This window comes from Python bivittatus, unplaced genomic scaffold (assembly GCF_059951505.1).
Source record: "Python bivittatus isolate LINGU-HERP-01145 unplaced genomic scaffold, Pbiv_v1 ctg000070_np1212, whole genome shotgun sequence".
NCBI lineage: Eukaryota > Metazoa > Chordata > Lepidosauria > Squamata > Pythonidae > Python > Python bivittatus.
Genome location: NW_028277034.1, coordinates 12,099,039 through 12,171,127, shown reverse-complemented (window position 1 = coordinate 12,171,127; position 72,089 = coordinate 12,099,039). Strand labels below are relative to the sequence as shown.

The following is a 72,089-nucleotide window of genomic DNA, read 5'->3' as shown; positions in this document are numbered from 1 at the left end:
AGCATATTGCTAGTTACATGTTATGTCTATAAGCATTTTCCACCTACTTATTTACAACCTGCAAAATGACACCATTCTGTACCAGGATACCAATTCTTCTTAAATGCAGCAATCCAGTGCATGGTTACTCAGAAGTTAGTCCCACTAAGTTTATATCCTCAGCTGAAGCCAGTTCCAGCCTTTAGTTCTTGTGATGCATATCAATGGGAAGATTGAGTTAGCTGTTTGATCCACCCCCATATGCAACTGCATCTGCGGATTAGATATGTCTTGCAGGTATTTTGATTTACATCAGGTGAAATCCAACATTACATAAAGGGAAAACAAACCATGCAATAAATATTTCTCTTTACTTCATCAAAAACTAGGTACCCCACAATATTAGGTAGATCTGCTTGACCTTCTGGGGAGACTCTCCTAGGAACACTAGAACTTGAGGCAGGATGAAAGGAAAGATCCTTTATTGGCATTACCAGATTTGGGCTGCAAACCCTGGATAATCACTAGATAGAAATTAAGAGTTAGAGTTTTTTGGTGTTTTTTTTTTTGCTGCCTTTTTTGCTACTATATAGTGGTCATCCAATTTCTTGTAGCCCAGATCTCATAGCCCTATCTATTAGATAGCCCTATCTATTATGTAAATGTAGTTCCTTCCAATTGCATAACACCACATTTCATCTGTGCTATGTGGGAAAAGTCTCTTGGGTTTTACTACTACTACTACTACTATTATTATTATTATTAATTGGTGGACTGTGAATTCTTGCACTTATTAAATTAAGGGGTTGCTGTCAATGTCTTGTTTACAATGTTTACAATCTTCTTCAGAGCAGTCCACATCCTCCCAAAGTTTCAATTAACTCCAAAGAGAAGATATTGCATGGGAACCTCCTACTGAGTTTTTTACAGGACAATAGGGATCTGCTGTGATTTAAAGCTGTGGTAATAGGAGAAAAACGCACTAGCAGTAGCACCCTTTGTCATGTCCAATACTGAAATAATTTCAAAAACATTGAGGGAAATTCAAAGTACTGTACATTCTCAAGCATATAGACACCCCAAAATGTGCAAGATAGGATAAAGACTAGGCACAGGGCATATTGCTTTATTCTCCTGCCCTGCTTGCTCAGATTCCTAAGAAACATACTTTGTCCAATGACAGTGAGGTTTTCAGGTTTATGGAACAAGAGCACTGAGAGTAACAGAAATTCAAAAACCCAAAGAACATTCAAGAATTGCAATTATTCTAGAGATTTGCATGTGTGACACGGCTGAAATCATACGTGTCTTTTGAAAAAGTTCTGGGGGCTGTGCACTCCAAAAAATATGCAGGATCAGGACAAAGAAGGCAGGGCCAGATTTAATTTAATTTAAATGTGAGTTACAAACAGGCAATATAATAATTCACCCAGTAATCAAATTCACCATATCACACCAAGTGGCAACTTTGGAAGAGGCTAAAAACACCTCACAGTTTGCATTACAAATCTACATTATTCCCATCTTTTATCTCATTGATCCTTCCCTTGATGTTCTCAGTACAAATGGCATGTTACACATTCTGAAATACTAATGTGAAAATACATTTTTCACCAGAATCAATCTTAACGTAATATTAAGCTAAAGTTGTGGAAAATGCTGAAAATAACCATCAACTCACAAGCTGTTATAATACACTGTATTTCACTAAGTGAGCTAAAGACACTTACTGCTATGAAGGTCAATATGTTAACTTTCATGGCAGTAAAACCATGGAAAACTACTGGATTTCTCCCGAGCAGCCTTGCATACAATTGCACTGATTTAAATAGCTCAGAGCAATCCACTGTAAAGTTCTGGACAGTAGCTCCAAACAGGATATCAAAGAAGCTACAATAAAAGTTAATTCCTAAACATAATGAAGAGTTTCAGCTTCACCAATGTCACTTAAAAAAAACCTGTTGCTTTTCAAGCATGAATTGCATGAGAAAGTAGTGAGTTACATTAAAATCTTCCACTGTGGCTTGTGTGTGTGTGTGAACATACACTACCTAAAGTTCAAATAGCTTGACACAGCAAAAGTTTTCATGAGTTTGAGAAAAAATGCTGATTGGTTTGTTGGCTGGTGGCCGGGGAAATGTTATGACCAAGTAATCATGTGTTCTGGACAGATGTATTAACCAGGCTTTGGACTGGAGCCACTGGATATTAGAAGGTTAGTCATAGGGCCAGAGGGAAGACATCCTTTTCAAAGTATAGGCTAACCAGCATTGCTTGAGAGATGCTCCACTGGAGGACTTTTTGGCAGCAACTTCCAAAATTGCCCTGCTGATAAAATAAACAATTATAATTAGTTCTTTTCAAGGAAAGGAAAGGAAAGGAAAGGAAAGGAAAGGAAAGGAAAGGAAAGGAAAGGAAAGGAAAGGAAAGGAAAGGAAAGGAAAGGAAAGGAAAGGAAAGGAAAGGAAAGGAAAGGAAAGGAAAGGAAAGGAAAGGAAAGGAAAGGAAAGGAAAGATTTCTGCTGTTTATTGACTTTATTATATCTTATTGCTGGTTGTTTTATTACTGTTATTTGCCCTGGGACTTTTATGAAATGTGAATTTAAATAGAAATAAATGTGCCTACCAAGCATCCTGTCCTGGTGATTAGTTGATGGTAAAAACTACCATCAATTTTCCAATTCTTGTTTCAGTGTGTTCCTTGAATGAACTGAAGTAGTAAAAAACAAAGTATCAAGGTTAAAAATTAAACAGTGACAAGTGTTTAAGTCATTTGTGTCATACATACTTATTGTGACAGCTAACAGGATTCCCCAAATGTTCCTGCCTCCTCAAAAACATTAGTGTGTCTGGTATTTCATCAACACCTCAGAAGACTACTGCCATTACATTGCTATCTTTTCCCTGTTTGACCAGGTAGCAGTAGGCAGCCAAAAAGACTTGCAGCCTAAGATCCCTGAGTGGGCCTGATCCACTTTTCAGTATTCTAGGCAGCCAATGGCCATCTATATGCTTATAATACTTTGTGGCTTTTTTCCTTACCTGACTGCATTCACTTCACTGTCAAAGTTTTAGCTGTTAATCCATCATCTGATTAAAAAAAAAACTTATTTTCCACCCTTATTCCAAACTGCTGAGAAGGTCATCTGAATCTTCTACATTCTCTTTTTGAGCCTAAAATACACTTGAATTTTGACTGGCATGCTGAAAATTGTACTCCCCAAGGACTGTGGGACCAGGCAAAAACTAAATTGGAATTATTTTAAAGTTAAATTTAATAAAAATATAAAGTGTATACATGTAATACAATTATTCCTCTAATAATTTCCCATTCTGTATCATGGAGTGGCAATATTCAGAAGTGTTCTGGATGGCCCTCTAAAGCTTTGGTGAACCCTCTTTGTCCCTGCTGTTCAATATAACATCTATTTAGGGCAGCAAAAGAGAGTGATGATCTTTTCAAAGCATACCTATGACCTGCAGACTTCTTTCATCTGAGTTAACTTCTTGTGTCAACTCCTTGAATTGTGCACAGCATCCATGGCCATATGAAATCAATTAGTAGTTGGCCTTATTGTACCTCTTGGGTGTTGCCCCTAATGGTAGAAGTGTGCAAAGATGAAGTAAAATAAGCCACAGTGATATAGACATCTGTAAAATAATACACTATTGGGATTCAGTTTTTTTCTCTTTCATTTTATTGGGGAGGAAGTGTTGATATAACTTTTTCTTTTAAAAAATCAATAAATATCATTATAAAGAAGCAAATCATGATCTCCTCAAATTATACTTTACTAAATTGTGTTTTATTGTTTTAGACAGCAGGAAAAAAAGCATAGAAACTTGGGGAAGTTAAAATCTAGAGAATGCGATCCAGTCTTTGTATGATACATGCCAGGAATAGTCAGAGAGTATTCTTAGTATTTCTTCATAAAACATGTTTTTAATTTCTCCTTTGAAAGATATATTAAAGAAGATGACTAATTGGCATAATTGCAATTCATCAAGATTAATGTTTGCCAACAGAAGGTGTTAGAGGGAAAATTTATGTGGGTATCAAGGGCGAAACTGCATCAAGCATTTGATCCTGCCCATTCATCTCAGCTTAGCGAAGATTTTCTTTTCAACCCAGAACTACAGTGAAACATAGAAAGATATACAGCTGATGCTTCAAGCTGAATGACACCACGATAAACTAGGGGTCCTCCAGAAGATAAAATACATCATAAATCGATCCAACACTTACCTCATTTTAAATATTACTGTCTTCTTTTATCATGTAACACTATATAACCTATCTTCACCTCCCTCCTTCCCATATTTTATTTGGGATTTTAATTCTGAACAATGATCCCAACCAGAATTTTTAAAGAAAAAATAAAATATATATGGCTTTCAAGATTTGGGTTATCTGATGAAAGGTGTAATTAAAATGTCCTCTAAATGAAGGCTGTTAATCTTATTCCATTGTTATCGCCTTAGGAAAGAATCCTCCTTTTTGAAGTTGAAGACTCAATATCAAGGTGCCAATTGTGGTTTCTTGTTAGAGATGGACAAATAATTAATCGGGCATGTGGAGATACATTATGTGGATAAAAGTATGTGGTAGAGGGGCAATCCCTGGTATGATCACATATTCATGCTTCTTAGCCAATTAGTGCATCATACATTTTGCAACCAGAATACTGTTATAGTTAATTATATGTTTGATATTTATTTATTCATTTAACACTTTATCCATACTTCTCCCAAAATTAGGGTACAGCAATCAAGAGAAGGATAATTTGATTTACTCAGTTAAAACTATAAGAGAGTATAGAAATTAAAAGTACCATAAGTGACTTAACTTTGACCATTAGCCCAAACATGTTAAGTCTGAAAGCCTAATTCATTCTTTACTAAATAAGAAGCTACTTTATGTCCATTAATCATTATTTTATACATGCAACCTATAAAAGATATATGGCAGAGAGGGAGGTTGTAAGTCCTAGAAAAACATTTAAGGGCATAACTGAGTGACAGATTGAGTTCTTGTTTGTACAGAAGGTGATCAAATGTTTGACAAGCTCTCTTGTAATTATTTAAGGGGTAGAAGCCTTATCCTCCTTTGCATCTGACTGCCTATATTTCAATATGAAAATCTGGTATGTACAGTTTGTTTGCTTCTTTAATCGCATACAGATCAGGACATCTTCATTTTGTCTAAGGATGTTTCTAAAAATTAATATGCTTTCCAGGGGAAAATGGGTCCATTAAAAAGCCACAACTCTTTTTCTACATAATCAATAACCAGAATGCCATATGGGTCCAAGTTACCAATCTCCCCTTCTCCTGTGAGTCTTATATCTGTGATGTAAGAAACAGTGCAGTTTTGGTACAATGCTTTCCAACTGCTTCAGAATGCCACAGTTCCTGCTACCAAACTGTTGAAAAACTTCATTGTTGAAGGCAAGGACACATTAAATTATGAAACCAGATGTAGACATCTAGAAACAAGGGAGACAGTTTTCAGAGAGAAGCAGACAGGATGGAAGATCTGCTCAGGGCAAGCTACCTTTATCTAAGTAATGTTAGAATCAAACTTGATTTTGAGTAGAAGAGTTGCAGCTGTACTAAGCCATGTTGAACCATTGCTGACGTCTTGTAAAGCATTAGGGAATGCAGGAAATTCTCAAGGCCTGCCCTCTACTTACTATTAGACATTTGCCTCATGATATATAAGCATGAGTTACTGAAAAGCTGACTTTGGTCCTTGCACTGTAGCAGGAAATCAGGTAGAATTTTACTTGGAATTTCTTTGAACTGAGCAAATGGATTTTTATACTATGAACTCTAAAAAGCATAGCTCATAAATCATTGCAAAGCTTTGCTCAGATCAAGAAGCATAAGCTCTATCTATTACTAATATAACTGCTTGTAACCCAGAAAACTCATATTGGGAAATAAACTAATAAAATACATTTCCACAATCTGCAAATTTTCATTTTGCAGCAATTCAGTAAAATGAATTAGGCTCCTCCAAAATAAGCAAATTGAGCACTATATTTCTTTTTAATTGGATACATATGTATTGATAGGAGGTAGAATTGTAGGGTTGTTTTCAAAATATTTTTATTTCTATTCATGATTAGTTATATATGCATTGAATATGAGTAAGAAGGGACCAATCTCTTCCAGTGTATTTTATATGTGGAATATGATTAAATATCTGGGTTTTTTTATTCTTTAACCCAAAATAAACTGAAATGAATTTACATTCACAGCCTTAGAGTGAAAGCCACAGAACTTAACAGAATTTACCTGATTTACTCCAAGCTGTACAACAAGAAGAGACTATATAAAGCTCATATATATATATATATATATATATATATATATATATATACACATACATACATACATACATACACACACACACACATATACATATACATATACATATACATACACACACAATGTACTCCTCAGATCACACTATTTTTTAAAAAATAAAGTCTTCAAAATTTATATACAACTGCATTAAGTAAAAGTGTATTGAACCTAGTTTGAACCTTTAACCTTCAGATGCATCTTTTCCTGGGATCATACAGCTAACCTCCACAATGGCCACATGATCCTGGGATAAGATACAGCTGCTTTAAAGAGTTGCAGACAGGTGTTACATTCCTTCACATGCTCCAAACCTCTATTCTGAAATTTAATTTGACATGCAAATCTTAGCACATCATGGTAAGCCAGTGTTTCTTTTAAGAATAGTTTATAAAAAAAACAAGACAGAGTGATATGGTTTCCAAATCTGCTAATCTACAATGAATGGTGCACAAAAGCTTTGTGACTAAGCCAAAAATTATCAAGCACATAAAGTTCTAATAACTTTGTACATAATCAAAGTTATTAGAGATTGTCTGTCTAGTTCCTGATTTGGTTTCCCATGTTTTTATCCATGCTTCTTTGCTACATTCAATGCAAGTTGTCAGGAAGATTAATAATGCAGTTTTTATATGAAGATATCTTTAAAATAAAACTTTCTCTCTTTCTTTCTTATTCTGATTTCAAGGGGAACTCCAGAACAACTATTCCCTGATCCCTCTCCTTAAGCCAGTGCACACAATGAAATAGTTAAATTCGAATGCTGAGCAGCCTCAGCAATTTTGACTTCAGGATTGGGCTATTCAATTGCATGTTGAAATGTACTAAACTAGGCATATGCCTCATTTTAACTCAGCATAGCTTAGTTCAAAGCAGACTAGCATAACATACATCATATCTACCTACCTACCTACCTACCTACCTACCTACCTACCTACCTACCTACCCACCTACCAATTATGCTATTCTCTTTCAAAGCTAAACAGTGTTATGTTAAGCGCAGAAAAAGAGTAAGATCTCAGATACACTCATACAAGCTTCCTCAAGCACAACCCTGGCTCTATCCATCTTTCTTTCTTTCTTTCTTTCTTTCTTTCTTTCTTTCTTTCTTTCTTTCTTTCTTTCTTTCTTTCTTTCTTTCTTTCTTTCTTTCTTTCTTTCTTTCTTTTTGCTGTTACCCTTCCTTTCATCTGATTCATTCTTCCTTCAAACTTTATTTCACATTTCATTACTCACTCATTATTTCTATATGATCAGGCCATCTCAATGTACTTCTTGTTTATTGGTAACTCACTTTTTCATTCAATCATATTCATTCAATGCCTATTCATTCTTGACCTCACTGTTCTTGTTTTACTACATACACTTTTTAAGTAATTCTTACCCACTGCATGCAACTTACTTTTATATATTTTATTTGCATTTTGAAACAATTATATGTTGGGCTTTTCAAATATCATTTAATGTCAAACATCTTTATTAAGTGATTAAAAGGATTGCACTGCAAATTTGAGTTTAAATCATCATCAGCAATGTCCCTTGATTCTTCACGAAGGTTCTGATTCTTCACAAAAGCATCAGATTTTTTTTTTTTAATTATAGATAAGAATGTGTAAAATTAATCAACCTGGGAACAGGCTGTTTTGGATAATTATGAAATGTTCTGTTTCCCTCCTGACTATTCTAGGCCTCCTTCATACTGTGCTATTATGGAGAGAGGGGGATTTGCAATTTATGGAAATAAATCCTCTGAAATAGAAGTGGTTTGCGGCATTCCAGGAGTAGTCTGGCCCTGAAAATGGCCTGTTTCATGCAGAATACTATGCCACTTCTGATTCAAAGAATTTGCTTCTGGAAACTGCTACGTTTATCCTCCACCATAACATGGCTCATGACCTGGAGAGAAATGGAACATTCTGGAATTATCCAGGACAATCCATAGCCAAACTGATGAATTTTGCACATCCTGATATTTAGACCACCTTCATTCTGTGTGGATTTTAGAGTGGATTACCATCAAAATTGTTTCTTAAAGGTCAAGTAAGCTGTTCTGCTCCTCACAAGTAGCATGGGAAGGAGTTAAGTCTTGAGGTTCTCCTTCACCAAATCAGCAATCTCCATATATGTTGAACTACAACTCCCATAACAATGGTCATGGTAAGGGACAAGCAAGGATGCAATTGTCTAGCTTCTGGAAGATACTGGATTGGGGAAAGCTGCTTTAAGTAATAGAGTAATTGAAGTTCTTTGACTATATACTCTCATTGCCTGTCCTTTGACTTTTCATTGACCTTAAAACCTGTTTCTTTTGCTTGGATGTAAAATTCCCTGGACAGGGGCTCTGGCCTTGACTGTCCCAAGACTGATGTGGCTTTATCTAGACATTTTAACATTTCAAAGCCTGGATAAATGTGTGCAAAGCTAATTTCTTCTCCAGATGGTTGTCAGTTGCCACCAGGGAAATAAGGTAGGCTGTGTTAAATTCCTGCACTGAAAAGAAAAGTCCTAATGATTGCTGAGTCTTTTTTATTATTATCGTTATCTTCTGACATCATGTTTTCAATTATATCTTTATAGATATTTAACATTTGGAGCAGAAAACTAAGAATTCTTTCCAAACCTAATTCTTTCTTCATTCAGGCCAGCCTATATTGGATTGCATATATACTTAGCCGCCCTTAGAATAGACCTATCGACTAATTGAACTTCCATGATTTCAGGGAATCTACTTTAAGTATAACTAAAACTACTTCCCAACAGAGGACGTCTGGTGCTGCCAGTCAAATATCATTGTGCAGCTATTCCATCATTTTCCTGTTCTGCCAATTTTTATTTATTAATTTTGTTTTGTTTTTAAAAAGAGCCAATTTAGGTTTACATATGGAAGATAACAGCATTTGGACTACCTCTTCCTATCTGCTCCCCCCCACCCCAAAATGTGTGAATGAGAAAAGTTTATTAGTCAATAAATGCTTTTCTTGAAAGCATTCTGGATCTGGATTCAGTGTATTCTGCATAAATAAGTATGTATATGAGAGAGAGAGAAAGGGAGGGAGGGAGGGAAGGAGGGAGGGAGAGGCATTTTCAGGAATCTGTGATTCTTAGTGTCATTATGGGAATGGGGAAACTGTTTGGCTCCCCACATCCCCTGCCCAGATGAATAAAGGTGTTTCCTAGGTGAGTTTCCTCCATCTTTGCATCATGGATGTCATCTTTAAAAGCAGCTGTTTCAAAATGTACAGGACTTCTGTCTAATAAAAATATAAAATGTGTATACACACGCACACACACACATATACACCACAATTATTCTCTTTTCAACGCTTAAGGAACAGAACCTTTCCTTTAGCAATATTGAATTAAATGTTGAGGAGAAGGTGACAAATGAAATCAATACAGCACATTCTTTTTTACTTAATGATACACTTATTAATAAAGCGATTTTACAGATTTTACAGTTCAGTCTGGAATAGTTTCACTGACCTTGTTCTGTAGTAAATGAAAGGAAATTGCCACCTCTGGGTCTGTTGGAAGCGTTTAATTTTGATAGGGATGATATATGGCTGGGAAGTAAATAGAGTCAAACAATTATGCTACCTTTGACAAGTAAGGTTACTTAAATATAGATTAACCATTGAAACTGAAGTAGTAACTGTCAAATTATAGGGAAGCAATTAAACAAACAGAATTTTGTCTCTTTCTACTGCTGTTTCTGGATTACATAGAGGTTATGAAGAGAGACAAGAAAAATGACAGAGGTGGTTAAGTAGCATCTCAAACTTGAAAATGGCTTTGCACTCGGTTAATGGGTTTTCTTGGTCAAATATAAGTACAAGCCATTCTGCAGTCTTCTAAGAGTAGAAATGTAACAGCATCAGAATGGATCTGGGCAACCATAACATGAAATATGGGTCTCCCTATAGGATTCTGTCTTGTTTTTTTGTAGCACTTATTTGATCTGTGACTGGTTGGTTGCCATCTGGCATTCTGCCTTTTACTTCAGGTTTACAGTTTTTAATTGTTTCTGCAGCTGTTCTCAGGACCCTGAACCATTCTGTCCTACAGTGGAAATTGATTTGCTCACAGAATACAGTACTCATACATCAGATAGTACAGTTTTCAGATCTGGAACAACTACCTTGAACCTTTTTTTTAGCACATAATCATGCATGGATCAAATTTGCATACAATGAATTTGTAACATGCATCAGCTTGTCACTAACTCAAATCATTGGTGAAAATCACATACTTCCTTATAAGTGGATAGGTAAATTATCCATATCATCAGGCCAATCTATACAGTCCGACTGCCCCACACATGCACTATTAAATTAAGTACGCTTCCATATGTGAGAGGCAAGTTAGAAAATAAGGCTTAGAAGAGTTATGAAAAAAAAAATTGGATGCTATATTCACTTGGATATTTAGCACAATCATTGTGGTCCATTAAGCTTATTTATTCACATGTTTAATGCTATAACAAAAAATCACTTTAACCTTTCTTCAAATTCATGGAAAATGCTTTTGGTTTTATTTTCAAGGAGAAATAAATGTTTAATGATCTTCTCATTTCTTGCGCTTACTTCAATGACAAGGTGATAGCTGATCAGGAAAGGGCAATGTAGTGGCCATGTTTGTTCAATCAAAGGTCCGCCCCTTTTTTATCTGCCTTGCACACATCTGAAAAGATGTATTAAATGAAAGATGTAGTACATGACACATGTATTAAATGGAAAATGGAAAATATTTAGATGAAATTAGATGGCAGATGTAATTTTGTCTTTAAATTGCCACATCTCCATTAAGGCAGAGATAAATCAAATCAAATCAATCAATCAATCAATCAATCAATCAATAAATAAATAAATAAATATCACCTTCTTAGAACCCAATCTTGGTTTTTTTTACGTTTATTTATGTTTGACTGTCTTTAGATTGTTATGTGGTTTTTAACTGTTACTATGTTTGTTTACCACCCAGAGTCATGTGTGACTTTGTGATATAAATATGCTAAATAAATAAATAAATATTATCTAATGCACAATAAAATATAATTAAATAGCCATAACTATAAAATGCAGTGACAAAAATTTAAACTCTAAAGAAAAAAATGGCAATAAAATAACAACAAACTATAGAACATTCTTGAACAATTCTGTCAAGGTTTGCCTAAATACTGGGTGAAATCCAGGTAATGTTCTGAGCATCAAAAGCAGGATGGCTGAAAGATGTGAGGGGCAAAAATATATAGGATCTAAGAAACCTTCCAGGATACTGATGTTACTTCAACAAGAGACAAGGTTCAGATTACCCAAAATACTGATCACTCAGATACTATTATTCAATCCTGAGTCAAAGCACAGTAAATGAGAAACAGCACCTGTACAAATTAGACGCTATTAGAATAAAACCAACTCAATATTCTTCTGTTGTGTAACTAAACAATAAGAATCTTGAGCTCTTTTAAAATCGAGCTCAGTTCCTGATGCTTTTAATTGCTCTTGTTTTTTTTCCTATCAGGGTAAAAGAATCTGCATTTCCCTTGTAGCAAAATAGAAAATTTAGTTCCTGTAAATTTGGTCTCTGTGATTGGGCTAGGTTATTTATTGGATCCCTTTCAATTCTTTGATTCCATGCTTTCTCATTCAAATATCTGAATTCTTACTAATAGGCATGCCACTTGAGGAGCTGAAGTCTCTACAGTTGGAGGGTGCCCAGGCTGGAGAGGGCCTGATAGTGAGGCAGGTTCTACCTTATCTATTTCCTTGAGTCCTCCAAAGCAATCTCAGCTTCCTCCCCTACTGTCCTGGTGAAACGGAAAGGGGGAAATATAGGGCAGAGATGAATGTTTTCAGAAAGGCTGGAGTACAGGGATTTCTTTTATTTTAGAAATTAAGCTTTGGAATCTGCAATGTTGAACGGTGTGGTCCAGATGGTGAAAATATGTTCTGAAGGATCATATAAAGCAAACATGTGGTTGATTTGTTTTTAGCTCAGTGTGATGTTTGAAAGGACCCACTATGATTTAGGGTTATATATGATCCAGGGCTTTATTTGAAAAAACTTGATTTAGCATGATGTGTGAGGATATTCCTCCTTTCCCTGCCCTTAAAAACAAAGCAAACATAAACTCAGTGGAGGCAGTATTTTTGCTTATTTGCTGCGATAGTAAGGTTTATTGCATACACACATTAGTAGTTCATTCCCTGGGCTGGTAGACTTCAACAAGAGCTGAAGTCACAATTTCTGGTAGATATTTCTCCAAAAACATCTTTGTTGCACAGAGGCTTCATGTGAACCTTGGGAAATCAAGCCTGAGAATAGCAATTTTGTCCAAACATGCCCCAAAATGCCAACATTTGAGCGAGTGCAAGCCAGCATTGGGCTAATTACTCATGGAACCTCAGTCCCTGATGGAAAAGCCATTGTGGGTTCTTGTGACAGTGCTTTCAATATGTGAGGAAAAACAGTGCTGCTTTGCTCCCTTTGAACAGGCCGAGCCCATCCCAGCTGGCTGAGCAAGTGGTCCAGCACACCCAGACATCCTGTAGCTGCACATGTGCCTATGGACCGCCGGTTGTCTCATGTCATTGGGTTCTGTTTTTCCTCTGTCTGAAGCTCTATTTATACAAACAGCTTTCTTCTTCCTTTCAATTAGGTACTGAAGATTTATTTACTTTTGTGGTTCTATCATCCACGGACAGCATTTTAAGCTGTAGCTCATGTCAGTCTGCGGTCATGTTTGCTATTTATTTTTATTTCTGATGAAGCAAGCTTTAAATCAAATGCCAGCATCAGGATGGAGGGTAACATGCAGAACTTGCCCTATAATCTAGAGCAGCAGCATCAAAATAGAGTTGGGTTAAACATTGTGGAAGTGTGGAGATCTTCCATTTCAAACCAAATAACCCCTAGTTGCGTAGAAAAGCCCCATTGTAAGTAATAACTCTACTGCTGGTGTCAGGATCTCAGTGAAAATGAACTACCAAAGAGTGTTTACAAATTTACTTTTAAGCCATTTTATTAATTTTTATGATGATCTTTTAAAGGCTGCAGCTGACTAGTCAAGTAGTCCTTGAGTACAATTGTCAGTTGTGATCTCCTACCATTTCACAGAGACCAAATGTAGGAGTTTGGAATAGAGAAGTCCTTAATTTGGGGACAGCTTATCCGAAATGTCACATTTTTTTCATTAGAAATTGTAATTTATCATCCTAATCCTGTTCCTGGGACAGGGCCTTTTTTACAGTAGCACCCCATAATTATGAGGTTATTTGTCAAGGAAGAGTATTTGGCTCTTTATAGACTGAAACAACTGTATTGAACCTTCAAGATTTTAACGTTGGGTGATGATTTATTATTCTCTCATTTTAATGCTGTGTTCAAACTATACAAATTTGACTTTCTCAAATTCAAATTGTATATGTTTCTTTTTCCTCTTTTCGTTTTCCAAAAGGTGTGATTTATATATTCAATTAATAAAAGCAGTACTTATTTATTTGTAATTTTTTATCCCATTTTTCCTTCAGAAGCTCCAAGTGATATCCAGAGCCACCCGCCTCCCATTTTTTTCCCACAGCAGCAACCCTCTGGGGCAGACTGGGCTGATAGAGTGCCTGGCCTTATTGAACTTCCACGGTTGACATGGGACTTGAACCTCAGTTTTCCCTGTCCTAGTTCAAGACCTTAACCACTACATCAGACATGTTATGAAATTGTTTATTATAATATAATATAATATAATAATTATAATTTATTAAACTTGTACGCCACCCAATTGTCAACAACTCTGGGCAGCTCACAAGAATCAAACACAGAAATTACAATTAAAACAATAAAAGATAAATATAAAAGATGGCAACTGCAGTGAAGTGAGGGGTCTTGCTCTCCCTCGGCAAAGGTCTGGGTGAAGAGCCAGGTCTTCACGGCTCTTCTAAGCAGCAGCAGAGTGGAGGCCATCTAGATGTCAGGGGGAACCTCATTCAGAGGGCAGGCATTGCCAAAGAGAAGGTGCACTTCCTGGGTCCCATAGGATGGTCTTTTTAATCAAAGGAAACCAGACTGTGCCAACCATGTAAGATCGAATCAGCCGGGCAGATGTTATGGGAAACAGGTGGTCCTTCAGGTAACCAGTCCTATGCCATGTAGGACTTCATAACAACCAGCACCCTGAATCACAGCCGGAAGCAAACCGGCAACCAGTGCAGCTGGTGCAGCAGAGGTGTTTCATGGGCATACCAAGGCATGCCCATCACTGCACATGCTGCCACATTGTGGATCTGTTGAAGCTTGTCCTTACTAATTTCACAGGAATGGTTAAATGAACCTTGTTCAGTGAGCTGAGTTTTTAAGATGGAAGGTGAATATAGATTATGAGAAAAGAACATTGTTATAGTATCTCATTTCATTACATTCTATTTATTCTGTTCTTTACAAAAAATATCCAAGAAATAGATTTGTCAGTATTCTGCCTGTAGAATGGATTATTTTTACATTATACTCTCCCTCCCAAATAAGTTACACAGAGGTGTAAATAAAAATAATTTATTTCAAAGGGACTTACTTCTCTCCAAGAATAAATGCTTACTATCTCAACTGGTGTTGAGGATACTCCCAGTGCTACCAATCAAAGGTGGCTGAATTCCGTTATCATTCAACCTGCTATTTGTCCTAAACATGGTTCATTAGACAAATCATAATATCCTGACTCAAAGCCATGAACTAAGGTTTGGTTTCAAACAGTATCTTAACCCAAAATCAAATAAACCTTATGGTGATTGTGGGACAAATAAACTCAACAGTGTATAGAAAGAAAAAGACAGAACACACTCTAAAAATAAATGCTTGAGAGACACAAATGTAGACACAAATGCTGGCATCCTATCTTGAAAAATATCAATGAAGCAGGATGATAGCATGATAAGGGGCTACTGTGGAAGTACCCTAGGATGACACTCAGGGAGTATTCTGGAATTGCTTTTTGATTCTTCCTTCAAAATAGCATTTGAAAACCTTACCTGTGGTTCATAGTCCATGATCTTAACTATTTAAGTTTAAACTAAAATCATAAATGAAATCTTCAGGCTAAGGAGAGGGGATTAAATTAATCACCAACCAAAGTATTCAGCCTGAAAAAACATTCCGTTTCTAAAGCATCTGAATGATGCTTCCAGGAATCAAATGAAAACCTTGTTAGTATGGAACTGGGAATTAGCCTAATCCCTGATCAGTAACTATTTTTTTAGCTTAGCACTGAAAGCATAGATTCTCCCTTTCTGGGCAAAGGAAAAGCTGAAAAGTAAAGCTGTTACTTGGTTTTCATTGGCATAGAAAGCTACAGCTAGTCATCCCACTAAGACTGACTGTCATCTGCAGCCCAACTGGGAGTATGTCTAATGTGGCAAAGACTTGAAATCTAATCCCAAATATATTTATCCAGAAGTAATATGGAGTCCAACTAAGTAGCAGCATCTAGCCAACCTTAACTGATTGGTCTGATCAGTACTTGGACAGAAGACTACAAGGAAGTCTCAGAGCTGTAGGCTAGGCTGGAGGGGAAAAAAGATATTGGCAAACCATCTCTAGTCCTTGCTAAGAAACATATATTAATGTGTGAATGAGGTTGACTTGAGGGAAGATTTACTTTAACTCCCATGAGTTTGATGAGCTGTGATGGTTCTATAACCATTCTATATTCCATATCAGGGAGTCAACTCAACTGGATTTTGCTCTGAGTATATATGCATAGTATTAGTCTGTTAGCCACAATTTATTTCATCTGGATTGGATTTTTTTTTAGTGTATTGATTTGCATCTGTTTTGTTTATTATAGCCTGCTTCTGCTTTTCCTCATGAAGAAGATGGTCAAAGTAGGTAACAGGGGAAGGAAATGAAACAAAAACCACAATGAAAGAATTCAGAATATAAATCTCCCTCTTTTTTGTACTACAGACCATTTTGCAAAAATCCCTATTCAGAAAAGTGATCCAAACCACAATACATATGTCATCTGAAAGAGCAAAAGAACAGAGAGCAAGGAAATAAATGTTTTAAAATAGTATCCTTATATTGTGTTAGATGTGCAGATTTAACAATGGCAGTAGTAGTAATCTTCCAAAAGGTGCAGCTTTATTTCTGGAATTTAGCATATAATGAGCCAGTTCTGTCTTGAAGTAACTGCTTGCAAGTCAAAAGCTGCAATACGGTGTATCCTTCTCCCGCATCCACCCCACCCAGCCTCCCTCTTCAGGCGGCATTTTCTGTTTATTGGATCGATCCCTCGTTAGATTGATCCCTAGCTTCCAGAGAGCAGCAAGGAATGCATGCAGGAAGCACACGATAGCATTTTGTTTCCAGGACCATCCAAAACTTTGCCCAGTCTGGCATTTATGGACTCCATCAAGGACTGATTTTCAGGCAAAGACAGGCACAATCCCCAGACTGCCATGCTGGTTATTCATATCCATTCTGTTTCGTGGAGAAATACAACCAGGGAAATCGAGGGGGAATGTCCCCCATTTCCCCAGTAAAACCATTTACTGGATTTACTGCTACTGGGGGTGGGGGCGGGAGAGAGGGAGAAGCAGGAGCGGGTCTTTTCAGTAATCCCTTTGTTTCTTGCTCTGGAAGTCTTGGCAACCGGACGAGGAGGAAAGGAATCTCAGCCGCATAGTCTAAGAGCTGTTTTTCCTGCTCTGAAAGAAGACTGAACCCTCTGCTAGACTCATTAAGGCTCATCACATCAGCTCATAGGAAACAGCAATCTCCCCCATTTTAGCAGGACTGTCTTAGTACATTTGAAGTAAATGAGGTCACACAGATTGTCATTTGAAGGGATTGGCGGGGAGCATTAGTACACATTATTTCTCTGCACCTTGGCATATCTGCTATGAATGTTGGATGGATGGATCTTGATCAGTGCTAGGGTTACAACATACATGTTATGTTTGCAAAAGGAATATCTCTAGATGTAAGAAAATAATGAGGAAGATTAATCAGGAAAATAATTATCTGCTTTCTATACAGTATTCTCCACTCCATATGAAAAATAAATTACTTGGAAAAAAACTAGTCTTTCCTTCAAACCGATGCAGTACATTGCAAATTAAAAAGCAAAGGTATTTATTTATTACATTTATGCCCTATTATAGCTCAAACATGACAAAAGGGACTCTACTGCCTCCTTTTATTCCCATAACAACTCTACCACAGTTGATCTGGCTAAGATATAACAACTGAGTTATATTGTGAGCTCCAAAGTTGAGTGGGAAAGAAGAATTCAGTTCTCCCCCATCTTAGTCTGATCATTTAATCATGATAAGCATTTTTAATCAAGTTCCAATCTAATAATTTTTCAAAGTAGCTTCCAAAATGCATGTAAGGGACAAATAACCCTGTGGTTAGTTTATAATATTGGCCTCGATGTGGGCATATGAATGTGAGAGTTGCACATTTATATGCCCACTAAGATGATTCTAAGTTGGTCACTTTCTCTCACCTTATTGTTACAAATTTTATTTACAAAATATAAATTCTATATATAATTTTATGTATATTTATAAAAATATGCCCCACTTTTAAATGTTTTTAGACAAAGAATAAATAATAAATCAATGGTTAATTAATAGCTAACTTAACTTATATAGTCTCATCCATCTATCATTATTCTCTGTTAAACTATTTCACAATAAGGGTCCTCAATGGAATGTTCATTTCCATAGAAATAGGTGCCACAAAAGTTTCACTTAAGAACACTTTTCCACTACTAGTTTAAAGTGGTACCCACCCATATTTTATTTAGCAAAACACACACACACACACAATAAAGTTGGCATAATGTCTGCTGTCCTCATTGCTGATTTCTGTCCTGCTTTTATTGTTTTTGTTCCTGGTCTCTGCTGAGTCATCTAACTTGCTGTCAAGGTAGTGAATGGCATGGCACAGCTTAACGCATTTTACAACATAGAGGCTAAAATTGGAGGGGGTTGGAATAGAGTGGTGGTGGGGGGGACTTTTACTGATACATCTAGCAGTGTCTTAAGCCTATCTTACGGACTGGAGAAATGCAAAATCATTGGACCAATTGGAAATAGTCATTGTCAGGGCATGACTGTGCCATGAATAAGTGCAAGTGGAGGCAGGTCTAAAATCTGAACACAGAACTAGTTCTCCAGGTTATGAACTAGTCCAGAGTCAGCTAAAATCACTCTGGAAGCCAACAATCTACTTAAAAATAGCTGGATCCTATGGTTTAATTCTGTTTGTTAAGAATTAGAACTTGCAAATATAGGTGTCTTTTACAAACAGTAGTAAAGACTGTGCTTACTGCCAAGTATTGTGTTGTGAACAGCCCAGTAGATTTATTCATACCCACTGAAGCTTTGCTCAACCGCTGCATGCCATCCCTTGGTTTCTAGGCACATATCCACCCAGATCTGCAACAGGGTCAGCTCTTAACTCTATGTGCTGTAAAGGAAATCCTAGGGGAACCAGATCGTAGAAGGAGAGCTGTGTTAGCCCAAAATCAGAAGGAATCTTGAAGCACCTTTTCAGACAAACAAATTTTAATAAAAGATACGGATTTTTGTAAGCTACAGTTCACCATATCAAGATCCAAACAAAACATATTTCTTAAGCTTTCCTGATAAGCAAAACATTAAAAGGACTGGAATTCTAGAAGGAAAGATTATGTGCTTGTAAAAATAAACTCCCTGGCTTATTTCTGAAGATGTTTGAATACAAGGTAGGGAGAAACAAAAGCTGGAGTTTTGATTGAAATACAGTATCATTTGCACATATGAACTAAAGGACCTCTGGATTCTAAGGAACGGGACTTTGCAGTTCTGCGTATGGTGGGGCGGGTGGTGGGGGAGAGAAATAGTGTACATAGTCAAGAAATCATAGTCTGGTTGATGAAAGTGACTTTCCAGGGAGCAGCAACAGATCAAGATACTCTGGCTCATCATGAACACCTGAGCTAGCTTGCATGCCAGGAGACATTTAAAGTGACGCTGTCTATTATGGCATCCATCTCCTCCTCCTCACTCTCAAATGACACTTATTCACAAATAACACATCTGGCCATCCACACAGCAAGCCCTCCCTCAAAGATCATTAGATCCAGGTTCTCAAATACCTTGCTGCATCACTGCATTCGGTCAGAAGGTCAGTCATGTTTTATTCGGAAGGAACTTCCAAGGATTCAGAACACCGAAACAAATCACAAACACCCCCCCGCCCGCCTGCCCACCTTCCCCGCGCGCGCTCTTTCCCCCGCGCGCGCTTCGTCAGATCAAAGGTCGCTCGCTCACGAGCCGGCTCCAGCGTGAGTTTCGACTGACGAGCCAAGTAAGACCTCTCTTGCCGCTGCGGCTGTTTGGTCGCTCGCGCCTGCAAACGGCAACAAATCCCGGAGATGGAATTGAGTCTTTCAGTCAAACTGACTGACTTCCGGAGATTCCGCTTTCCTCCAGTGAATACTTAAGACCGGTGCCAGTCACGGCGAGTTTTTAACCTGGCAGCGGCGGGCGGGCTGTCTCCTTTCAAGTCAAAGCTGTCTTTCCTCTCGGCTTCGGGAATTTCATTAAGAAAGCGACCCCGAGACAGTGAGCTGGGTTCCCGTCTGGCCGCGATGAAAATAACGGGGCGGTATCGTAAAAACACGAAGGGCGCCTGCCTCGTGTGTGCTGAAGCGCGTCCCCCCCTTGAACACCCACCCAGACGCGCACACATCGGCTGTCAGTCCTTGTCCAGACGTGAACGCTGCCCAGACGGTTGTAATCTGACCCGACTCTTTTCAGGCGAAGCCTTCTGCCAAGACCGTGATCTCTCCCAGTACAACGCCGGATGTCAAAAGGGGAAGAGCCGGGGATTTTCCCGGGGCCAAGAATGCTATTTATGTATGTGTCGTTTGTTTGTTTCTTACGCCGTTGTCCGCCCACAAGAACGAAGCAGTATTTTAGTTAGGGTGTAAAAAGACAGGCTCGGCTTTTCCTTCGCCTGCCTGACCCCGCTCCGTCGCTTTTTTTTTAACTCGTGAAGCCTGCACGCCGCGTTTTGTTTCCAGCCATTTCAATCCATTCCCTTAAAGATGCCTAGTCTGGATGTTTATATCTGTATCCTAAACAGCAGCCAACCCACCTCCTGGCGCATAAGGGAAGGAAGCCCCTTTAAGCGAAAGGGGGCAACACCCAGTAAGCCGCGCGACCTGTTTCTACAGTTTCGGCGATTTGGCGATGTCGGGAGCGGCGCTTCCTGAGTTGGGAGACGCCCTGTGGGCTCTTTTCCACCTCCCTGAATTCAGGGACTCGAAGCTCGTGCAAGAGACTTTCAAGCGAAACAGCGAAGATTCGTTCGGTGGAAAGAAATCCCACTGTGTCGTAGGAGTCTTATTCCCGGCCAAGTGTGTGTTCGGATTGAGGCTCGAAATTCCAACCTGAATCCTGGGAAGAAACCAAAACTTGCTTCGGATAAAAAAAAAAAAAGGGGGGGGGGATTATGCTGATTAAAGTAGAAACTGCTAACACAACTTTCTGTCCACACCCCCAAGTCTGTTCTTGCGCCATTTAAAGCTAACCAGGCACTTGGAGAGAGCGAAAATGTGGTTTTTAATTGTTTGAAAGCATAGTGAGCTGGGAATTAATCACACTGTCTGTTCTATTGGATACAAAGTCAATCTAGGTTTATTTTAAAATGCTGAAAGGCCCAGAAGCATAAAAGCTTACGGAACCCTCTCACCTGCCCTATTTTATTTTGTTTTATTTTGGCTGCATCGTATGTCAAATCCTTTTGATTCCTTTTACTCTGTTCTCTCTTTTTAAATTATTATTGAAGTCCACAGCTAGGTACGTGGGGAGAGATGAAATAGTACCTGGTATTGTACATTAGGATTAGTTTTGCTGCCTTGAATTTAGTATATCTGTCTCATCATGTTGAATAGTGAATGATACTTGGGATGTACCCCTTTGGTGGGCAATTACTCACCCCCTTAAAAAGTCCTTTTGGGCCTTCAAAGCAGCCAAGAATTTTGAATTCCTCTTGGGGAGACCTCACTGAGTTTTTAGGATATTTGTTTTTAAAATGACAGAAGTGGCTCAGTTTATTCAAGGGGCTGCACAAACAGAGAACTGAGGAGTCCTTGGGGTTCTCCGAGCTTGGTTGTTTTCTTGCAAACGTTTCATTACCTGGCTAGGTAGCATCTTCAGTGCTAACATTCAGTGCTGAATGTGCCTTTGTTTAAACAGAGAAAAATCATTACAGACTAAGTCCCTTATTTCAAGACTCACCAAAGTTCAGATGCTCAATTGTATAGACCTGACATAAGCTTTTGAAGACTGGAGCTCTGGTCCTTTCCTTTGAAGCTCCTCAACAAGAAAAATGAAGAGCAGCCATACCCAGACCCTACTTACCAAGAAGCTATTGGACACCATGAGAACCCTGCTGCTGTGCTGAACTTTAGTTCTGCTTTAGTCTGTTTTAGCAATCCTTCATTCCTTTCTGTGGAAGTCACTAGCCAATCTAATTTTGAATAGAAATGGACTTTGGGAATGCTAATTGAGCAAATTCAGTTCTAGCCAATTTGGAAAATCTTTTTTCATTGTTATTATTACAAATAGTAACTGTGATGGTATCTGCTGCTATGAATGGATCATTGTTTCCCTGCAGTGTCTGCACTGATCTATTTAGCATCCTGTATGTTTCATGGCCCACGTCTTTAGACTCCCATCTAGGCCCTCTGTATGACTAGGCTTTGTGCTCCCTGTAACTGAAGAAGTGGGCTTTAGTTCACAACATTTATGCTACACTAACCATTATTTTTAAGTGACATATGACACTAAGGTGTATAGGATTTATTATTATGAGTTTAGTAACATACAATATAAAGGTTGGGTGAGATATGATCTAATTCAACCTCTGCCCAGTGCAGGAATTCACTCTCATTTATCAATATTAATGAATTTAAAGACTGGGAAGGCTAATATTAAGGAACATTTTTAGAGCATAGATTAAAACATGCAGTATTGGACCCTGTCATTCTACAATCATATCACAGGACAGGTGGCATTTTGATATTGCCAATTTAATATTACAAAATGAATGATATGATGGCTGGTTTTGACATTGTAAATCTGATGGATGACTGAAATATCCCACCAAAAACTAGAGACAAACAGTATGGAAAGACTATCACCTTTAAATATTTATGGTGAACTGTTGAAAAAATATTACTAAACTCAGCAGACTTTTGTTTTAGCCAGCAGTGATTTAGATTAGTGTTCCCCAACCAGATGTGTTTGGAGTATAACTATCATAACCCCCCAGCCATCCTAGAAAACACATGGGTTGTTTTAGGATAGGTTGATTTTAAATCCATATTTGCCCCATAGGGAGCCTCCTGCTGTCTTTCCTTCTAGTTCTAATCCGGTGAGTATCACTGTGTTTAGCAGTTTCTCTAATGTATGTCTAAGTATATGGTGATGGCGTTGAGCCTTTCTGTAAGATTGTCCAAGAGTTAAACTGTATTACCATCTAGTAGAAAGAAGATTTCTGCTGGGAGAAGTAATGTAAAATCATTTTTTTCTTGCTAATAGCATACTTTTGTATAAATGTCACTTAAAATCAATAACATGAGTGCTCAATTGTTGGGAGTTTATTCAGAGGCAGCAGTCCTCATAAAATTATGTTCTTTACTGAGACAAAATATGAGAAATGTTTAGAAATATAATGGGAATAATAATTCTTCTTCCAGAGATGATAAATCATTATTTCCAGAAGAGACCTAATACAGGCTAGAAAAAAGAAGATATCCAGATATAATTTATTCAAATTAATGCATGACTCATATTTGAATCACAAGATAAAATACAAAAAAATTAAGACCATAATCCCATGCATATTATTCGTCTTGGACACAGGATTCTGGGTTACACATTTATTTTATGTAGCCCTTTCTCCAATTATTCAAATTGGGCAAACATAGTTATAATTCAACTGAAAATAATACTTGGAAAATATAAACAAGAAACCCTTTCTAGAACATACATTGAGTAGGGATAATAGAAATTGCTTACATTAAGACTTTTCTTGGCTGCCTATGAAACTGTAAGCCTCTGGGGGGTAGGAACGTTTTCTAGGTTATTCTATAAAATATGATTGTGTATGTGTGTGCGAGCCTTCAAGTCAGTGTTGACTCCTGGTGACTGCCTGGACTAGATTTGGAAGTGGTTTACCATTGCCTGCTTCCTAGGGCTGAGAGGGAAGACTGGCCCAAGGTCACCGAGGCAGGACTAGAATTTCCAGTCTCCTGGGTTCTAGCATGATGCCTTAACATGACACCAAACTGGCTCTCGTATGAATATGTATACACTAGTAATATTACATAATGAATTTGTGAGCTGAGCTTATGCAAGGGCCACAGGCATATAATTGAATTAATTAGACATATAATTGAATTAATTAGACAAATAATTGAATTAATCTTAACACTCCCTATAGCAAAATAAGAGCCAGTTTGGTGTAGTGGTTAAGGCGTCAGGCTAGAAACTGGGAAACTGTGAGTTCTGGTTCCTCCTAGGCACAAATCCAGCTGGGTGACCTTGGCCCAGTCACTTTCTCTCAGCCCTAGGAAGAAGGCAATGGCAAACTGCTTTTGAAAAACCTTGCTAAGAAAACTGCAGGGATTTGTCCAGGCAGTCTCCAAGAATTGGACATGATTAAACAGATTTTTAAAAAATAGCAAGATAGAAAATATGTATGTTGTACTACAATTTTCATTAATCTTTACCAAGGCCATGGTGGCTGGACAAAATTAGAATTGTTTCCAAAATTTCTGAGGAATACCAGTTGGTCAACTCTTAAGTAGTTACAGAAATTTTCCATATGCAGTTAAAAATACTACATCTATATAACAGAACAAGACTGGCATGTTCAGGAGAACCCCAAGTGATGTACTTGTGGGGAAATCCAAAGCAATTGGATATTTAGAATTCTAACTACTGGAAGAGGAAGGAAAGAAAAAGAAAAACAAGGGGAAATTTAATTGTGACTCCTGGAAAAGTCACAGACAACTGGATCATTTGTGGCTGTTCTCCTTTGACCCCATTGCTAATAAGTCTGTTGGCATACATACACACACATTCACAAAGCCTGACTTGGTGCTAAACTGTACATACCACACGTAGGGAACTAAAGTATCCACTTCATTTGGATCAGATTTCCTATGGCCAAGACATGCTTGATGGTTGTATGAATCATTCCTAATTGCCTTGGGGGACCGAAGGCTTCCTCTGCTTGTTGGATTGATCAAAGCTTTAAGGTACCCTGCTTCTTTCCACTGGTCTCCAGATAAGGAGTGAAAATGGTCTTCCTTTCTTCACTAGAAAGCTTCTTAACTAGGAAGGCTCTTCCCAGGCTTAGAGTCTGTAGACCAGACAGGATGATTAATTTTTCTTGGGGCAGAGTTGCAATCCCTAAAGGCTGTATTGCTTAACTTTGTTTTATGGCACTAGCATATGCCCTTGATGCTACCAGAGATAACTGGCAGGCACTCTGAGACAGGGAAGCAGACAAATGCCCCTCACAACTTTTTTTTTTTTATTGGAGACTTCAGGGCTAAAGATCAGTCAGAAGACCAAGAATTCAAACAACATGAAAAGGAGGTAGGACAGCAGGTAAAACTGGATAGATAATTTAATAATTATAAATGAATAAGTCTATCAGATACTCTTCACAACTTGGCAGACACACACAACTTAAGAAAATGGCATTGATCCCTACGGAACGTTGAGAGTTTGAACTATAGGATGATATGCCATAGGTAATGCCTCTGTGTTGGATTCTCTCCACCTTGAAACTGCAGCTGTAGAAGGACATGAAAAAGTCAACAATCATGCAACAAACCCTTGCATCACTCTAATAAAGGCTAACATATGTATGATGGGACATTTCTTGGGCTCTAGTGCATAAATAATTTTACTCAGTTGGAAAATATAAGGACATGTAAACAATGGTATTTATTATTATGAAATATAAAAATACAATCTTTGACACTCATCTTAAACTGCCTTATAATCTACATATTTTTTATTTAATTGGTTCAGAAACTTTCTTCTTATGAGATGTACTTCTAATTGCAGTCTTGGTGTGCAAAGGACTTTGTAGCCCCACCTTTTTATCTCACATGTTTGTGAGTTGGCTCACTACTACTTTCAGCATTGCATCTTGCAAGTTGGGCACCCATACACATAATTTAAATAAAGAATAATAAAGAATACTCTCATGTTGCAGATACTGAACAGTGTGTGAAAATTAGCAACCTGTTGAATCCACCTGCAGTGCACTTATATTTAGGTGCCCATCTGAATCTGTACCATCTCAAGATACGTCTTAGAGATCATGTTTTAAAAATTCAAATGTATTGTTCTCCTGTGGAATAGGTGAAGCTTGTTTGTTTTCTATTTCTTATGTCATGTATTAGAAATTCTTGTAGATAAAGTTTTTTTCCTCCTGCTTTAGCTTTCTGGAGACTGGCAGATTTTGAAGTCAAGGAGATTGAGTTAAATGGAGAATACCAACTATACATTCAGTGCAATAAAATGTTATATACAGCAGTTTTTGTACAGGCAAGAATGTCTACATAGGGGTGTTTAAGACACAAGATGCTAAACTCTAGAACAGACCGAAGCCTGTACTTGATTCTGATTCAAACCAAGCTGCCCCCAGCTTGCTTGTTCTGTTGATTTTTATGGGGCTTAAGCATAACCAACTAAGCAGCAACAACATTTTCATTGACATTAATATTATAAGAAGAGAGACTAATTTGACAATTCTTCCCCCCAAAGCTTAAGAACAGACTGCATATGAAAGGGTGGTGTAATGGAACTCTGAGAAAATCAATTTTACAAAGGAAGTTGGATATCCATTGTTATGTGTTAAAATATACAATTATTTGTTTCTTTAGATGTGTTGTATTAGAAGAATGAGATAAAACCAGTTAAAGATTAGTGGTGCCTTAGGGAGCAATTTGGAAGGAACATGGCCAATTTGGTAGTTATGAAATTAATCCATTTTCAAAAAGTGGGAAGGGAGAGCATGAAAGAAGGAAAATTCATCCTTTTAGGCATATATCTAGCCTGAATTATTTATAAATTTTTTAGAGGGGGTTAATATATGTTGTTATATTCATTCATTATTGTCAAGCATTCATTTATTTTGTGGAACACAAAAAATACAGACTCTCCAGCTTGTTGGCTGGAAATAGCCTCCAGAGGATTTGCAACTATGTTGTAGGATATTTTTTTATTTTCTCCTCCTTGCAATGCTTCCATTTTTCAATTGCTTTGCTGACTATGAAAAAAAAAAGTTATTCCTCCTTAGCCTAGAACAACATATTGCAAGACAAAAAGGTTAATTGCTCTAGATATGTCCCTATAGCTGATTTTGGGGGGGGCGGGATGAGGGGAAAGGGACACCCTAGCTTCTCATTGCAGCAAATGGAAAGTTTTTTCCTACTGCAAAAAATGCATGCACAAGGATTTGCTTGGAACCCCAATGAGCTACAAATAAATTCAACATACCTGGCTCCTTTAAGGCAGAATAAATATAATGGAAGCTCAGTTTTAGTACTTCTCAGCCTAGTACTTCTAGGCTGTCTTCTTTTTCATTGAATCAAAATAGATTAGGATGTATATGGATGTGATTGCACAAATTCAGGCTGAATAGATGGTGAAGTAAGAACTGGGCCTTTTAATTTAAAAGGGGAAGATATGTCTGTTCTTTTCAGGAAAGACAGGAAGATTAACATCAGAAAAGAGCACGAACCTGGGATGAAACACTATCCAAATGCCTTGATGCATCCTTAAAGACATTGTTTTGGTTTTATCCCCTTGTCTGAATGCTTGTTTAAACAAGGATTATGTTTTCAAATCTTAATCCAATAAATACACCCCACTTTTTCCTTAGTTATAGCCATCTCCAGCCGAAAGTAGTTGGCACTTTTGTTTATAAATACCATTAATAAAATCAGAACCTGCTGATTTCTGTTCATATGGGAATTGCAGCTCCAGTTATCTTTGTGAAGATTTTTTTTTTAATTGAAAAAGTGTGTGAGGCGGAAAAAAAAAGATTTAAATTAGAATTATCTATAATTATGAAAAAGTGGGATAGATGTAAAAATAAAATAGCAAAATAAAATCCAATATGTATGCAACAACTCTGCAACATATCAAGGTATTGTGGGAAATCATAATTCATTTTTCTCTGACTTCTTATCCTTGCTTCCTATTTGTCCTACAGCCTTCCTGGAATCATTCCCAGACAAGCCACAATAAGTCCCAGATCTCTGCCAGCAGCCTCCAATTGAAGGAGTTGCCAACTAAAATGGAAGAAGTTACTATCCTAGTAACGGTTTATCTCCTGGCCACTGAATGAGACTTAATTCTTTTGCAAATTCAGTTTAAATGATCACTGTGATGGAATAGTAAAATTAACAAGCTTAAATGTGTACTTACTTTTTTTTTTTTTAACTTTCATGACATCCAATCAAAGTGCTGTTAATAATCCCAATGCCTTTGCACTTAAATCAGAATATTTTGTGAACTATGTTTAAAATTCTTACTGAACAGCTGAGAGGAACCGTATTCCATATTATCTACAGATATAAGAGACAACTTCCCAGCTGGTGCTCTGCTGGTCAAAAAGATGCCATTGCTTCTATAGATAGTTCCTTTGATCAGAACGTCACACTGAATGATGCAAACAGGGACCATCTACTTAGATTTATATTCTAGCCTAAGATCAGCTCATACATTCACTATTCATCTGATAAGTTATACAAAGCTCACCTCAACAACTGGCTGTTACCTTCTATTGCATCATTGATTTAAAGCTGTGAACAGTGAGAATTTTATCTTTTCTGAAATATAAGATTTGTTGAAATAAATAAACAGACATGAAATGTTATTTCATCATATTTTAAAAATTACTCAACCACTGATCATCAGTCCAAAACAAGAATTAAGTCACTAATGTATGCCCACTTGTCCTGACCATATATGTATTGTGACTCAGCATCTATCTGTCAGCAACCATTGACAAGTACCTGGTACTAACTATTTAAATCTCTCTCTCTCTCTCTCTCTCTCTCTCTCTCTCTCTCTCTCTCTCTCTCTCTCTTTAAAAAAAAAAAAAAAGCTGTCTGGGGCGACAGAATGGCGTCCGGGTTTCCCAGGTTGTTGGGCTGACATACTGCAGTGGCAGTAGAGGGCAGGAGTCTGACAAAATCTCATTAATCATTTTAAATTAACCCCAACATTCTTCTCCAGTACAGCCAAAGGGAGACTAACTTTTATAAATGAAAATGCTTTTTGGAAAAAGGTCCAGTATGAGTCTTGTAGCTTTCCAAATAAACAGATTTGAAAAGCACATATAGAGAGGAAATAATGTTGTTTCTAACTACATCAAAAGATAGGCATAGCTAGAATTCTCTCCCAAAATTTATTTAATTATTTTGTATTCTTAATATATTCTATCCAAAGTGGTAAGGATGAGGAAACAAACTAAATAAAACTAAATAAGGTAGGAAAACACTGACCACAATGAGTTTATGTTGCTCATGGTTGCCTAATCTGAGCCAGTTCTGCAGCAAATGTTCAAATTCATATTATTCTGATCTCCAGTGGGAAGGAATTTCACAGCTGTAAGAATATGCTTTATCTATTCTTATTTCATGAATTTTGAATATAATATGGGCCAAGAGAAAGTTGCTCTTTTTAAGACTGATGGAACATACAAATGGAAATGATCTTTAAAAATCTTTAAAGAACACAGTGTTTTTTTTAGGAGAAAGCCTCTCTACTAAAACGTATCAAAGGTAACCAGAAAAAAGCGGGGGGGGGGGGGAATTATTAAAAATATTTTGAGGTTATAAAATGGTGTGTATAATCTGGCAGAAGAGTACTTATATTTTTCTCCAGTAATCATTTTCTTTAAAAAAAAAAAATTCTATTGGTGTTATAGTTCAAAAGCAGTAGCTCAAAGCGTACTTAAATGTAATCCAAAGGACAGTGCTGTAAAATGTTTTCCTTTTACATCCCTGGCCAAAATGCAGGTACCATCTTCTTTATGAAATATTGGTCTTATTATCTAGTAGTGCACAAGAGAAAGAAAAGAGATAAAGTGCTTATCATCACCGCTGCACCATTTTATGTATAATCTGATTGTTAAATGTGCTGGATTGACCCTAAACTCTACATTAAAACCTCCAAATTGCAAGGCATCAGAACTGTCCACATGCCTGACAAACATTATCTATTTATTTAAAAGAGTTATATGCCCATCCAACTTATCTACCATAACCTTGGGCAGGTCACAGAAACAGCAATAAAAGCATAAAGAGACACTAAAACCAGATCAAACACTCTTAGCACCTCAAAAACAAACACTTCTATACAGCAAGATTTAGATTTACTGGGCTCCAGCCTCACTCTAATCCAGTGTTGTCCAAACTTGGCCACTTTAAGATGAGTGGACTTCAACTCCCAGAATTCCCCAGCCAGCCATGCTCTAACTGTTCTAACCCAATGCTTGGGGGAAGAGCCATCTCTTCAATACCTTCCAGAAGGCTAGAAGGGCAGCCAGATCTTAGGGGGGAAGATGTTCGACAGGGCAGGGGCTGCTATGGAGAAAGATCCTTCCTAGGTTCCACCAGATGGCAACATTTAAGGGAAGGGACCTGGAGCATGCCTACCCTATTTGACTTAGCGGAATGGAGAGATCCTCTCAGGGAGATTCAGTCTGGCAAATAACCTGGCCCCATGCCATACAGGGCTTTAGAGGTGATAAACCAGCTCCTTTAATTGCAGCAGGAAAGAAAGCAGAAGCCAGTGGAGCTCACACAGCAGCAATGTAATAGGGGCAAACCATGGGGTACCAAGAATGAACAATGAAGCATTTATCTTTGCTTGGACTCAAACGTGGGCTACCTCCCTAAAGGGCTTAACCAATCAGGAGGGGCACAAGTCTAGAACACAGGTGCCAGGCTCACTGCCCCAAGGACCGTGTCCACTTCCTCAGGATCAGCTGATTCAAAGTCTTCCCAGATAACTGGATTCAAACATGCCCCGTCACTTCCATAAGACCTGCTCAATTAATGTCCAACTCTGAGCAAAGTTGAGTGACTTTATCTGACATATGTGAAGAATATTCCTTATAGCAGTCTTGGCTTCTTCCAGTTCCCCCTTACCCAGAAGGGACCTGGTACCCTCAGGATATCTGAGAGACCACCTATCTCCAACTATTTCTGCCCACCCAGTATGTTCCAGCAGAGTGGGTGTGCTCCAGGTCCCCTCCATTAAACATTGCCATCCTGTGGGACCTTGGAAGCATGCCTTCTCTGTGCAGCCTCCACTCTCTGGAATAGCATCCCCCCAGAGATAAGGATGGCACCCTCTCTCCTAGGATTCCAGAAAGCTTTGAAAACCCGGCTTTGGTCCCAGGCCTGGGCTTGATGTTTATTATTTGTTCAGTGGTCTCTGTTTTATTTGTTGTTTTTGCTGTCCATTGGATTACTTTAGTCTGGGTTGTCTGCGTGATTCTATGTTTTTATCTGTTTTTATATTTTCCCTAGTTGTATATGCCACCCAGAGTCCATTGCAGTTGGGCAGCCAATAAATTGAAATAAAACAAATAAAACAAACAAACAAAGAAATAGGGCTGCCAGCCGGCTATCTGCAGATGCAGTCAGAGTGGAGAATTAAACCAATGAGCTCTAAGGAATCCACAATGACAGAATGTCCACCCAGGTGTGATCTGATCCAGGGCCTTTGCAGCATGTTCATGCCAAGTCACAACCAAGGCCTTGACCAAACCATGCAGCACAACTTCAGGAAAAAAAACAAGTTCCCTTTGAAGCCCATTGGGGTCCATCAGTCACATGGGGTGGGCTGACTGAACAGACCCCATCTCCCTGTAATGGGGAGAAGTCATGGAGAACTCCAGAGCCAAGAAAACATGTTCTGTCCATGGCAAGGGACTGTGTTAATTTTCCCCAACCTCAGATCACAATGCACTGCCCTGAGACAAAAATCAGATCTAATGTGTGACTTCCACTGTGGTTGGGGCCCTTAATAAGTTGGATCAGATCCATGGTTGCCTTAACGGCCATGAACACCTAAACCACCACTGACTTTGGGCTGAAAGAAAGCAGATTGAAGTCCCCCAGGACTTCACTGACAACTTGGCCACAGGTCTAGGAGCTTGGGCAGGAATGCTTCTGCACTGCAGGGAGGAAGGTAAAAAAGCAGCAGTCCCAGCTGATCCTACACCCTAACCTCACAACATGGTCCCATATCTGGCTATATCTGCAGCAGTGCCTCTAAACGCAACAACAGGCAATCCTCGACTTATGACAATAGGGATTGGAAAATTGGTCATTAAGCAGTGTGGTTGTTAAGTGAGGCATCACATGACTGCACCTGATTTTACAACCTTTTTTGCTGTGGTCGTTAAGTGAGACATCATGCAACCGTGACTTGTGGCCTTCCCCGCTGGCTTCCCCACTGACTTTTCTTGTGGGAAGCCAGCTGGGAATGCCACAAATGGTAATCACATGACTGCAGGACGCTGCAACCATTGTAAATGTGCAACGGTGCCAAGCGCCGAACCATGATCATGTGACCGCGGGGACGCTGCAAGTCATAAGTGTGAGGACTGGTCATAGATCACTATTTTCAGTGCTGTTGTAATTTCGGTCGCTAAACAAATGGTCATAAGTCAAAGACTACCTGTAAAGATTCCTAAAATAGCCACTCCCCCACCCCTGCCCTGAAGTTGCACCTGAAACACATTTAAATGAAACATTTCTGAGAAAAGAACCCTTCTCTCTCTGCCTAACCAGGTTTTGGTGATCCAAGGTTGGCCCTCTCATCCACCACCAAATCCCACTCCACTCTATTTCTACCTTCCATTTTGGTACCCCCATTTCAGTGGGGGGAAATGCTGACAGCACAGGGAACAGGAACCAGCACTGGATCTGCCTGGATGTGATCGGTGGAGAAAGAAAAATTCCCGGATGAGCCAACCTCCCTAGGAATGCTGCTGGCCAGCTGGCGCAAAGCTAGCTCGCCTTCTTGTGGTACACCAGTGCAACAAAAGAACTAGCAATTGTGGCACCAGAACATCTACCGTGTGTAAAAAACATTGTAGACTCCCTGGCATTGCATGCCATACACTCAATCAATCAATCAATCAATCTACCCTCCAGCCACCCTGCTCTTACCTGGGCCACAAGGGGAGCATCACATCTACAAAGTTGATGGAAAAGTGGGCTCAAATGAATGTGGTTCCATCCAGTTGTCATAATGTCCATTTTAATCAATTTAGTCTCTATTTAGATATGATGTTTCATTATAAATAGTACAGGGATACAGGCAAATTGCACAATCATACATGTTGAAAATCTGGTTTGTTCAAAGCCATAGAATGGTCAATCCATCCTCCATAGCTTCAGGAAAAAACCTGCAAGCAGCTGGGTCTTTGCTTTATCCTAAATATGCAACATAGGTATGCCTTTCAAAAAAGATAGATGTAAATATTTCCAAGAGTGTCTAATTTTTTATCTGTACATTTGAAAATTAATCACTCTGTTTTCATGATATTGAAATCATCCATTTAAAGAAGCAATCCTACACATATTTTCCTAGAAGGAAGGGTTCAGAAGAACTAACTTCTGAGTAGATATTTATAGAATGGGGAGTATAATTGGTGGTAATTGATTATTCCCAAGTACTAATGCTACAGCCTTTCTTTATGGTATTTGGAAAGGATAATGCTGTCTCCCAGAAATATAACCCCAAGTGTACTTTCAGAGGTCAGGAAAAATTTGGGCAGGAGGAACACTGGATTTTACTAAAACATTTTAAGTACAAGAACACACATTTGCATATGTATCTTAAAACTAGCACCTCATTATTCTAACTATAAATGAAATCAGCAATATGGTACTAAAACAAATTAGTTAACATACTATGCATGTTAATAATGCTTTAGAATCAGAAGGGATGATTTCCCAAAGACAGTGTAAAAACAAAAAGGTGATAACTGACTCTAAATTTTATTGAGTGAAATATTTATTTAAAGTAACAATAATATATAAGTAGTGGGGAATTATAATTCACTAATCTGCATTTTAACCTTCATTTGCAATTCACAAGGAAGTAAACAACAAAAAAACCCACAACCAATATTTGCAGTGCAATTTTCAGCTTGTTCTAATTTTTTAAAAAAATATTATGTCGGCTGAAGAATAATACCAATTTCAGATTTGCCAAGCCAACAATCAACAAATGAACAGAATTCAAAATGGGAAACAAAATGTAGGCATTTTAGTAATTGGAAAAAATAATTGTGATAATTAAGTTACATTATTAAGCACTGTTAACAGTATCATTATTACATGGCATTTCAAATCCATCATTTAGAGCACAGGTTCTTAACCATTTTCAAGTCAAAATCTTTCAGTCAGCAGATTTTCTTAATTCTTTTTTAAACTTTGAGAAATGTCCTAGTCAATCTTCTTCAAAACTATTATTGATAACTGAATCCAACTTGTTTGGAAAAGCATTCACAGTAGACCTGGAGTTAGGAACTATGGCTGGAATCCAATAGTATACTTCCATCAATCAAAGTGGATTCATGGTTACAGAAAAATTTCCCCACTCCCCTGATATTAAGGTTATGAGAGGGAGATTCAGAAGAGACAGGAAAATCCTGGTGCCTTAACACTGGATTCTACCACAAGCTTTGTTTTGTTTCGCTTTGAACATGGCTATATTAAAGATAATACACAGAATACATGTGTAACATGAACTGCAATTTGAACATGAATACATTTCTTTGCTTCTGGGCTTCTTTTTTTGACAGACAGTTTAACCCAATGCAGAAACAGTCTGTAGTACACAACAACTACTATACTCCTACCAGCTTTCAATGAGAGTCCCCCCCCCCCAATGAAAGGTGTCTTAATCCAATCACATACTGATTCAGCAAATTTAAACAAGGACAATATTTATTTTATTTATATAGGAAAAAGAATATCAGAAGGCATTCCATGGTCTTATAATTACCACTCCCATGGGTATGTAGAAACAGACACCAAATATACCTGTCAGCGAGAACAACGTTGGGGTCAGTGCTACAGGCAATTTCCCTTTACTCATTCAAAGGACTGTTTTAGCCATGCCTGCTCGGGCCACTTCTTGCATTGCAAATGCTGAATTAGAGCACAGCCAAGTTTCACTGCCTATTACACAAAAAATTATAGGATTGGCAGGAGAAAGTACTAGTGGGAAAGAAAGAAGAACTGTATCTACAGGGCACATTGGGGATATCATGGGAGCAGGAAGAAAGGGCTGAAAGTGGTGGGAGGGCTTGTGGGATGGATCCTTTGGATCCCAGTCACTAACTCTAATTCACAAAGAATGTCTCTTGCCATAGATATGGCAACATGAATATGACTGATGCAAGTAAATAAATTTTCTTCTTGCATAACCTTGATTGTTAGAAAGCATATCTAGACAGCAGCAGTAATAAAAGCATTCAACCTTGGTTGTTGTTTTTTTTTAATGTTTTTAGGCACTAGATATTGAGGCACAAGGATAGACTGATACCCTGTCTTCCATTTTGGTGGTTATGAATCAGGGTGGGGAACCTGTGGTTCTCTAATGCTGTTGAACTATCATTCCTAACAATCCCACTCATCATGACCAATGGTGAAGAATGCTGGGAATTGTAGTTCAGCAACATCAAAGAATCATAGGTTTCCAAACTCCGTGGAATATTATAGTTTAACTGGTTATGTGTCTGTGAAGTGAACTTCTGTACAACATGCACATCATATTTTCTTATCAAAGATAATAAAATTAGAACAGCCTTGCTATATAAAGAAATAAATTATCCAATATATCTTCTAGTAGGAAGAAAACAGGAAAAAAACAACTTTAGTTAAAATATTTTACAATAAAATAATTACGGTTATAAATCTCTTTAGTCAAATATGTACATATTACATGGTATTTAAAAAAAAATGAACTGGTTAAAGTTTTCAAGCAAATCAACTGCACAAGTCCACCAACTTGCCAGTTTAAAACCATAATGTCAGTTTAACATTCAGAAATGGTAATATGTCAGACTAATTGCAAAGTTCTGTGCAAACTGTAAGCAAAGTTTTAAAAAACTGCAAAAAATTCTTCAGCTTCCATGGTAAATTGCTAAAAAAGTTGCTTGTATACATGTTGATTGCAGAAAGAGGTTAGAATGACCAGCACTAATTTAACCCCCATATCTACAAAACAGATAAAATTCCTTCAGTTGCTGACTTCTTTTAACAACAGATTGTAAGTCTTAACAAACTGTGCTTTTTAGGCAGCCACATGGCCTATAAGGTAGATATTGTCATATAGATGCCCAACAAAATCTTCGCTAATGTTCTGAGCAGCACGACGCGTGTTTCGGATAAATTCTCTCTTTGACATTTTATTCTTCACATGAGGGCTAGTAAGATCAATGGAAAGCAGGATCAAAGAGTAACATAATACGTAAACAGCATCTAAGGAAAAGAAAAAAGGAGAAAATATTTTGTGAAGCCTGCTTACAATTTAAGGAACCTGCACAACATTTTACACTAAAAGATTTTAGATTCTTCAGGACAGGACTCTAGAAATCCATGTTTTTTATTTGTAAAATAAAAAAAAAAGTATGAGAGCAAAAGAATTGCATTACAGGATCATGTTAAAAAAATATAAATTTTAGACATTTTTCCTTGAGAAAGTCACATTTAGGATGTAAATGTATATTGTGTCAAAGATTCTATCATCTCTCCATCTCTCTCTCTCTGTCTTCCCTTTTTGTAGCAATACGGACACTGACTCAATTTTTTCTTGTTTTTAATAAGTATCTGACTATCTGATCTAAGTATCTGAAGTACAGGTCATAAAATACAGGTAGTCCCTGGGTTAAGAACGCCCAGTTTAAGGAAGACCCATAGTTAAGAATGGAGCCTATTGTAGCAAAATTTGAGTTAATTACACAATGATTCATGTTAAATACACAATGGTTCAAGTTAATTACACAATACTACTTATACAAACTCACAGAATAATACTGTTCTGGATTACATACAACTTTGACTTAAGGACAGACATTGGAAATGGAACTCGTACTTAAACTGGAGGCTACTTGTAATTGTATTGTCGAAGGCTTTCACAGCCGGCATACGATGGCTCGTGTGGTTCTTCCGGGCTGTGTGGCCGTGTTCTGGAAGTTTTGTTTCCTGGAAACAAAACTTCCAGAACACGGCCACACAGCCCGGAAGAACCACACCAGCCTACTTGTAATTCTTTCAAGCCTTACAACAAGAATGTACAACACTGGTGCCCAAAGCCTTTGGCTGATTCAGTGCTATTAAACAATATTAGATTTAAACATGAATGTGGACATATGCTAAACTTGTCAAATTTTAAAGTTTACAGTACAATATGACATCTCAACCCATTAATAAAAATAGATAGGTGTTCTCCCTTCTTACCTGGGCTAAGGCCAAGCTCTCTCATCAAGTCAGGGTTACAAGCACAAAATCGGTGTGAAAACTTTGTAATAAGAGTTTCAAGATATTCACCACGCTCCTCAGGGGCATGAATGTGTTTGAAAAATTCTCTCAGTGCATTTGGTAAGAACTGATTTCTGAAGTTGTGTAGTGTTACAAGATCATCTAAAACATCTCGCCTGATTTAAAAAGAAAAATATTTTGAGCTGCTTATTTTAGATACATTATAAAATATTCAGTTTTCTCTGTCTGCCCCTCTCAAAATACTTGCTTTCATCATATGTATGAAAGGAAAACTATTCAACCAGAAAAAATTGTATGTAATCAGTCGTCAATTTCATATGACATTGTGAACATATGAGCAGCACAGAGTAGTATAGTTCTTGTCATTTGGATGTCTAATTCTAAAGAAACAACAGTTTAAAAGATGGTAAGGGACATTCTGATTTCCCCCTTATATATGGAAAATCTGAATCCAGATATAGGCATGCAGAAGCAGATGTCCCTCATTTCACTTCCTTTGGGGATTCAACAGACTGTAAATTTACCCACAAATGAACAGAGTATGATAATTCTTGATGAATGAATGCTACAACAGGTGATAACAATGTAATATAGAAATAAGTAATAATACCCCATTATTTCCTTATAAATACAAGGGAATATGAAGTTTCTCATTTCATAATCAAGTTACCTTTCATCAAGATAGATTCTCAGTTTTTTCCAATTTAGAGTTCTTGTACAGAAGATAAACTTAGCTATTTCCTTTGGTGAATCATCCAATATTCCCTTGGACATGAAGTAGTTGACTCCCTGGGACAAAGAGAGATTTTATATGGAACATTAGATTTTTAAACACCCAGAGTATTTCATATGGAACAAATCTGAACAATTACAGAGAAATTCTATCTTATGAGGTACATTTCAACATATTTAATCTAATTCATATGTAAATAATACATGTGTTGGTATAGTTATAGTAAAGATTTATATGTATTAAAGCAGCAGGGAAAAAGCTTCTCTCCACAAATAACTTTTTTTTTTTTTTACTGTGACACAAAGATGCAGATTTATGATTCCTGTGGATCCATATATAATTTCCTAATTTGGCCTTCTAGAAAAGAAATAGCCAAAATATGTGTCCTTTCAATGTATATGAAGGTAGCCACTTTAATATTTTGTTGTGTAAAGTCATACTGTAATAAATGGATGATTTTGCATGCATACGTTCAAATTCTGTCACAGGTAGTCCTCGTTTAATGACCACAATAGGGACTAGAAATTTGGTCATTAAGCAGGGTGGTTGTTAAGCAAGTCACCATGTGAACTGGACCCTATTTTATGACCATTGTAAGCAAATCATGTGGTGAATCCAGCTTCCCCAATGGAATGTTTTGCCGGAATTCACTTAACAACCACGTGATTTGCTTAATGACAGCAGTGACTTGCTTTACAACTGTCATAAAAAAGGTTGCAAATCATGACTGCAGGGGGTGGAGTGATAGTTCACAACAGTCGTAAAGCACTTTTTCCAAGGCCATCTTAACTTCAAACTGTCGTTAAATGAATGATAGTTAAGTGAGGACTACTGTATATGTACTATACATGTCTTGAACTACAAAACTCATTCCCAGTGTAAAACCTATGTTCACAAAAATCACAAACTATAATGTGTCATACAATGTTATTTGTTAGTTCTTTTATCATTTCCTTATTACAGAAATATTCACTTTCTATAAACATTATTCAGATGTTCATTTCAATTAAAAAAAAACTTTAAATTTTTATGGGATCACCTCGTGATCCTTCCATTCAAAAGGTTCGGCTATGTTATTTTTCCAAAATTACATTCTTTTAAAATACATATTTATAATGTGTTTATAAATATAAACACCATAGAAGTGCTTATACCGCTGTTATTGTTTTCAATTTCTGCAACTGTACTGTTATTGTATATAATTTATATTTATGTATTTTATAATTATCTTTGTACAACACTGAGGAACACTTGATTGTGGCCCAGGAATTTAATAAATAAATAAATGCAGAGACATAATGTTTGAAAGTTTTGTCTTATGCTTCAGCAGTACAATCTGGTATTTCACTGCCAAACTGCTTAGCTCTAAAAAAGCACATTTTATATCCACACATTAGAATCCATCTCCAACTCAAAGAGTAGCTTGTACTGCTGCAGCAGTGTTTCCTTTTCCCCTAACATTCAAGACAGATAATTGTATCTGTGTGGTGTTAACAAGAATAGTGTATATATCCAAGTGACCATTTAATAGCTCAAGATTGTCCTTGTAGCCTTGTACTCCCCTGATCCCTGAACTAGAGTAAGGGATTCATATCTCAAGTGTTCACAACCCATTGGCTGTGTTCCATATGCAAATTATATGACTCCACTTTCTGTATTTCGTAGAGTATAAATAAAATTCTTCAAGCATAATTTTGAAGCTTTGTTATATGTCATTTTTGTTCTTCAAGAGACACAGTTTTTCCTTAGATTATTATTTCTGTGATAATTTGGGACCTACAAAGTAATTGAAAAATAAATAGCATCATAACTATACCTAATATTATTAATGCAATATGAATTCTACTTACCTCTTCAGGATTGGCGTTAAAAGTGAGGCTGCCTTCATCTAGTTGCATATAAAGTTTTCTAAAAGAAAATCCAAGAGGTGGATTCTTATTGTATATGGAACAGTGACCCCAAGTGGATTTGCACAGTCTACAATATAGAAAAAGTCTGTTAGCTATAAAAATGTAGTGTAGTATTTTAAGATTCCAAACATTTTGTGAACATTACTATCAAGTAATACCTTACAAAATACTGTAAAATGCTTTAATTCTCAAATAATTTATTCAATAGATTTTAATAGTACTGTTATAGATTAGTAATTTGAAGAATGTGCTTGATGAGTTTTATTTTGCCTGACAAGTAACGGGGTTATATATAATGATTCCTCCTAGTGCCAGAAGAAGTTGTCTCCACAGTAGATTTGTGTGACACAGGAGAAAGAGGGGACTCCTATTGCACAATATGTTAAGATTTACACAGACCAAGGTAATTTGAATACCTTGGATTTACACAAGTATACAACTGACTATGATGTTTTCTTGTTTAAAATAAATATAACTTTTTTTTTCCAGATTTCAGGCTTACATATAATCAATACGACAGAAAAAAAACAGCAGTCCAATATGTAAGAATTAAGAAATGTATTACAAAATAAAAGTGCCTAGATGAGTAAGGAAGTTATAAGTTTCACTGTATATGCCAATCTTCTCTCATTACTAAGATATTCATTAAGGTATTTCTTTTATTGTTGGGGTCTTCAAGTATCCATTAAATCAGAAAAGGCTTAGAAAATAAACCCTGGAGGATGGATGTGTGGACAATCGAACAGATAGATATGGGAATGGAAAAATCAACCATTATGTTTAAGGCTTCAGTCTTGTCTGCAGTAAATATTCTAAAGTAGCTGAGTTGTGTCTATCAATCTTCTGCCAAGTCAGGCAAAGAGCTTAATAGGGGGTTAAAGTGCTCAGAGAGTTGTGATTTACTGCATAGCCCTGATGTGAAGCCTGACCACACAGCAAAAACTGGAAATAGGAGCAGAAATAAAACCACAACTTTTTCCAAGTTAGTATAATATGTAGAGCTTTGTCAGTGCAAATTTTGGCACTTGTATCTGGGAGGAGATACTTGCCTGTAGTGTGAAATCAGTTTCCCCTAGGTCCAACAATGATTCCATGGAAAGCTAGGACTGTGCTTCCTTGGATCCAAAGGTTTTACACACCTTCATGACCAAGAGTGTGGTTGTAGAAACAATTTTACAGAGTCCATGGAAGCCATTTCCTTACTGATCACCCTCATCCCAGCCTAAAGGCATAGAAGAATGGAACCCATTCAGGGAACCCATGCCTATCATTCAAGGTGATGTTTCCCCCTTATGACTATACTGGGCACTCCCTTCTCTTTGAGGGTCCCCTAGCATTTTCAGAGTTTTTGAGAAGAGCTCCTCTGGGAACTTTGTAGAAGCTGGGCAAGATACTTCTCTTTCTTGTGCCTCTCAAAGAAAGCAGCCACCATGTGAACAGTTGTAGGTGGAGACAAATTCTCAGTCAGGGTACCCAGGACAGTAATTAAGAGAATAATGGAATTAGAGGGATAAAACTTAGTTACACTGTCAGTCACTGGAGGGCAGAAAAATCTCCATCATACTGATCTGACCCTGCTAACCCACAAGGTCCCTTGACTCCCCAAATAGATTAAGGATAACCCCACTACCCTTGAGGAAGTAGCCCAGATGGCCGTTGACCCCTTGAACAAAACCACTGGAGATGATCCTTGCAGGGAGCAGAAGGAAGAGATGCATAGGCAGATGAGACCGGAAATCAAAGAATCAAGCCTGAAAATGGTTATCCAAACCATCCAAATGTTTTCCTGGGACTTCCTAAGCCTCATGGGTCACGGTTGTCCCCACATAATAAATAAACAGTAAAAAATAATAAAGGAAAGAAAAAAATAGTGACCTGATTACTGCAGTACGCAGGCAGAACAACTAGCTGGGACTTTGCTCTTTAAAGCCATACAGGTGCTACAAAATAATTTCTTGGTCCTAACTGCAGGAGTAAATGGCAGGAACAATCCAGCCAAGGATACCTTCAACCACAACAGAAAAAATACCAATTATCTAAACCTGAGACCCATCTCCTACCATCTTCTCAGGATTCAATTTTAATTAATTTATTCACATCTAGATTATTATAGCATGCAGGTACGATATACAGCACCCAGGCACAAACAGCTTAATCTGATGCGATAGAGGTACAGATATAGATAACACTTCACATCAGATTTCCTTATAACACTGTACTCGCCCCTTCTACATAGCTTCACACAGATGTCAAAAAGTACTGGGGATGTTACTGTAGGAAACCCTACAGGATAAATATCATGAGGTTAAGTAGAAGCCCCCCTCATATAAGGCTTCTCTAGGTAGGGATGCATTATATATCATCATCACCATTATTATTTTAGGTTATTTTTGTATTATGTTTTATTGTTTTAATCTTATTGGTGCATCTGTCATGAGTCACTGTTGAGAGATGGGCAGCCATACTATATATTGTTTAAATGAAATAAACGTGACTATCATGTACTATACCAGTAATATGTAACTACTATTACATATCTTCCATATCTTTACCTCATAAATAGCAATACAGCTACCACATTTTGCTGCTTTTCTAAAAACTAAACAAGCAGTTTAGCCAGATCTCAGAAGATATAAAACACAAAAGAAATTAAAGAAAATTAAGAGGATTTCATTGTTCCTGTCTTACTTCCTTAGAGCAGAGGAGTTCCCTTAATCAAAAAATCAAAGTCAAAATTATGAAGTAATCACAATGTTGTTCTGTTCTGTTGTTTTGATCTTCCAAAATTGTATTAAATAACCTTTGGTAGTGAGCAAGAGATGCAGCACTGGGCAAAAAAGCCTTCCAAATATGTAACATCCCTAAATGTACATACAGAAGATGTCCAACATATAAAGATAAGCATTGTGAAAGTCTGTGCTGGATACAAAGGCAAATGAATGGTGCTATCCAGTGCTTGTCTTCTCATAACAATTCCATTAATATTTCAGACTAACTAGGTAAGTAAAGCTAAACATCAGTTGACCCTAATCTGACTCGTAAAAATAATAAACCTACCAGGCATTAGAAAGCAGCTTTTATTTCAGGAACTCAATCATGGCATAGAGAAAGAATGTGATCCAGTGTGTGTTTCTGAGTAGGTGTCATATGGGAGGGAAAGCTTCATACAGGGCTACAAAAAAAGAACTCTTTACCCTATAGCCAAATTGTATATATAATCAGGACAAAGACCTTTAGGCTGCAACCATACATATATTTACCTAGTAATAATAAATGAAAACAATAGATGTATTACCAAGTAGATATGTGCAGGAAAGTGACATTAGTTACTAGCATGATTTTTTTTTAAATTATATTGGTGATTGCATTCTACTGTATCTACCAATTTTATTCACTGAAAACTTCTTGGCACTAACCCAGCTTAGCTTTACAAATGTTCCTATATGTATATTTTCATTCAAACATGGGTTTTTACAGGCTGATAAATTGTCCAAAGTTTGTCCTATTTTTTATATTGTTTTTTAAATTATTATAAATTTTTCATTTGCAACAAATTCTGATTTGGGGGAAACTGAATGTAACATTTGATTAAATTATAGCTAAGTAGCTAGGTAAAAAAAAATAATGCAAAGTACATTATATAGCTTTATATTCAATAGAATAAAAGTCCATTACAAGTAGCTCCTGTATCATAGTATATAGATTTTAAAAGTGCTTTATAAAACTTATGCTGAGTGATTGAAAGGAACCTAATGGGCTGTCAGACTGAAAAGTATATACTGCAGTAAGAAGGGCCCTTTTTGCTTTATAACAGTCTGTGTCAAACCAAGGTTTAGATCTCATACAAAGGGGGCTAGAATAAATAGATGAAACTCTAGATAGTGGGGCTTGGAGAGTGTGGATAATAGACTGGTGATGTGATAATATCTGTTCAGAGAAGTTTGATAAACAAGTTTGGGAGCAGAGTTGAAGGAGGGGTTCTGAATTTAACAGAGCAGATGAGTTTTTTGCCACTCTGGAAGACCATTTATTCCGAATGAGTCTTTTTGTTGTGGCCTTGGGAGGACAGTGAGCTGTAGCTAGGAATATAGTAGTTCCTTTAGGATTCAGACAGATTAATGGGAAATAGTCACTATTCAGGCGATTTCATACATGGAAGTAGGTTATTAGATTTCTATTGGGAATCTCAGAAGATATATATTTATCCCATTTTAAAGAATCCCTGGTAGACAGCACAATGTCTATCTGTCGCTGCTTCTGTCTGACCAGATCCTGACATATCTTTCCAGGTTGCCCCATTTTGTGCTACCATTTGTTGTATCTGTCCTATCTACAGTTGAGGTTTAGCACATATTTTGGTGATTTCCACTGCTATCTGTACTACAGCAACTATAATAATGTATTTTATGTAATTTTATCATATTTTATGCCTTTTTAAAAAAAGGTTTTAGTAATAATTACAGATTTATGTATTTTATTATTGTGCTCTTGGGCCAAAAGCCATAATAAAGGTTTGAAGTTGAATCTGAATGTTATATAAAAATGTACCTCTCAGCAATATAGTAGCATTAGTACAAAACTGAGTCAGAATTATATACTGAAGCACAATGATACAGATACTAAACTTTAAACAATCAATTTCTTTCTTTTACCAGTGATACAAGCATTCACTGGTTTAATAAATTAGTGTTTATTTATTTATTTTAAAAACATTGCCACTATCAAGGCTCATTTGTACTACATGCTTAAAAACAATACATCTCACTGATAAAGACAGAAGCTTAATCTAGGTACCCACCTGCACAAATGTAAATCCAAAAGGGTATGCAGGAATGAAGGGAAAATTCATGCCCCCCCCAGGCTAGTACCAGACATTTTTGCCCTAAAACGTGTGAAATCATTTGGAAACAACTGGGAATGTTGGGCCATTGCTTATACACACGCACATATTTGCATCAGTCTCCCTTTATCCTATGTGTTCAAGTGAATGCTTGTATAAAGTTGAAACAATTCCAGTTGTGCAGAATGCCCCAGAATGCAACACACATTCACATATTATTTATAAACTGTATTTGCAAATCAAATTTCCTGTTCCTATTAATTAACATAAAAGAAAAACATAAATAGTTGACTGCTTTCAAACTTCACTGATTCATATAATCAGTCAATATCACTTTAATTGGAATTGGAATTTTTTTTTTCCTGAAGTCAGTAAGATTACTTCCAGGGTAGTAACTCCTGAGTTTTATTTAGTAACTGAATGGTATATTTACTGGTATACTGAACTGCTTTGAAAGCAGCCATAATTGGACACTGATCAAAGTGTTACGGCCTTGAGCAAACACTATTTGTCACTCACAGAGACTATTATGTAGATTGTTTTTAACAAAAGTTTTAATAGTGGAAACAAAACTTTTACAATAGTGGAAAAGATCTGCAAGAAAATTGTCAATGAAAAGCCTCTGAATTACAATATATTTGCTTTATGATTCAACTTCATATTTTATGTTATTGGCTTCTGAATTCCATCATTTTCAGTCTTTTTGATTAAGTTTAAGTTGACATTTTCAAATCCAAAAATATTAACTAATCATATAGTAATTTTTCACCTCTGATATTTTTTTAAAAGAAGAAAATACCGTATTTTTCCGACTATAAGACGATACTTTTTTCTAAAATCCTTACCCTAAAAATTGAAGGGCGTCTTATTCAAGGAAGTCAGCTGAGGAGAGAACCGCGCGGTTGCAAAACTGTCCATACTTTGTTTCTGCAAAGCGGCTTCCTCCTATTGCTAGCCTCCAATCACGAGTGAAATAGCTCCCAAACAGACTTCCTCCAATCATGAGCCTTATGTAACTGATGTCAGCTGATGCTGAACAAACCAATTAGAGGAAGGCTGTTTGCAGAGACAAGCTATCGGCAGTTTCACTCGCGCTTGAATGTAATCAGTTATGCAAAAGAGCATGGAAATAGAGCTGCAGAGAGACGGTTTGGACCTCCTCCCACCGAGTGTATCAGGTCAATGTTACCTAATTACTAAATAAAAATGTGTTCTGCACTATCTTTAAAATACTGATTTCTTAATTTTGGGTTGGAAAAGTGGGGGTCGTCTTGTACATGGGGGCATCTTATTCACAAAAAATACGGTAGCACGTAAAAGAACTCTTGATTTTAATTGCCTTCTCTGCCTTGTGTTCATGACCTGTTGTTAACTTACCCCTGCCACAGAAGCTCATCATTAGCAAGATCCTGCCATACACATGAAGCCAGACAGAGGTCTGTTGCATTCAGGTATGACAAAATGGTAAAGCTAAGCTCAGGAGGCAACATTTCTAGGTTGATGAATCCTTCTTGTTCTTTTGATTTCCGAGTTTTCAACAGATGGTAAATGTCAATTCCTCCTTGGGCGTGTTTCCGATGATTTGTATTTGAAACATTATTAACAGCCATCCTTCTACCATGCTCCCTGGAAAGATAGTTTTGTCCTGCGTATCCCTGTTGTTGCAGCTGCTGGTTCCTTGCCACTCTCCACAACCCTTGACCCATCTGCAAGCCTGCAGGTTGTAAACAAGAGTGAGAAAAACATACAAATTACTTCATTAAAAAGAACAACATGATTTGCTAATTATAACTGTAAAAGGAATAAAGCTTGCAGACATACATTTAATTACACGGAATTCTATTAAACAGATGTTAATACAGTAGACAAGATTTGTGGGATTCCATGCAAAGTATTATGAAGCTAGAGAAAAATAAGGAGGTTGAGCTGTGGCTCTATAAATAGATTTGCTATCCACTAATCTATCCCAACCCTGTGCTCTTCATGTTAGTTAGAATTAGGTAATAGAACTGAGAGCTAGTTACAAATGGGATATTTACCATATGGCATCAGCAAAAAAGCATAAAAAAATATTTCAACTATAGCTATGGTTAACTGTAAATATCATTAAAGGTAAAGGAAAAACAAAACCTTTCATAACATTAAATACATGTAGACTGTTTCTAAAACATGGTTCATTGTTTCTTAAACATCTTGAAGTGATCCATGAGCTATCATCAAGATCCACCAGAAGTGCATTTTGGACCCATTCAACTTCCCTAGCAAAACAAGTCTTCTGTTCATGAACTAGGGGGAAATGTTGCCAGATCTCTCTCTCTCCAGTATTGATATAGCTAAAATAAAATTGTAGAAATCTTTGGGATATAGGTTCACAGAGAGTATGAGCTTTTAAATGAAAAAGATCCCATGAAATTACTGGACCAGTGTCTAGAGTCTGTGGGAATCTGGATGAGAGGAAAAAAAAATCAGACTAATTCCTAATAAGTTGGAGTTGCTAATCATCCATATATGTTTGGGCACTTCAATGATAGTGGTCTTAGTAGTTACTCAGTACAAAGGAGGAAATCTGTGAATTGTTGGTTCTTCCTCAACTCTTGGCTTTTGTTTTTTTGTCCAGCTTTGACTGATATATTAGTTCACGCCCCTCCCCCCCAGACATGGATGCGCTGATGTCTGTAATTCATGCTCTGTTCACCATCCGAATGGATTACTGCAATAAGCCCTATGTGGGGCTTTCCTTGTAAACAACCTAGAAATTAAGGGTACCCAGACTCCTGAAAGAATAACCTGACTAGTACAGAATTACAACTATGTTAAAGGCATTACATTGGTTGCCATAGGCTTCTGGATCCAATTCAAAATGCTGGTCATTACCTTTAAAGACCTAAATGACACAGCACTAGGATATATTAGGTAATACCTTGCCAGAGCTAAATCTTTTGTTTGAACATTTTCAGAAGACCTGCTGAAAGTTCTTCTTTGGCAAGGTAAATAAGGTGTGAGCAAAATGACAACTCCAACTCTGTGGAACAGTATCCCCCAAGAAGTACAGGTGGACTCCAGTTTCTAGTGGTTCAGAAACATCTTAAAGTAATTGTATTCCAATGAGCCTTCATCCCCAGCTGACTGGTTGTGGGCATCTATCTTGAATTTTATCTTTGGCTTTTTAGGGTGTTTTTTATTGCATTGTTGGTTTCCCTGTTGCTTTTTTATTTATTGTTGTATACTGCCAGAGTCCTTTGCACTGGGGCAAACAAACAAATGAAATGACTGAAGGTCATTTTACTTACCTTTTCCTTCAATACAACTTGTTGAGTCTTGAAAGTAACTTTACAAACCTTATTTCAGAAATGATTATATATCTATAAATCTGCATATACTATCAATGTATTAAATGTAAGAGAAAATAAAAATATTATCAAAATATTTAAGTTAATTTTCCTTTTATTTTGTTTTTAAAAACAGTCATAAGTACCGTATTTTTCTGTGTATAAGACGATACTTTTTTCTAAAATCGTTTCACTAAAAATTGAAAGTCGTCTTATACAAGGAAGTAAGCCGGGGAGAGAACCACGCGGTTGCGAAACTGCCCATACTTTGTCTCTGCAAACAGGCTTCCTCCAATCATGAGCCTTATGCAACTGACGTCAGCTGATCCTAACAAACCAATTGGAACACATCCCATTGGAGGTGGAGAGCGTGTAGGCAGTGCACAGATGCGACAGGGACCGGTAATGTCAGAGCATTCTGAGCCCATAAAGATGTTGGAAAATAAAAAAATAAATAAGCGAATGTTTTACTCTGCAAAATTCAAACTGAATGTAATAAGTTATGCAAAAGAGCATGGAAATAGAGCTGCAGAGAGACAGTTTGGACCTCCTCCCACTGAGTGTATCATGTAAATGTTACCTAATTACTAAACAAAAATGTGTTCTGCTTTATCTTTAAAATATTGATTTCTTAATTTTGGGTTGGAAAAGTGGGGGACGTTTTATTCACGGAAAATACGGTATTTCCTTATTATAAAAAAATATTGTTTGGTATTATGGGAAGTATAAAAATTTAAGAAACACTAGAAAATACTATGTAAAACAAATAAACAATCAGACACTGAAGATGGTTTTTCCAAAGTAAAGAAAATTGCAGGGACAATTATTATTTGATAAATTATTATTATTATGTTTTCTGCATAACAAGTCACTCTCACCTGAAAAATTTGATCCATTCTACAGAACAAAATTACATAATTAGTTTTGCAGAGTGCTTTATGTTTGACAAAAGTCTCAAAAAACAATAACTTGGTCAGGTGGCAGTACCTAGCTTACCTTGGTTAATAAGGTGACCAGGATAGAACTGAATAGCAGAATGTCAGAAAATTGCAGGACTAAAAGCTAGACTGAGAAGTTAAAATAACATTGTTGCATAAAGCAACAACTAACCATTTTTGTACTGTTACCAAGAAAACAACATGATCAATGTAGTCATTAGGAGATGAGCTTTACCTTTTACCTCAAAAATGTGAATAACTCACAAAAAGAAGTAAATAGCTTTAATTCAGGCTTTACCAAAAATTTAGTCACACAATCAGTTGTAGCTAGACTAGAAAAAATGAGAAACTCTTAACTGTTTTTTTTAAAAAAGAAGACTGCTACCCATAAAGGTATTTTTAAAAAGTTGATTTAAACTTAAAAATTTGCAATGATTTGACTCTGTCTTATGTTTTGTAAATCAGATTCTGATAACAACTTGGTAGGTCCCAGTTATGTTTAACTTTACAATTGTCCAGATAATGTTGGTTACTGGATAAACTGGAGGTAATTTCATTTATGTGCTTTCAATATCAAAATAATTTTATACTACAGATGAGTAAATTGACAATGAATTATCACACCTGCATTCACCCAAGGCATGAAGGTCATGCCAGCTAACCAGCTAAAGCAAGCAGGCACCTATACTGGGCAGCAGCAAAATAGGGAGATGTCAGAGACAGATGATCACTTTAGTGACAATGGCAAAGGCATTCATTCATTAATTACAGTGTGGGAGAAGGCAATAGTAAACCACTCATGTATTTTTACCGAGAAAACCACACAGATAGAAAATATAAAATGATTGATGATATAGCGCCAAATGGCAATCAACATGCTACTGAGGAAGAGTTGAGTACTAACGGTGTTTATGACATGGCTAGATTAAAGTCTTTGGGACATCTAGTTGCTGATGTTGCCATACAGGAAAAGAAAATCTGAAGCTGCAAAGATAGAATTACAATAGGAGCATAGAATGTATGAACACAGGAAAGCTCAACACAGTGAAAGATTAAATGAAACAACTACAAACTGACATCTTAGGCATCAGTGAATTGACATGGACTGGGATGGGACACTTTCATTCAGAAGATCATACTATCTCAGGACATGAAAAACAAAGAAGAAATGGTGTTGCTTTTATAGTTAGTAAGGGTATAGCAACAACAATACTTGACTACAATATAATCAATGACTGAATAATATTGATTAGATTTCATGGACAACCCTTTAATATGACAATCGTTCAAGTTTATGCTCCAACCACTGATGCAGAAGAAGAGGAGGTTGATGAGTTTTATGATCAAGTCCAATTTGAAATCGACAGAACATGCAAGCAAGATGTGCTGCTTGTGACTAGAGACTGGAATGTCAAAGTTGGAAACATGAAAGATGAAAATGTAGTTGGATTGTAAGGCTTAGGAAACTGAAATGAAGCAGAGACCAACTTATAAACTTCTGTCACTTCAATGATTTCCTCATAGCTAACACTGTTTTCAAACAACCAAAACAATGCCTCTATACATGGACATCACCAGATGGAATATATAGAAATCAAATTGACTATACTGTATTATTGCTAAAAGAAGGTAGAGGAGCTTGATTATACCATCAAAGACATGGCCAGGTGCTGACTATGGAACAGATCACAAACTGCTTATGTGCAAGCTCCAAGTTAAGCTAAAGAAAAAGAAGAAAGCCAGTCAGTTTCCAAGATATGATCTTCAACATTAACCCACAATTTTCAAGGAGAACATCAGGAATCGCTTTGAGGTCCTGAACTTCATTGATAAAGAACCAGAGGAATTATGGAATGAACTTAAAGAAGTCATTGAAGGTGAATATGAAAAGAGACTGCCAAGATGAAGAAAGAGAAGAAAGCAAACTGGATGCCAAAGCAAATTGTGGAAATTGCCAAGAAGAGAAGAGAAGCCAAAGCCAAGTCAGGCAAAAATCTCAGAAAGGAACTTAACAAAAAGTTTTAGAGAGCTGTTAGAAGAGATGAGAAGCAGTATTACAACAACATCTGTAAAGATACTGAAGATGAAAATAGACACAGAAAAACAAGGGAAGTCTTTCAAAAGATCTCTGAACTCAGGAGGTTCCAACCTTGAATTGGTATGCTAAAGGATGCCAATGGACAGATAGTAACCAATTCAAAGTAGATCAAAGATGGAAGGAGCATACTGAAGCACTATACAATAGAGATGTCAGCATCCAAGGTATCTTAGAAGATATTTCTTTCTTACAAGAACCTCTAGTACTAGAAGATGAAGTTAGATCAACACTTCAGTCATTACCAAGATAATTGAGAAACAGCATGTGGAATATGACTTTAACAGCTAAAAACAGAATGCATTCATGTGATAGAAAATAAGGCTTTCTCTTTCAAAGTTGTTTTTCTTCATGATTTACAATTTGTGAATTCTATTACAGGTAGTCCTCACTTAACAACCATTTGTTTAATGATGGTCCAGAGTCATGACGGCCTTTGGAAAAGTGCTTTACGACCTCCACAGTCATGTGATCTTGATTTGTGACCTTTTTTACTATGGTTGTTAAGTGAATCATCATGTCATTAAGCAAATCACGTAGTCATTAAGCAAATTCCAGCAAAAATGTCCATTGGGGAAGATGGATTCACTTAACAACCATCATAAAAAAGGTCGTAAAATCACCTCTGATTCACTTGACAACCAAATCACTTAGTGACCTAAATTCTGGTCCCTATTGTGGTTGGATAGTGAGGACTATCTGTACATGGGAGGTACCTAACACTTATTCTCACATACTGTGTGCAATGCTTAAGTAATTTTTATTCAGGAAAGATTGGACCTATATGTTAATAAAATTAGCAGAAACAAATTTCTTGATTGCTACTTTGCATATATCTCAACTACTAAGTGAAATAAGGAATAGATTTTCACTATTGCCATGGAAAGCATTTTGAACTGAAAAATGGCCCTTTTAGAGTATGAAACAGTTATGTTGCACTTAAAACCTGGTTGTTTTAATCATTTTAGAAATATTTTGAAGCTTGAAACACTTCAAAATGGTTAAAATAGTCAATTTCAAACATTAAACAATTGTTTTGAATTTGAAATGGTATATATTGCTGGTATGAACATTTCTCCACAGATTAAAATAAACAGAATATTGCAGACAGAAAGCAGAATTTCTGCCTGCAATAACTATAGGCCTAAACTATAGGTGTAAAATTTACAAGAAGGTTGAAGCAATAGGAAAAAAAAAAGTTGGAAAAATTTAAATGTATTTTACAGATCTCTTATAGACCATAATGTCATTTTACATGTGTATTTGGTCTATAGTTGATTTCTCTAGTTTCAGGAAATAAACAGAAAAGATCTTCTCCCAATACATTCTGATTTTCTTTTGTAGATTTTTATTTATTTTATTTATTAATCAAATTTATATCACCGCCCAACTCCCCCACAAGGAGGGACTTTACATCTTGCTGTAAAACCAGAGCCAAAACTCAATTTTAAAACTTCATCATCAATCTATTAGATCAAAATAAGTAGACCTAATGCTCTTTTCTTTATTTTGCATATTATACCAAAGGAACATATATACCCAACTATGCACTGAAACATTGCTCCACCAATCCCATACTCTCTTTCTCCATATCCACACCTTTGGACAGATGCAGGAAACTGGTGGTAGAAAAAATACATTAACGTTATGTCCATTTGTGGGTCTCTGTGAGACAGTTCTGCAAAAATAATTTGTGCCCAGAAGGAGGGGTGAATTGGTGCAGTTGTTCTGAAATAAACAGCTCTGAAAGTTACTTATAAACAGGGTTGATTTCCTAGCAAAGTCATACTGAATTGCCTGAATAATCAAACTGCACTGACAAAAACAATAGTAATATAAGTTAGGCTACAAGTCCTTATTTTAATACATTTAAATTTAATTTAATTTAAATATCTTAGTTTAAAAGGTACCCTAAAATTTGATTTTCAACAGTTACAAAGGAATTTGTTCTTGATGTTTATCGGAAAATAACTAGAAACCTTTTCGAGTTAAACATTTACTGAAAACTTAAAAACTCAACTTTTTTTTTTTTTTTTAAACTAAGAGCCCAGATACAGAACTACATGACTTCTTAAAAATTTCTGCCAGGGACTTCTGTTGAAAAGTGCAATTAAAAACTGTACTCCTTGAAATCTAATTCAGTTACCTTGTAAATTAGGCATTTAAGCATCACATTTTAATAATAGCTTGTATTTACAAAAAGGAGGAGGAAGGTTAACCAGAAAACCTATTTATTTTACTGAGTCCTGTACAAATAGAAAAGCCTATACAGTCCCTAACTCCAGGCCATTGATCCATTCCAATGTGTAACATGCACACATTTAGGAAATCATCATGGCAAAGTAACAGTTGCCAAAATCTATTATTGTAAATACATTATTTCAGAGACTTCACGCCAGGAAAAAGTAAGAATCTGCATAACTTAGCACACAAGTTATCTGAAGAACGTTTATAAGATAGACAGATATATAATCTTATAAATGTTTTTCAGATACAAATGTTCTTCAGCTTACAAAGTCATCTTCTCCCTACCTCTGCAGAAAATAATTCCACAGAACAGTACAGGCTTCAGAGGTCAGGAAGAAGTGGATTCTTGAGGCCTTGAATAAAGTTGGTATCCTTATATGTCCATTCCTGATCAAATAACCAAAAACATTAAAAATATGGGTATTGCACATTTTTAGACAACTAACAAGCAAAGTTTACCTGGGTTATGCTATATAACTAAAAAGAAACAGACTCCACAGCCAACACCATTTCAATTTTAGAATTCTGACATAGTTACCATGCTGCTTTAGTTAATTTGCATAAACATGTTCATGAGTACTAGTGGCACACCTTGTAAAACTGGTGCTGAACCATACTGTTAAAATTAAATAGTCATCAGCACATTAGCTTATTGTTTGCATCAAAAGAGAAGCAACCCTGAAATAGGCATAGCTTCTCTTTCTCCCAGCTGAAGATGCTAAAGGCACATATCAGATTATGGAGATGTGGAAGAACAACATGAAGAAAAAAAAACAAACCCTTGTCTTTTCTGTTCTATCTACATCATCATATCCAAAATGATTTACGGTTTGAGATAGCATTGCCAAGGATTAAGTTTAAGACCAAGCCCCAATGGTATATGTTCTAATGCTAAGCTGAACTTTCTCTGAACACTCATAATAATGGACAATGGGGCCAGATGGTAGCCAGAAATGCATGAATTTAAAGTGACAGAAAACAAAATAATATGCTAATCAACTGTAGTTATGAAAATATAAACAATTTTAAAAGCTATAAAAATGCAAGAGTGATTAAAGAACATGCAAGTTTCTCCTATTTTTTTGGAAACAAGAAGAGAACTATATTTTATTTAATAATTACATTTATATCCTGCCTGTTATTCAGGAGCTCATTAAAACATTTATAGTGCTGCTGCTTCTAAGAACTGTCACATAGGCTTTGGAGAGAGAGGAACTGGCCTGAAGTCACCAAGTGATCTTCATGATCCTAGTCCAACACCTTAACCAAACATTTTTTTAAACAGTTTAAGTTCATAGGTTGTCTTATACCTAAATGTGCAATTTCAGAGAACAAAGGCAGTACATAAGAGCCTAAGAAAAATATTAATATTTTATGTCTGTAGAATGCCAGCTAGGTACCAAAATAGGAAAACAATACTGGTAGACATTTTTCATCAGTTTTCTCATACCGTATTTCTTTCATTCAGAATACAATTTAAAAAAAAAATCTACTTCATGTTTGTCCTTTTGATTGCAGTATGTAATCTTGAAAAGAATGAAATAGTGTTCAGAGATGATGAATTATCACTAATACCAGAAAAAGATCACCTTTGCGATCTTAAATTTCCTATAATGAAATTATTTCTTTATAGGAATCATGAAAATGCATCATTAGATAAGTGTACGAATCTCAAAGTAACCTTGTTATATTAAGAAACCAGGAACCTGATTCATAATAAAAGGATATTGTCTTGTGTCTGTACTCTTAGAGATTTCTTCAAACACTTCTGTTAGAGTACCCCTTCAAGTACTTTTGAAGCATTTTACTTTTAAAAAATGGCCTTAAAAAGCAATGCTTTTTAAATACAATGTCTGGAAATAATTGATAAAATGGTATGTAATTAGTTACATAAGAATAGAATTAGCCCCTAGACAATCTAGCTCTATCTATTTCGTTAAAATCATTTATATATACTACTTGGATCCCAATTTATCCTTTATAGCATCCTCTAGAGTTCACGAAGAGTCAGACACGACTTAACGACTGAACAACAACAACAACAACAGAGTCACCAGTGCCACTATAGCAGTAATGCAGGCAGACTTTATATCACCTCAACTATCCCTGGGTACTAACTCTGCAAAATGTTGTAAAGCATTATGGGGTAATATACACCTAACCTATCACATTCTTTTTATCTAGGGTAAGCAATATTATGCAAAGCATGGAAAGCTGTAGGAAACAAAAAGCTAAATAAATTTGCATCATGAAATAAAAGGAAATGTAACTAAATATTACCTATATCAACTTCATTCACTATATTGCCATTCCTTTCTGCTCTTTAATTTCCTACAGGAGTCGAAGGAAAGAGAACCAGACAGTGCCACCTTTAGTTGAGGACTGGTCTCAGTTATGATCCAGCCCAGGTCGACGGTTATAAAAAGCCCTCAAGCCCACTTCCCGGCTGGATATCGACCCTCATTACCTGTACGAGCTGTGGTCCCAACCGCCGCCGCGACGACTCGGCTTCCAGTCGGGTGCGAGCCTTCGAAGCGAGGGAACGCGGCGTCAGGCAGCTTCAGGCAGCCGCTGAAGCGAACGAGCTTCCCAGCGGGCTTCCGGTTCCCTGCGCAAAAACATGAGTCGTCACCTCTTCCGCGCCCTCTCCTGCAGCCTCACTTTCGATCTCGCGGCGGCTACTGCAGCAGCGGCCGCCGCATCTGTTTTTACCGGAAGTGACGCATCGGATCTTGCGGCGCGGGGAAGCTACCTTCAGATCCCCTTCGGCATTTTCGATCAGTCGAGCCGAAGCTATCGCGAAGGAATTATTGTTTATCCCTTTTGCGACGCCTCGGGAGGAGCCTTAATTAGGGTGTGTGCGTTTAAAGAGGGGCTTTGAAATAAAGAAGTCGGGAGTCTGTGGGCGCGAAACAAAAACTAGTTTTGGCTTCCCGCGGGAGCGCTTAAACTGCCGCTCAGCGTGGAGGTGAAACCGCAGCCCAGCGCGCGAGGAGAAGGCGGGTCCAGCTTCCCCTAGATCGAAGCGGCCGGGCTGAGCGGCAACGGGGAGAGGCCACCACTAACGGCGCCTTTAAACGTGCTCCCTGGCCAGTCCTTGCGAAGTTCGCCATACAGTTGTCCGGAAGAAGCATCCCAGGTGCAAATGTAAGAGTTGGGCAGGTGAAAAGTGGGCAGCGGGAAGGTTGCTTTCCCCAGTCAAATAAGTGGAAAGCAGTGGATATAATCTTCTTGACCCTCCCGGCCCTCTCTTTCTCATTCCCGTCTAGTGTGCTGCCTTCTTGCGCAGATACTTCCACGAAATTTTGTGGAAACCTGACTATTTGGGGTTTGCTTGCCCTACGTTGGTTGGTCGTTTCTTCCTAAACACGACGCGTGACCACGCAGGGGTTGCCCCTTTCTAAAATAACCAGTGAAAACACTCATCCCAGGAAAATGACATTGACTGCCTGGTTTTCCTGGTAGATAACTGTCAGGACTTGGAGTGGGGGAAGGGAGTGAGTGCTCTCCTTACCCATTTGGACTTTGCACTGCATTGATAATAATGTCTACGGGACCAACTGTCAGAATTGGAGCCAACAACACTGATGCATTGGCTCTGCTCTTTCCTAACTGGGTGATTCTGGTAGGGGATGGTGGGGAATGAGAGGGAAGACAGGTTGGCACTTTCTTGTGGGGTGCCCTAGGGCGTAGTCCATTCTCCTGTGTTGTTTAACTCTACATAAATCTGTTGGGAGAATTTGTATGTTGGTTTGGGCTGAGGTACCATCAGTTATCTGATAGTACTCTGTTTCATATCTCCACCCTTGGCCAGGCAGGGGATACAGTGGACCATCTGTCTATTAGCATCAGTATTAACTCTGGATGGGATGGCATTTCCCCTGAAGAAGCAGGCCTGTGACTTGGGAATAACCCTGGATTCATGATTGTGAAAGATGCACTGGTGAAGGCCCTGGCTAGAGCGTCTTTCATCCATCTTTGGCTGATGCAGTAGTTAATGGCCTTAACATGAAGAGGCAGCAAGGATTCACGCCATCATCAACACCTTAAACGGATACTGCCATCCCTTTACATGGGACTGCCTTTGATGACAGCTCAAAGCCACAATTAGTACAGTATTTAAGCAGCCTGCATGCTGGAAGTGAAAACAGCTAAAGTTGTATAATTCCAGTGTTGGAGGCACTGAAGTGGTTCCTAATAGGCTTCTGAGTGCAATTCAAGGTGGTGCTTTAAATTTTTAAAGCCTTACATGGCTTGACTTCAGAACTGCCTTCTCTAGGTAGAACTACTCTGTCTGATTTGGTGGTTCTATGTGGGAAAGTTTGTGAAGTAAAGTTGTGAGATAAATGGGGGTCTGAAAAAAATTCTGTAATGTCCCACACCTCATGGAACAACCTTTTCCAGAATTTTGGATTGTACCCACCTAACCATTGTATAGAAAAGCACTGAAGACAGATCTCTTCCTCAGGGTATTTGGACCCTAATGCATTTTAAAATTAATTTTTATAGTATTGTACAGTTTAATAACTAGTTCTATTCCCAAGGTTTGGGTTTAAGTCAAATTTGTATGTAAGCCAGAACAGTATTATTGTATAATACTGTATAAGTCGTATTGTGTAACTTGAACAATTGCATATTTAACTCAAATCATTGTGTATTTAACTTGAATTTTGCTACAGTAGGCTCTGTTCTTAACTATGGGTCGTCCTTAAACCGGGCATTCTTAACCTGGGGACTACCTGTATTGTTATTTTGCTTATGTTGATTTTCTGAATGTTTTGTATTGAGGGTCAGTTGAACCTGACAGTATATTCATTTAATAAATAAATAAAGTTTGTATGTATAATACAAAATTAAATTATTCTGCTTTCTAGGCCACAGTGAACATGCATTATAATTAAAAGAATAATTACAGCATGGCTACAGGAGACTTAAAAGGAAACTTGTGTAAGATGGAACAAAGACTTCGGCTTATAAATTATCCTACAGATGTGGATTATACAGGGTAAGTGGAAGTAATATAGTCGCTAATAATTAGTACAGTCATGGCTTATTAGCGAATGTACCTACTGGCTTTTCCTGCTCAGCAAATGATCAATCTATTCTTTGTTTTTAAATTGTGTATTATCTGAATGTAGTAAAGTAGTTTCTTCTGATTAAATCAAACCAGAATGGGAACCTATGATTTGCTTCAGGTTTTCCTCGCTGACAGTTTATGTGGCATTGATCTAAAAATAAACGATGGATAAGTGGTTTGCTTTATCGCTCTTGGGACAGGGAAAGGAGCCTTTGGATGCATTCATTGTTAAATGATAGATGATTATATCATCTGTATTACTCTTTGTTTTACTTGGTTTCCAGACAGCCTAATTTAATGGTAACTTTCTGCAGTTGTCACTGATATTTTCTCCTCCACTATCCACACCCAGATTAGCTCCAGAAGAAATTACCAACTTTCTAGTACAGATTTTGAGGGTGTGCATAAGAAAAAAGGAATCTGTATTATTTTAACATAAATAATTTTACCATTAGACAATTTTTCTGTCTGCTCAGGTAGCCCATAATTAGAAAATTAAATCAGAAATAAACAACTATTGAGAAATAAAAGCAATCTGTTAAAGTCAGTATTGAGTAGGGAACAGAGTTGGACTTTGGCAGTGCCCTTTGATCTCTGTGTTCTTGTTTGAAAGTGAAAAGAATGTTCTACAGTTCTACCATATTTGTCATCCTAAACTATTCCCTTTATTTATAAATAAATCATAATGAAATAAACAAGATAATTTGTTTCCATGCTATAGCATTTTTGTTTTCATGAAGTATTTATCTAGGGTCACGCTAGATGATTTTAAACTGGTGATTGTTATTTTTTAAAATGATTCCTACACTTTAGTCATAACCTTAACCTTCAATGAAATGCAAAATATAATATTTAAAATAGTCTACAGTATATATCAAGTGTGTATTGGTTTGTTGTTGCAACATCTAGACAGATAAAAACCAGTTTTTGCAGCCTGTATAATGTATTCCCTAGGTAGCGAATGTTTTGTCTAAAGTGAGGAAATAAATCTAAATCATCTTTTGGGAAAAGCTTGAGAAAACAACCCTGTTTCAATTTTTGTTGTTTTTACATGTTGAACAGTAATAATACAGTGTCTCCCAAAAATGCAAACTAATGACTCTGGAAACATAATTTAATTATAAAATACTCCTAATTAAATGTAATGATGGTCTGCTACTATGATAGTGTTTCAGAAGTATATAAATAAAGCTACTGTAGTGCGGGGGGGGGGGATCTAAAGGTTTTGAATTATCAGTAATTTCTTATTTAGTTTTTCCCACCATTACAGGTTGGCAAAGGGTGATCCATCTGTGTTTTTGCCAATCATCAGTTACTGTTTCACATCGTTCTCAACATATATTACAGAACTTGTAATGGAATCAGGGGTGGAACTTACAGCAAAGAATGATTCACGTTTTGTTGATGCCATATATAAGGTATATATATCTTAAATATGCTAATGTGGCAATTTACCATTAATAGTAATGAAAAAATAAAAGTGTCATTGTACCTTGAAATTTAAACATTGATTTAACTTTTAGTGCATTATGGCATAGTATTCTATAAGACTTCTGAATTTCTTATATTGTGACTATATGCAGTCCACACCTCTATGGAGAAGATGCCTGTTTTCACAAAGAGTGACCCTAAAATAATAGCTTATTTATCCTTTATGTATAATGAAAAGTGTTCATTTTTTGTTTAGAGAAAGTGAGGGATGGAGCCCTCAAGGCCTTTGGAGTTGGGGCAGCTTTTAAAAGTTTTATGGGCAGGAGCTTCCCCACCCCTACTACAACTAAGCAGACCTATAAGTATTATGAAAAAAAATTCCTTTTTTAATCTGTTCTCTGCAGCTTCTTCGTGATCAATTTCAGTATAAACCAGTCTTGTCAAAACAGCAATTCCTTCAACATGGCTTTGCAGAAAGAAAAATACAGATTGTTTGTGATATTATTAGTTACATTTATAAAAGGCACAAAGAATTCAGTAACATTAATAAGGTACTGAAAGTTAATTTTGTTAGCATTTTTGAGGAAAAAAAGACAGTAATTAACATTAAGAAATGTTTAATGTTTAGGAACCCCCATGTTTTTTATTTATTAATGTTTGTTTTTATTAATAAAATCCTTGTCTATCTATTAGTTGATATGTCACTTACTAAGCACTATATAATTTGGGCTTTTTTCCTTCTGATGTTGGAACAATACCATATCTATTTTTTTTAATTCCTCCTTTCATTTAATTTCTTCTCTCTCCTACATCCTTCTTGTAGTTAAAATTGTAATGATATTATTAGGACTTTAAATTAGTTGTAAATTTGCTCAAATTGGTCAAATTTAACACTTGAAAGGTTTGTTGTACAAATAGCTTTGGGCTTATATGTGAAGGTTTCCACTTGTGCTTGTAGGCTCTCCAAAAACTGCCCACCCCAAAATTGTCAGAATATCTCATTATTTTCCAGAACAGTTTTTGGAGAGAGAGATCCCTTTCTCCCCATGGTATTTGCTGATCACTGCTATTCCATTAGTGTATCAATATGATTAGATATAACCATATGGTCCATCTTGTACTTTAAGATGAGGATGTAATAAACATATTCTGTGTTGCATAAAACGCAGTTCTTAGCCCAACACTGGATATTGGTTTTCTATGTCTTACAGGTAAAATCCCAAACAGAAAAAAGAAGCCATTCGGTTAAATCTCTAGCCCATGCAAGTTTTCCTAATCAGCCTGATACTGTAGCTATCAGTACTGTGGATTTGCAGCAGGTAGGAACATTCAACATTCTTTAAGATAACAATTAAGTATTTTTTAAAAAAATGAGACATGTCATTTTTAAATATTTATCCTACTGGATACTTTGGTGTTCACAGATCCTGTTTTTTATCTGTTTTCAGCATCAATAGCTTACTTGTTAAGAATAATGTCTGGGAGAATGTGAACTGCATTATGCTATCTTACTGAACTGATCACATAACCTCTTTTTTAACTTTCCCTCCTCATACTGTAGGATGATTCTCAAATCTTCACATAGGTCTGTTCTATGTTACATCTTGATTTGTTTAATAAGTATGTTTAAGGAGTCCTTCATTATGCCATTGACTATCATTAAGGAGTCAATGATTGAGGGGACAGAATGGTGTATTGATCTTTCTTTTCTTTCCAAACCAGAATCTGGCAGTTCTGTCATCCCATCTCTCATACAAACAATTTGCAAATGGAGTCCTTCTCGCTGAATTCATAGCATTCATACAAAGACTGCTGCCTAAGGACTATTTACTGACATTTCTATGCTACTCTACTCTGAGTAGTATGCAGCAGAAACAGATTAAAAGCAATAGAATGTAAATCATAATTAAAAACAACAGAAGGTAAATCATAATGGCACAATCCAATGGGGCAGACCCCAAATTCAACATCCCCCAGATGCTCTTTGTTAGATTACAATTGATATTTTTTAAATGGCTTCTTTCTCTGATTATTATATTGTTGGCTGCCTTTCAAATCTTGAATATGAGCAGCATAAGCAATTTGGCTGTAGTGGATTTCTCAATTATGAATGAGTTGTTTTAAAAAAAAGAAAAAATCAATTTCCTAAAGAAAGCTTATTAAGAAATTTTATTTCTTTTATATCCATCACTAAGCATATACGTTGGTGAAACTGTATTTATGAATCTGAAACTTAAACTGGTTCTCACAATTATTAAAATGGGGCTGATGTTGAATCAAAAGGAGGAAATAGCCTACCTTGTCCTTTAGGCTTGAGATTACCAATATTAAGGAAAGCAGGTAGGATTTTGTTTTTGAATGTCAGTGATTTATTTGAATTGCTTATATATAAGTATATTCCACAGATGCTTTAAATCAAAGTGCTTTGTAATTTAATCAGTGATTTAATACATCCTTTGCTATTACTTTGGATGGGGTCTTTTACATGTTAAGAAACCTCAGGTACAACGTCATAAAAGTGTAATTAACATGCATATCCCTGAAGATTTTGTCAGTGACACACTGAAGGAAGTGAAAGATTGCGTTGTCAATAACGTTCAAGTTTTGGACAGTGGCGGTGATGCCTTGGATAATATAGATGACCCGGTAAGATCATTCTCATTTTCTTAGCCCACTTCCTGCTTGTTAAAGTGACATTAAAAACCACTGTTTGTAGCAGTACTAGGAGACAAATCATACTTGAATAAATGTTAATGTGAATAAAGCTGTTTAGATTAAATAGCTTTTGCAGTATTATATTTCACTGAACAGATTATATATGTCTAACAAATAAATATAAAGAATTACTTCTAGACTTCTACAAGTGTTTCTGCTTTGACAAGGCAATCTTATGGTGCAGGAAGGAATGAAATGTGACAAAGTTCATCCCTTTTCCCCTCAGTCCACTTTTGTCCTGTGGAAATCCAACTGCACTCAAATCCATCTCAGCCATGAGATCAATGAAAAGATAATACTTTTCTAGAATTGATGAAATGACTTTCAGGTAATCCCATGTGAGGCATTGATTATGTGTGAATGTTTTGCTAACGATCCTGCTAGCTTCTACAGAACAGATATGAAACCAAATCTGAACAGGCAACAGATATATCTTATTTATTGTTCATGTTCAATGGAGCATAATACTTGCAACCTCATAGACAAGAGTTTATAACCTTCCTCCCTATTTAAATTATTTCAAAATTTATGATTTATATTGTCTCCTGAAAGGAAAATATCCATTACAGTACATCACACTGAAATACTGATATTCTGTGTTCTGTTTTGTGATTTGATCCTTAGGACTGATGTTCAGGCAAACCTGTCTTTATGTTTTAAAGAGTAATATTTCTTTCATTTTCCTTAATTCTGCATTCTATGGAACATCTACTGCATTTGTTATTGTCTCTACACTGGCAACTTATTTTACACACTTTATCAGTTCTTAGTTTATCCTTCACAGAGGTAGTAGGTGTTCCATCTTGCTTACCATTCCAAGGCTTATTCCTGTACTTTTCTTGTCTAGATCTTTCCTATCCAGCCTTTCAGATATGTGGAAGGTTTGTATTTTTATACTCCTGGTTCTGATTCTTTGCTTGCTCTAAATTTATTTTTTATAGTGCATACATTATTTTGAAGGACAGTGTGCAGATGTTGAATTTCTTTTTTTTACTAGTTGCATCAGGGTTTTTTGTTGTTGTTGTTGTTGTTGTTGCATACTCTGTTCCTTTGCAATCTAATAGCTGATCTCTTGTTTGTGATGATGTGATGCTGCATTGGGATAATGTATCATGTACCTTTTTTTTGATAAACTTCTGATGCACTTTGTAAAATGAATGTTGATCATTATCTTGCTTAAGTAGAAGTTTCTATAATTTCAACTGATACCACATCTGACAGGAGATGCTTTATCAGTTGGATTAAACTGAATCCAATAATATAATGGAAAATCCTATAAAAACATTTCTATGCCTTTTATAGAAGAAAAATTTTAAAAAATACCTTTATAAAAAATAACTATATAAAATATTGTATTGATTGCTTTACAAATTAATCAGATGAAGGGAGTTATATGCGATTATTAGAAGTTATGCCAGTGTTCTTGTCCTTACTTATAGATTTCTATGGTGCAAATGTTAGTGCTAGTGCACAGGGTTCTAATTTATGGGCCAGCACCATGGATCTGCTTTCTGGTTTCACATGGAGGCCTCTTTATATATTTAAGGTAATTAATAAAAGTCTAAATCTGTGCTATGACTACAGTGAATGAAAACTATGTTATTTCCAGGTTGTAAAGAAGGAAAATGAAGTAGAAGTATTAAAGAGTCAACTTGCTGAACTACAGCAAAAGTTTCATACACTGAACAGTGTGGAAGAGAAGTTAGAAACTTTGGAGAAGAAACTGCAAGGGAAAGTTGTTATAGAAGAGAATGAGTGGAATAATCTTTTGAGTCGTGTCCTCCTCCTTGAAACGCGGCTGTTGCTTCATTCCAAAACAGTGTGTTTTATTATCTACTTTTCTCTCTAATAAAAATTAGAAGTGCAAAATGTTTAATATTACATTTTAACTTTTAGAGGTTATCTGGCTTAATTTACTAATCCGGATAGCACAAACCGTTCCTATTTTACACTGTCATGATGTTATCAAAACTAAAGAAGGTATTTTCTTTTCCAAAGAAACCCTTCTAAAATATTACTTTTTCATTTATAATGGAAAGCCTATAGAAACTACTGAAAATAATAATTCTGTTCCAACTGCTGTCACTATCTGTACATTTACTATTAATGCATATTAATGAAAATAATTGTTAATGGGTGAAATACTGTTTTGTTTACTATTTAACAGTTTTCTGTATTATTTGAAATTTCTTTCTCCATTTTAAGTAATTTATTTGATTTTCAACAAGTTTAAAATACTGTGTTAAAATGACATGCAGTTTTCTCTTATCAAAACATTATTTTAAAATTGCAAATTTGAACCAGAGAATGTATAACAAGAGGCATTATTTACATGTTCAATGTAGGAACATTGTTGTTTTTCTTAGTGTTTGTTCTGCATGGTTTCAGGGTCTGCTTGTTTTTGCAGGGATGTTTTGCTTATCAGCTGGCTTGTCACAGAGTCTGATGCTGATTAGAGAAGGAGTGACTTTCAGCTGGCTTCTGTGTCTAAGGGAGGATTAAAAACTGAGTTTCCTGTTCCTGCTCTAGCACCTTAACCATTATACCACACTGGCTGTCTTAATGTATGAAAGTACATTTGGGGATTTAACATGTCTTTTTTTATGCAAGGATTTTGCATTTGGACAAAAAAAAAAAAACCCCGACAACTGTTTTTTACATAGAAGAAAGCTTCCCTTAGTAACAGCATAGCACTGGATCTAGTCCATGAATTTTATTCTATATAATGTCAATGGTATAGGACTGGAATTCTGATAATGAGATATAAACAGCAAGCTATGAAGCTGTTACTACAGTATTTTTGATGTATTCCCATTTGAAACATCTGCAAAAATAGCCCCTTATCTCAGGTTAAATAGTGCTTCAATTCAGGGTTTGGAGATTATGCAAAACATAGTTTGCCAGTTCATGTGCTGTGATACTGTAACTGGAGTAAAATAGGAAGATAGGATTTATATACCTGAGTCTGTGACTTCCTGAATTATAGATAATTTTTTATCATACTATAGCTTAGTTACTGCAGAAGTAGAGCAAGAAACCTCAAAATAGTTATCTCACTGAACAGTTCATGAGTTATTAGTGATAAAATATCTTATAATTTCAGGCTGACATTTCTGTAGAATTTAATAATATGAGGGAAGAAGATACTTCTAGCAGAAATATGACTCCAGTTTCATCTGGTAAGTACTTGATGCAATTTTCCTCTGTCTTTTTAATTTTGCTAAAATGCTGTCCATTTAAATTTGCTATATTACACTGAAATGTAGTCAATCTAAATTTTATTCACTATATCATATAGTCATTTTTTAATGCTTATTGTTATATGTGTTTTTCCACTCTTCTTCGTTGTAGGTAACAACATAAGATTGTAAGCAACATATCTAAAATTTAAATGGAAAGTTGTCTCCTATCTTAGATTTTAGTTATTTCAATGTTTTTTAATAAGATTTTCAGGAAGAAAAATAAAAGTCAGTTGCTGACAAGTACATTCTGTTGCAATTTGTTTGTGTGTCTGTCTGAATGGCTGTTTTTTTAAAAAATAGCTAGCCAAAAAGTCTGAATCGGAAACACATGTAATCTATGTCTGTCTCTGTGGCTTCAATGGTGTTGCTTAGTATTCATACTGAAAAAAAATAAAACTTGATTTCTTCTATTCTCTAAAGGATTATATTTTGATGGTAAGCTACAGAATTGCCTACCTATAAATTAATTCTAGTATGTGGAAGTTGGAAAACTTTTAGAATATAATAAAGTACAGATGTTGTCTCTAAGCTCCGAGATCCATCAGCAAGTTGCATATAATATGTTTTCTCCCTTTAGACTAAATTAATTAACATGTTCTCAATATAAAAAGGTTGGCATTTCCATAGAGAGTTGTGCTGTTGTTGTTTAAAAACAACTTGTGGTTACCTCAAACGCTTTCTAACACAGAGAAATTTCAAATTCACATCTCATAAACTGGATGTCTTTGAACTCTGAAGAAAAGATTTATACTGGGAATGATTGTAATGTGTGTTTATTCACAGATAAAGAGAAGGTAGAATTGCCAGAGAGTCTTCATCAGTCATCTGGATATAGTTCACTGTTATCTGCAGACCCATCTCCCAAAGCCATGGCCGTTAATGATAATGGTGTGTTGGAAGTTTCAAAAGTAAGTTAAAACTGGTATATATAAATTATATATTTTGTCAGAGCTATATAATAAACATGTTTGTGATTTTACTTGTCTTTGGTAAAGTAAGTGTACAAAGTTAAAACTCTTACTTTTAAATTGTAGGAAACAACAATACAAAAAATGGAAAGAATAAACAAAATGTAAGTAAGAGGGTTCTGTACAGATTTATTTTTTAGCAAACAGGATTTGAAATACAAATACAGAGTAAACAATTTAACGGACCTTGGTTAAACCAATATCAGATGAAATGAACAGAATCTTTCCAAAGCAGACATAAAATTCTATTCTATTTGCCATTTTACATATGCATAAACGCATAAAATATGCACAAACAAAAGCTCATTTCAATTTCACATGTGCACACTATTCAGACTTAGTGGACATTCTACTTTAACTGATACTCCTTTTTCCCATTAGTCCATTAAATCATGAGTTTATTGTCCATGTGTTTTCCATACTCCCATATGAGGTAGAATTTCCTTAAAATTGTACTAGACAATAAACCAAACTATAGTTCTGTATTTTGTCAGATGAAACACTTTTTATTTCTGGAAGACAATATGAGATGCTTTAATAATAAAGTTTAAAGTACTTATTTATTAAACTTTTTTTTATTAGCAGTGCTTTACTGAAAAAAAAATAATATTGGATTAAGTAGCAAACTGGTTTGAAAAAAGTGATATTTGATTGGAAAGTCTGCGTGGTTTTTTTTTAACAGCATAATTTTCAATGTCCTACTGACAAATATTTAAAGTATTAATTTGTAAAATTAAAAACTTGTTTCATGTATTGCAATATGTCTGTTCAACCATGTTTCTATGAAGTTATTTAAATTTATTGATTTTTAATATAGATACAAAATTGCTCCTGATTTTATCTTAATATTTTGGAAGAGACCAAAGACATTTAACTTAGTTTACATATTTTATAATGTTTTAAGGATTGAAGAAACTTCTGAGTTGTTGAAGACTTCACGTAACACCTCTTCAGAGTATTCTACTCCATTCAGCCAGATAACTGAAACTAATTATGTATGTCCATAAACTTAAACAAAAAAAACTCTTTGGATCCTTTTTTATTGTTTGGGACTGAAGTTATTTAAACTATTCCTTTTTATAAATATATATTTTTGTATATATGTGTGCCATTGATATAAGTATCATTTAATTATATCTAACCTCAGTATATGGTGACATTATTACTGTACTCACAGCCTATTTATGTAACAAAGTTTGCTAGCTAGTTAAACAAATACATTTTTAAAGAACAGGCTCAATGACCTTTTTTTTTATCCTGTTGGAAATACTGCAGCTGGGACTTGCATATTGTACCTAAGGGAAATATGTATCTGCCAACTTGACATCAGTAAAGCGTGCAAGTGTTTTACACATATTGTATACATACTGTTTTTAACATATCTTAAATACATACAGATATACTTTAATATTCATTCATGGTCAGAATAGCAGTGCATTTCAGCTTTCAGTGACTCTGAAACTGAAAGGCTATTTTGATAAATAAGTTATTCAAATACATAAATAAGGTCTAGAGATTTTGACTAGCAAATGTGTTGAACTTTTTAGTGCTAGATAACCTGGCACATTTTAAGAACAGCAGCACATATGGAGGCCATCAAGTCAGTATATAAAGATACACAACACTTTTATGATTTGAAACCATATAAAATGACTCTTTGGAGATTAAAATTGATGTAAAACATCCATAAAAATGATTTATTTGGGTGTGAAGCAGGAATTGAGGAGAAGAGAAAAACTTCTTTAAATTGTTCCATACTTACCTGTTACATTGGGAAGTTTTTAATTATAATATATTAATCTTACTTCCATCAGTTCATATGGAAAGTGGTATTAAAGATCACATTTATCATTGAAGGGTTTTTAATGGTAGGATCTGAAAATGTGAGAAAGTTTCTTTACAGTAATTTTGGGGGACAGGGGAGACATATATCCCCTGTGTCAAACCAACTTGTACAGATTTTGAAAGCTAGCTTATACTGTATCTTAACAGTTTCTTAAAAGGAAGATCTCAAAAGTTAATCATATTCCTAGTTTGTAAAATTAGACCATAATCATAATCCTTCTAACTCAGTATATCTCTGTTTAGCTAACCACAGTATATTAATAGTATAATCCTACTTGAATCTAATATTTTAAGTAATTAATTCAAGTTGCTTTTCACAATACTGGGATATTATTGCCCAACTCAGGAATTGCATCATTATTTTTATTTATGTATTCAACTATGTATAGTTGAATTGCTAATATTCTCTTTATTTCTGTTGGAAGTGGGAGCAAATTGGGGAAGTAAATTTGTTACATGAATTTTTTTTTTCTTTAACAAATTTTCAATTGGTAAGAATCTATGAGCAAACATTCAGATTTGACATCCTGTTTTTTCCTGTTATTTTGTAATATATGTAATAACGTATGCATTTGTGTTTGCTTAAAATAGCACAAAAATATGATGTACCTTCTGAATAACTCTCTTTAGGATCCCTCAAACCCTAAGGTATTGGGGTATTGATGACACAAGGGCCATTTCTTTCCAGGTGAACTGTGACACTCTTTCTTTGAGACTCCACCTACCTGGATAAATTAAGTAGGTGTGGATTAGAGAATTTCCTTGATTCTATAAAATCCTGCAAAATAACCTTTGAAGAAGATCTGTTGGAGCCTTTTGAAAGCTGATATTAACATTTTATATATTATTGCTCCACTATCATTTTAAAATGGCAATAGTGTGTTGGTTATTTATCTACAGTATTTATACTTGGTTCAGTTATGAAAATTTGCTGGACAGTTTACAACTGAAGTGAAATAATTACCTACACAGTTAAATAGTTATAAATAAATTTTATATTGTAAGTCATTTTTTAGAAATCCTATTTGTCTTGAAAATATTTTTAATTATGTGAAATTGATTTAATTATGTGAAGTATGTTTGGCATGCTTGATTGGAGAGTTTATAGCACTAATTTTTCCCCTTCAATTACTATCTGCATAGTTAACACATATAATCATAATTTGGGAGAGTCCCTTCATTTTCAGGCTTTGGTATAATGAGTTAGCATACAAAATTCAAAGTATCTTTTTCTATTTATAATTACATTCTTCAAGTAAAAATATTTCATTGAATTTTGCTTATAAAGAAAATGTATAACAGCATTGCGGTACCACCTTGTGGTCCATGAAAAGTATATGTGAAAAAAACAATAGTTCCTAGGAAGTTTCATGCATCATGTTGCATGCTGTACATATTTTTCTCCTATGGGTTGTGAGAATAATCATAGTTCCGTTCATGTGTTATGAATATGAGGATTAATTAATGAAAAGAGAGAAGATAAAAAGAATGAAGCAAACAAAAAAGCTACTTGTGCATCTCTTAAATACTAAAAAGTACTCATCCTAGATACATGATGTTAACATTTAAATGACATGCACACTCCTGATGGGTTCCTTTTTTTCCCCCCTATGTGTGAGAATAGCAATCTCAACTTGCAGATCCTTTTCCCATCTTGCTCCCACACTTAATCCTTAAAACTCTTCTTTTTTCAGGTCTTTTGTGAATTTGGAAGAACATTTTGGGAGTTACGTATCTAGTAACATTTTCAATTGTAGTAATATTGGGGTTAGGTAATGTTTGTGAAATTTGATTGTTTTATATTTATATATTTATTTGTATGATGTTGTAATTTTATTGTTTGTTTCTGATGTGCTTAGGTGTAACTGCATGCCAAATAAAAGTATTACTACATAGCATTAAATCAGTGTACTTAACATAAGAAAAAAAAGGAAATTGAGCATACAAAATAGCATAACAGTTCACATTTCTGAATAGTCCTCCAAATATTGCTGGTGGTGGTAGCTCATTCAAAAATAAAAAGTCAGGAAAGTTCTTCAGACCATTGTATAATTAAACTGATGGAACATATACTACGTTTGATCTTAGCCAAAAGTCTGAAAATAATTGTACAATTGACAGAGATGTGTTCTTCAAGGACAAGTCTTCTTGTAACTACAAAAAACATAATTTCCATTTCTAATATTTTTCTATTTGCTCAAAACCGTATAATTAAAAACAAAACAAAACACAAGCATTTACAAAATCCAATGAATTGTCCAGCACAACTTAATGTTCCCAAGGTACTTTTAAAAGCATTTTTTCTACATAACATGAACTAATATTACATTTTGAGCACATCTTCTCCAACTAATAATAAAATCTATTTTTTTTCCAATTCGCACGAACCAGTACTTTTGTTGAATTAAATGTAATTCATTAGAATATCAAGTTAATTAGCATTTTAAATTAGTGTAAACTTTCCTAATAGCAGTTCAGCAATAAAATGAGGTTGCTAGATCATCTTTAAGATTCCCCTTTCTTTAAAGTATGAATAAAAATATTCAAACATTAGTGTGCTGTAGATATTTTGCATACTTTCTTCTGGGATAGGGGCCTTTACTATATAGAGAGTAAATGTCAGCTGCAAAAATCTATAGCTCAGCATAAGCTATAAACAAGTGCTAATGTAGATCCTGCCTTCTCATGTAGCTTCAACATCTAGTTATCAAAAATAGTGAATACTGGCTTTCTTGTGATCATATCTAGAATCTATGAGAAAACAGAAAAGAATAAATATGAGTATGTAACTGATTTTACTTAAATGTACTGCTTTCAAATGTATATTAAAGCAGAGAATATCATATTAATGGCAGAATATGAATCTAAGGAATAAGGAAATTAATAATTTTCTGACATTTTTTGATAACACTTTATAACTAAAGTCACAGTCTGGAAAATGTGTTGCTTAAAAAACAATACCAGTATAGCTATAATGCAGTATGTTAACTTCTTATAAATCATCCTGGTAAGAAAGAGGGGATGTGCCAAAAATATAAATACTCCTGCCCTGAATTACACACAAGCCATGAAATAATGTGGTTTTACACAATATGTATATTCATGCCAGTTGGTTTTAAGATGTCTGTATATATTTGTGCTCAGACTGAAAGCATTAATAAATTAGTCACTGCAGTTAGTTGTTTTAAGTCATTTATCAATTTGAAAATGGCTTTAAAAAGAGACTCTAATGGAAATGTATGATTAAATGGTCCAGAGAATGTATGTGAAGTCTCTTTTATAACTGCTCTCCTTTACCCCAAAGCATGAAACTAGTACGATGCAGTAATGACATATGCATACTACTGTCTGTTTTAAACAAATCTGTTAGGAAAACTCTTGCAAATTCAAAGGTTATTTGTTGTATTTGTGTACTACTTTTCATGAAAAATACTATAACATTTTGTATGAACAGATACTTACATATAATGATGGCTAACCTATATACTTATCCCAGTTATACAGCCTTCCCTGTTGTAATTTTCTATATTTGAATTGCAATCACAAATTGAGCATATTAGACAGATCAGCCTTTCCCTCCAAATGTGTTGAGACTTCAGCTACCCAACTGAGCCAGATGCATTCTGAGAATCCTACCAGTTACTGTCCCAACACATTTGGAGAATGCCAAAATGAAACGGCTGATTTGTATAATCTGTCAAGCCTATAATTAAAGCTGAGGTGTTGAAATAAGATGGTTGCCATCATGGGAG

General features: G+C 36.1%; 2 protein-coding genes across 4 annotated transcripts; one reads left to right on the top strand and one right to left on the bottom strand.

Moving 5' to 3' along the window:
• Positions 1–33,448: 33,448 nt before the first annotated feature.
• On the bottom strand, positions 33,449–55,753 carry FBXO8 (F-box protein 8). Of its 2 annotated transcripts, XM_025169087.2 has the most exons (7): positions 55,527–55,753; positions 53,345–53,446; positions 45,828–46,164; positions 39,551–39,677; positions 37,638–37,756; positions 36,926–37,122; positions 33,449–35,947 (listed from the first exon to the last, which is right to left on the bottom strand). In XM_025169087.2, the coding sequence occupies exons 3-7, from the start codon at positions 46,154–46,156 to the stop codon at positions 35,760–35,762; spliced, it is 960 nt and encodes a 319-aa protein (XP_025024855.1). In that variant the 5' UTR covers positions 46,157–46,164; positions 53,345–53,446; positions 55,527–55,753; the 3' UTR covers positions 33,449–35,759. The 2 variants fall into 2 exon arrangements, with proteins under 2 accessions (XP_025024855.1, XP_007432132.1); XM_007432070.4 differs by lacking the exon at positions 53,345–53,446.
• Positions 55,754–55,783: 30 nt separating this feature from the next.
• On the top strand, positions 55,784–71,530 carry CEP44 (centrosomal protein 44). Of its 2 annotated transcripts, none has more exons than XM_025169085.2 (11): positions 55,784–55,913; positions 57,934–58,064; positions 59,407–59,554; positions 59,972–60,118; positions 60,779–60,886; positions 62,061–62,213; positions 63,892–64,101; positions 65,386–65,461; positions 66,308–66,432; positions 66,559–66,596; positions 67,397–71,530. In XM_025169085.2, the coding sequence occupies exons 2-11, from the start codon at positions 57,976–57,978 to the stop codon at positions 67,497–67,499; spliced, it is 1,197 nt and encodes a 398-aa protein (XP_025024853.1). In that variant the 5' UTR covers positions 55,784–55,913; positions 57,934–57,975; the 3' UTR covers positions 67,500–71,530. The 2 variants fall into 2 exon arrangements, with proteins under 2 accessions (XP_025024853.1, XP_007432133.1); XM_007432071.4 differs by lacking the exon at positions 55,784–55,913 and adding an exon at positions 55,924–56,206.
• The last annotated feature ends 559 nt before the right edge of the window (positions 71,531–72,089 follow it).

Excerpts from the sequence above, each read along its gene's own strand:
- FBXO8 (XM_025169087.2), bottom strand. The coding sequence starts at position 46,156 with ATGGGTCAAGGGTTGTGGAGAGTGGCAAGGAACCAGCAGCTGCAACAA. Across the intron at positions 37,757-39,550 it reads TTAACGCCAATCCTGAAGAG|GGAGTCAACTACTTCATGTC; the intron begins GTAAGTAGAATT and ends TCTTTGTCCCAG. Across the intron at positions 37,123-37,637 it reads AGAATCTATCTTGATGAAAG|GCGAGATGTTTTAGATGATC; the intron begins GTAACTTGATTA and ends TTTTTAAATCAG.
- CEP44 (XM_025169085.2), top strand. The coding sequence starts at position 57,976 with ATGGCTACAGGAGACTTAAAAGGAAACTTGTGTAAGATGGAACAAAGA. Across the intron at positions 64,102-65,385 it reads TGTTGCTTCATTCCAAAACA|GCTGACATTTCTGTAGAATT; the intron begins GTGTGTTTTATT and ends TTATAATTTCAG. Across the intron at positions 65,462-66,307 it reads TATGACTCCAGTTTCATCTG|ATAAAGAGAAGGTAGAATTG; the intron begins GTAAGTACTTGA and ends GTTTATTCACAG.